Source organism: Prosopis cineraria, unplaced genomic scaffold (assembly GCF_029017545.1).
Source record: "Prosopis cineraria cultivar Desert tree isolate PC_DT_omini unplaced genomic scaffold, ASM2901754v1 PC9, whole genome shotgun sequence".
NCBI lineage: Eukaryota > Viridiplantae > Streptophyta > Magnoliopsida > Fabales > Fabaceae > Prosopis > Prosopis cineraria.
The window spans coordinates 6,551,959-6,624,047 of NW_026555340.1; the positions used below are offsets into that span (position 1 = coordinate 6,551,959).

At 33.7% G+C, this 72,089-nt stretch overlaps 3 protein-coding genes and 1 long non-coding RNA gene across 8 annotated transcripts; 2 read left to right on the forward strand and 2 right to left on the reverse strand.

Annotated features, from left to right (window-relative positions):
* The first annotated feature begins 14,311 nt into the window (after positions 1 to 14,311).
* Positions 14,312 to 21,066, forward strand: LOC129321014 (GATA transcription factor 1). The gene is made up of 3 exons (XM_054966740.1): positions 14,312 to 14,469; positions 16,758 to 16,930; positions 20,031 to 21,066. The coding sequence occupies exons 2-3, from the start codon at positions 16,760 to 16,762 to the stop codon at positions 20,598 to 20,600; spliced, it is 741 nt and encodes a 246-aa protein (XP_054822715.1). The 5' UTR covers positions 14,312 to 14,469; positions 16,758 to 16,759; the 3' UTR covers positions 20,601 to 21,066.
* An 842-nt stretch (positions 21,067 to 21,908) lies between these two features.
* Positions 21,909 to 28,584, reverse strand: LOC129319794 (uncharacterized). Of its 5 annotated transcripts, none has more exons than XM_054964860.1 (4): positions 28,396 to 28,584; positions 27,451 to 27,549; positions 24,919 to 26,512; positions 21,909 to 22,851 (listed from the first exon to the last, which is right to left on the reverse strand). In XM_054964860.1, exons 1-4 carry the CDS (start codon positions 28,447 to 28,449, stop codon positions 22,154 to 22,156), a joined length of 2,445 nt encoding a protein of 814 aa, XP_054820835.1. In that variant the 5' UTR covers positions 28,450 to 28,584; the 3' UTR covers positions 21,909 to 22,153. The 5 variants fall into 5 exon arrangements, with proteins under 5 accessions (XP_054820835.1, XP_054820834.1, XP_054820833.1 ...); XM_054964859.1 differs by having other exon boundaries at positions 27,451 to 27,500; positions 28,396 to 28,579; XM_054964858.1 differs by having other exon boundaries at positions 27,451 to 27,512; positions 28,396 to 28,579.
* LOC129319795 (uncharacterized) lies at positions 21,998 to 28,453 on the forward strand. The gene is made up of 3 exons (XR_008595521.1): positions 21,998 to 22,104; positions 25,879 to 26,052; positions 28,309 to 28,453. It is a non-coding gene; the product is annotated as an uncharacterized LOC129319795 (long non-coding RNA).
* A 2,598-nt stretch (positions 28,585 to 31,182) lies between the features above and the next one.
* Positions 31,183 to 41,988, reverse strand: LOC129320412 (uncharacterized). Its single transcript, XM_054965858.1, is given in 9 exon segments — positions 31,183 to 32,332; positions 32,335 to 32,375; positions 33,226 to 34,796; positions 36,921 to 37,070; positions 38,848 to 38,937; positions 39,059 to 39,196; positions 41,036 to 41,128; positions 41,285 to 41,326; positions 41,796 to 41,988. Coding segments are annotated over 9 exon segments (3,105 nt in total). The 5' UTR covers positions 41,859 to 41,988; the 3' UTR covers positions 31,183 to 31,415.
* Between the last annotated feature and the right edge of the window lie 30,101 nt (positions 41,989 to 72,089).

Sequence of the window (72,089 nt, forward strand, 5' to 3'; positions counted from 1 at the left end):
AAATTCATGAATTATGCATGTCAGGACAGATTTCTTTCTCTTGTGGGATCCAAGAATTTTATTTCTAAATGTTATTATGCAATTTTATGCTCCAAAGATGCCTTTCAAATTATGGTGCGAAGGGGCTGGATAGTGTATTTGACAAATGAAAAATTCTAGTTAGGGAATTTTATGCTAATGCATTTTACTGTCACAATGACACTTACTGGGTGGGTGACAAGGAAGTCATAATTAATGTCGAGGTTATTCAGAATTATTATGGCTTCCCTTCCACTGTTGATTGTCTTTATCGCCAATATAAGACAAACACCTGATTAGGATGCAATAGCCAAGCATTTATATTTTGAATCAGCTGGCTTTTGTTAAAAGAGGGCTATTGAGGGGTACGCTCACAAGGTAGAGCACATTTTGGTTTCATTTTATGGCTCACAATGTCATGTCTATATTGAATGCATAAAAAATGAACAATGATCGCTCTTTCCTCATCTATTGCATTATGGAGAGAAAATCAATTAATCTAGCTACTATTATCTATGACTCTATGAAGTTGTTTTTCAATGTCAAGACTAAGAAAGCACTTGCCATCCCTCATTTGATTATTGAGTTACTTCTTGCTACTAAGGTTCCCATTACTAATTATGAGGACCAACAGCAACCCCATCAGCCTATCAAGTACCACAAAATGCATGCCAAGTCATCTCAGGTAGAGGAGTCTCTAGTAGAACATAGGGAAGAAGTCAATAGCTTACCCCTATTCATTCTCCTCCTTTTAATGTGTGGGCTAATTAGTAATTGGAGTCATCGGTGAATGTCGTCAAGAGATTGGAAGTGTAGCCTTATCATGCAGCATTTACACATACTGGGTCATAACATGCTTGGTTCATTTGTGGCATCTTCTCCTATTCTATCCATGGATCCCTCTCAGGCTGAACCCACCATAGAATTAAGCTTTCGCTTTGCTTGATTTGTGTCGTTTTTATTTGTGTCTTTATTTCTCTTGCTATTAGTTCTGTTTAGTTATTTTGCTATTTTTTTGACTATTTCATTTACTATTTTGGTTTGTAACTGATATTTGATAACTATTTACTCAATGGTCTATAACTAACTTTTTATTTCCAACTTATCTATTTGTCTATTTGATGTGATTAGTAGGTACCTATTCTCTTGAGAATATGTCACTTTTATTCCTCTGTCAAAGTCTTTCTGTCTGTCAACTCACCACGTTTGTTGGTCAGGGGAGTTTCAGTGTCCCTTTCTCTCCTTGTTTGTTTTCTATCTTTATACATTGGGGACAATGTTTAATTTAAGTGTGAAGGAGGGCGTAGTTGTTTATATATTTGTTATTTTGCTTGTCCTTGAGTTTGTTTTGTTTTAGGAGTTGATTGTACATATTTGTACATAGTTTAAAAATGATAAAAAAAATTTGAAATTTTGAAAATCTCTTAAACATTTTGTTTTAGTCATTTTATTTGTTTGTTTTTCATTGTGAATGTGGCTAAGGTTAGATTGCTTTGAGCTTGAAAAAAATTATGTTTAATTAGAAGTTAGTCCTACCTTCCTAGAACTTAGTTAATAGGCAATAAATTAAGTTTGGATAATTGACTATAGTTTGTCCAACAAGCTTGTGAGAATTTTGAGCCTAAATGTTTATTTTCCTTTAAGAGGAGTACACTTATTGTGATTCCATCTCTAAAACTTGTTTTGAATCTTTGTTGAGACTTGTAATAGCCATTTGCATACATAAAATGATTAAGGCATTCATTTCCTTAGCTAGTCTGGCCAAATAACCATCCCTTTTCATTTAAATCCGTTGTTTTACCCATTTGAGCCTTAGCCTTATTATTAAAACAAATCATCATAAGCCTTTTGTTAAGATTTTCCCACTTTTCATCCATTTTTATTCATATTTGCTACTTTAGTTAGTGCTAAGTGTTACATCCATGAAAGAAAATGAAGGACTTAGAATTTAGTTGGGGTTTCATAAGTGGTTCAAAAGAAAAAGAAAGAGGAAATAAAGGAAGAGAATATGAAGAAAGAAGAGAAAAGAATATTGAAAGTTTTAAAAAAAATAATGAATAATACAAAAAAAAATTCAAGTAAAAAAATTATTGATCTTCATTGATATCCCTTGTAAATAGTTGTAGTTTATCCTTCAATTTTCTTGATCCTCATTTAATATGCTTAGCACTAATTAGAGTATATAATTTTGACTCATTAAATAATTCTATTTCATTATCCTACCTAAAACATTACAACCTTTTAAAAGTCCTTTTGATTTGTGTGTGTAATTGCATAATTTAGTGGAGATTAAGATGAGAAACAGGCCTATGATAGATAGATTACAATAGGTGGAATTGAGTGAAACACAATCCTTAGACACCTTGAGCGTAGAGTGTATATACTTGACTGGTGAGAAAAAATATATTGAAATTTATCTTTGCTTAATTAAGTGCCTTGCTACTATTTTTTTAGAAGGGAGGAAATATTTCTAATTAAATTGAGTTCTTAGAAGTTTGAATTGCATTTGACCTTGAAATATTCACATTTTCTTTTGCCATTTTTGTATAGTTATTTTCTTTTTGTTTGAGGACAAACAAACATTCAAGTATAGGGGTTTGACGACTTTCAATATTTTATTAAATTTATTGGTGTTTTTAATGTAATTGGAAGTCATTTGTTTGAAATTTTTTAGCAAAAATATGATTAAGTGGATAAATGTGTTTGAAAATGGGCTTGAAAATATGTTAGAAGCTAATGGACCAATTCTAGCATTAATTTTAAATTTTATGCATGTAGGGAGGCCCAACTTAGGGGCCTAAAGAAAAAAATTTTGAAGTCTAAGTCAAAAAAATTAAATTTAAAAAGAAAATCTAAAAAGTTCACACTACAACATTTTTTGTCTGGCAACAGTTAATGTTGCAACAGGCAAAAAACTGTTGCCTATTCCTGGAATATGCAACAGTTTTTCAGTATAGCACTTGGTTAGAACTATAAGCAACAAACACTTAAAAACACATGGTAAGTGTTGCCTATTATCAAATAAGCAACGGTTTATCACCTATGGCCTTTTATATTCTATATAGGGAAGAAACAATTACCTGTTGCTTTTTATATTTTGCATTGGGAACAAAAAATACCTATTGCCTATCTCTCCCTATCAGAAAACCATACCCAATTATTTTTCTAGTTACTTGGCGGGTTTTTTTTCCATCTTGGCACCTTTTTAAATTAATTTTATAACTTATATTAATTTTATCTATTAAATCAATTAACTTTTTATTAAAAAATATAATTATTTTAATATTTTGATGAATTAGAATGGAAAGTGCTGCAGAATAAGAAATCCTAAATCACAAATAAGAGAAATCCCTCTTGCTCTCTCTAAATTGAAGTCTCTCTAATCGAAGTCTCTGAACAAATCTTCACCTCTATTACATTCATGATCAACTCTTTGCCATCGACTCACATTTGGGGTTATCGTCGTTGCTTAGGTTGATGCTGCTAGAGTTGTCATGGCTTGCCATCGACTTGCTTCTAGTGTTATCTTCTTTCATTATCGAAGTTGACAATTGTCGTAGGTTGCTACTACTTCTCTTGGGTGGATATTGTTGCTTCTCGTGTGGGTCGCTGCTGCCCTCTGCTTGCAGTGATCTTGAGGAAAGGGTAAGAATAATCCTTTAGGCTTTCATTTTCATTGGCTTCCTTGCTCAAAATCTTCTAGTTTCTCTTTATATACCACTAGTTTTGAATCCCCATTTTCCATATTAACCCCCTATTATTTCTCTCAGTAATAATATGAGTGCCATTTACTTAAAACTCTGAACAAGAGAAAATTCTAATGTTATATTGAAATGGGGAGGCATTTGGATGTAGCTATGATGAATTAGAAGCTTTATACATAAGAATAGGTTATTTATAATCCCTTAAAAGTTGAGGATTGAACGTCTTGTTATGAAAAGAAATGCATGAAGTGATTATGGCTAACAAAGGAGGCTAGTTCTATGAAATGGAAGGGTTTCAATCAATAATTTACAAAAATATAGATTAGTTAGATTAATGATTTTCTTGGTCTATATAAAAATGTGAATATTAGATTTCAACCAATAGTTTCAATGCACATTTGTCTCACATTAAGGACTTAAATTAGATTACCTTGTTCTTATATATCAGTTAAAAATTACTAATGTAGATAGAAGAGAAGGAAGTGAGTGTGAGCCAATGATGACGACTTGCTGGCATATATATAGAAATTCCTCAATCTGTGTATTGTCAACAAGTATTTGGGCTTACATTTTCTTCCTTTCCTCTTATATATATGATCAGTCATCTCTTGCAAAACACAAGTTCCAATGTTATCATTTTGGTTAAATCTATAGTGCATTTTGGTAACTTTTTTCCTTAAAAAAAAAGGCATGCCATTAGTATATTATTCTTGTAATTTGTCTTGGCTCCATATTGTGACACCTCATAAGTATTCTTTAGCATCTGCATGTATTAAATTATTGAGAGATATAGTAGGTGGGTTACTAGCTTTTGACAATGAATAATGAGTGTAAAATAGATAAATCTTCTTATTTTCATTAGTAAATCAACCATGTTGGATTTGGCAACTCAATTCAAAAACATATCATTTTATTTATGTATCATTTATTTTCATATGTATTCAATTTTATAAATATAAAAAATTGTTCAAAATTAAGATAAATATATCTTTTAAAAAAATGCTTGTGCCAGATCGTTAGCCTTTGTACTTACCAATAATGTGGACCACTAGTTACCATACGCATATCATTTTTTATGCTTACCCCTAAGTGCTCACTATACCTTTTTTTTCTTGACACGTTACCTAAAATACTTTTGTTCATGCCTTTGTGATCCATGCCACTATATAAATTTATATTCAATATCATTATTCATTTAATTTTAATGTGGCTTTCTATTAATAAAATCAGTACAGTTGTAGATATTATCTAATTAATCTATTTTGTACCAAAAACTAAATCCTTCATTTCTTTTCCAGCTATGTTTCTTTAGTTTATAGCTGCCTTTGTTGACTTCTATTAGTTTGTATGAAAAGTCAAATGAGTGTGTCTTAGTTGAGCTATGAATGGGATCAATTAGGTAACCGAAGATTTAAACAACCTTGTTCTTAAAAATTATATATTAAGTTGATAAGCCTTGTGCATATAAGATGCTAGCATTTTGGCTTAGGTCTAAGTAGGGACATAGATGTAGTTTAATATGTATTATACCTCTTAAGGCATTGATTTTAACTCTAACTCTTATATAACTCTAAATTTCATAATACTATATATGTTTGGAGAATGATTGGGTTGATAAACCTTGGTATGGTGATGATATCATTAAAGGCGTTGAGTACTTTCTAGATTTTGCATTCACTGATGGAAATCTTGTGAAAAGGAGATTTTATGCCCTTACACTAATGTTGCAATAGGAAGTGGAAAAAAAAGAGATGTAGTGTTTGACCATTAATAAGCAAAGGCTTCATATGAGGTTACACAAATTGGGTTTTTCATGGAGAAAGGATAGGTGTTATGGATGTTGATACACTGGTGATGAAGATGTTTTTATGTGATGACATAAATGGTCTGCTGTATGAGACATTTAAAAATGTAGTTGAAGCAAGTGATGTTTGTGAAAGCCTCAATGAACAAGCAAGAAGTTCTATAAATTACTTGATAAAGGGAAGCAAGAGTTATATCCTGATTGTAAGAAATTCACTACCTTGTCATTTATCATCTGAAGTTATTTGTTAAAATGCCTTTATAGATAGAGTAATGCATCATTTACAGCACGTCTAGAATTATTAAAAGAGGCTTTTCTAGATTTGAATATTCTCACCTCTTTTAATAAAACAAAATCTACAATAAGGGACTTGGGTTTAGATTACAAAAAGATTGATGCATGTCTCAATGATCGCATGTTGTTTTGGAAAGAGCTAAACAAAAGTGGAGGCATCGTATGGGGCCAAAAACCTTTGCTTTAATTTGGGAAAGCATGGTAAACATTTTTCCTTGTTGATGGATATTTGTTCTAATTGCTTTATATAAGTATTGTTATTATATTGGTTTGACTAAACTAATTGGTACCATTCTTTTTTTTTAGCATGAAAAATTAATAGGTACCCTTCTTAAGTAGAAATGTTGTTCAAACTTGTCAAAGTCATACAGGAAAGCAGTTAGAAAAGAAACTCAAATACGTGTTCCACCATGCAAATCAATAGACATTTATGCAAGTTTTACAAAGAGGATGAGCCACTTCACCAAAACAAGGATGATTTCATTTTAAAAGCTTAGGCTTAAGACTCATTTCACAAAAACATAATTCATTAGAGAAAAATACAGTGGAAGCAAATCATACATTTCTCTAATACGTGGTGGACACAACCCACCAGCATTCCTATCTCAATTACATGCATTTTTATCACAAAAATCAAGTGGCAATTTGGTTCATACATCACGGCGTGCAATATGTGCACCGTGGCATATGGCATTAAGCCACACACTCAACCTGTTCTGTGTCATGCGTTGTAGCATGTGACACCATGCGCCGTGGTACGCCTGTCTGATTTTTTATTGTTATGTTAACAACAAAAATGCCAATTTCTACATTTCACAATTTTGCACAAAATGCCATTTCTTAGCATAACTTGACCCACTTGGCCATTTCTAATCATATTCATATACATTCATGTTCACGATACAATCTTAGCCCTAAATTACTCATTTTATCATAATTTGTCACTTGGGCTTAAGATTCACCAACACAAACAACTATTTCAACACAAATACACAAATCATAGCCCTTTGGTTCAATTCAACACATATACACATAATCAGGCTAGATTTCACAAGACTTCGATTCAAATCATGCATTTAACCCTATGCCAACTCATTTACACATATATCCATAATTCTCAATTCAGTTCATTATACAAACTCAGAGTACATGGCTTCACAACTCAAGCTGGTCTAGACTTTCTTCCCTTGCCCAATCACTTTCTAGTCTTGAAAACATATAACCACAGGGGTGAGATAAAAATCTCAATAACAGAATAACTTACTCCTATTGACTATCACATGTAACATGGAAGTAAAACATAATATATCATTAAAACCTCATTAAAATAGCATTTGTTACATATATCATTTCATTTCTTTTTCACATATATCATTCCATTCTTAACTTTTCATCATTCACAAAGGATTCCATAGCATTTCATAGCATATCACAGCATCATATAGCATGCTAGCATGATCACTACCAACCAAATCTCCAAATCACCTCGACACAAAATCATTGGCTCATCTTAAACTAATGTATACTCTTATTAGCCTTGAGCTCACCTATGTGGTTGAATCATCCGGCCAAAGATGTCCTAATGCACATACAAACTATGGTTTCCCTAATACACACTAGGGCGTCGTTGACTCTAACACTGTATTACATAGACACTAAGGAGTTTCTCATCTCTAACACTGTACCTTAATAGGCACTAAGGAGATCTTCTCCACCACCGTACCTCAATAGGCACTAAGGAGAATTATTTCCAATATCGCACCCTATTAGGTACTAAGAAAACCTTGCCATATGGTCTTAATCATCCCTTCCACTGGAGTGAACTCCTACCCCTATGATCATACTTTCTTAACCATTTAAGGTTCCTATTTATCATTTTACTCATTTTCTCATACATGGCATATATAATTTACATATCATTTGAAAACACCCATTTCAATGCTTTAATTCAACTAAAAGCTATTTCACACAGCAATCACACAATGTTATAAAACATACTCAGTTCAAAATCATTTATGTACTATATAGCTTACTGACATACAGTTACAAAAAACAGTCAAACAAAGTAAGTTATTTGGTTATCTCAACCCTTTTGTCACTTGAAAGGTTACCCGTGGATTTCAACTATCACAACAGCTTATCTTAAGCTTCTTTTCTCTACTCATACATCCAATATGCCAATCTGAACACATTTGGCACGTTTTAGTCATTTAGTCCATTTTGACCAAAAACTCATTTTTTACTACTTAGGGCTTTATTCATCCATAAACTCTTTTCCATTTATCCATTTTAGGTCTATTACTACCCAATTACTACTTTACATCAACTCAATCGATCTTAGTTCACAAAAATCAAATTTTTGCCCTAAATCTCTCTCTATAAGGTCAAATTAAGCCTATGGGTTCAAAGCTCTACCATTCAGCTTAACACTAGTTGCAAAGCTCTAATTTAACTTCTAAAAATCTTTTTATTACTATTGACCAAGAATCAAACCCCTCAAATTCCACCAATCTGATTTTCTTATAACTCATTTTCAAAGAAATTTGTGTAGAATGGAAGGTAATATGTAACTTACCTGACAAGTTATCAATCCGAATCACCTTCCAATGACTTGAAATACCTTGCTCTAGCTTCTCAGCCCTTCACCTCTCTTCTTTCATGTGTTTCTCAAACCTTACTCTTCTAAAATTTTTGAAATTTCATGACTTATGAAGGCAATTTCTGGTCCAAGCGCCGTGATGCATACAGCACAAGCTGCAATGCATGGCACAGTGAGATTTCTTCTCACCATGCACACTTGCTTCAACCCAAAACACACTCCTATAACCTATATATGTTCATGCAACACATTAACAAGTCAAAACATCAAGCAATCATCTGAATCTCTAATCCCACACTAATTACCATTTTATCTCGATTAACCACTAATCTCGAGATTAAGAAATTCAAAATGTTATAGTGCTAGCCTATATAATGCTATACTAGATGTTCCATGGTACTAGACCGACTATATAGATTTGTTCTTTCACCTCTCTACACACACATATCCATACATACCCCGAGTAAACTTCTACACTCTATGATTATTTCACACATATTACTTTTTCACAATTTATACCATGCACACACACACACACACATATTCATACAGATCAATCTAAACTAGCAATCGTCGCATTTCCATTTTACAAATCAATGTCATGCTAAAATCGTTTACAAAGCAATTTTATGCATAGAAACTAACAAAACCATAATTTCACAATTATACAATTACTTCTACATAGTTATAATAGTTAATAACTATAATAAACTATATGGTTACCTCAACCCCTTTGTTTTCAAGAAAGGGTTACCCACATTTTCCTCAACCTTACCTACTTCCTCTTGCTACTCAACTCGTCACACATGAGAATCTACACAATTAAGGCACCCAGAGTCAATTCCATCATTGATAAAAAGTGCCAACTATAGCAATCAAGCACCTAATCAGTACCATTTCCCTTGTTCATACTGATTCACGTGTGTTATGACCAATCACCACTCATGACAAGCACTAAGCTTCTCGCACTCAAGTTTCTCTCACTACTCTCTCTCTCTCTAAACTAGGTTAAATTAAGCCTAAAGCTTTAAAGCTTTATTGTTCTGACTCAAACCAGTCATAAAGTACTAGTTTAGTACCAAAGGACCTTTCTATTACTATAGGGTAAGAAATTAACTCCATAAACCTTTGAATTCAATTTTTCAATAATTAAAACTAAGAGAAAATAGAGGAGAATCAAAGGTTAAGGAAGTACAAGACTTACTCGATAAGCAACAGGTTGGAAATATTATCCTTACTCCCAATTTCGCTTCCCCTAGCAGAGGTCTACTTCTTCTCCATGCCTAACTAGTCTTCTATTTTCCACAAGCAGACACATCCTTATTTACCAAGTTTATGCACCATGCATCATAGTCCATCCATCCTCAACCACAGCGTGTGGCATAATGAGGAAAATCCTCACTATCCTCACATGCTTCACTTCCAAATGCCGTTCTTCTACTCATATCTATTCATATAATATCCTAAAGAGTCAAAATAATATTTCACTATCCAAAATCCTAATTTCTCATTAAATCACTAATTAAATCCTTAATCAATATTAATGTAAGAATTAAAAATCTGAGATGTTACAATTACCCAAGAAAAATTGAATCCAAGCCTCAACCATACCTAAAAGCATCAAGATTCGCATAAAAGGGAGAGGGAGATGTGAGGGAAGCTTACCCGAGATGTAGCAAGCTCAAAGTACCTCTAATAAGATGATAGAATTAAGCCTTAGCAACCCCAACCCTTCTATCCTCGCTGCTCTTATTTTCTTTCCTTCCTTTCTTTTAATTTTCAATCTGTTTCATGATTGATAAGTGCAAATTTTTGTGCATGTGTAGCGGCACATTGGTGCGTCCCCTATGGTGCATGGTATAAAGAATCCCAAACTCATTTTAGGTCTCTCTCCATGCCACAGCATACTTATCTCTAATCTAGCCCTCTTCTAAGGCTGTCTAATGATCCATTAGCTACATTTGGCTCCTAAAAATGTCATTAATCAAAAATTCACTTGAAAATTATCATTCTTCAATTCTCAGATTGAAGACTTAGGATGATTTATACATATGAAATTTTGATTTGTATGAAAGCATGATCTTAGGGGTGGGAGTTCACCCTTAGGGAGAAGTAGCAAAAGGCCATATGGCATATTCTCTATAGTACCTATGAGATACGGTGTTAGAGAATTGTATCTCCTTAGTACCTATTAAGGTACGGTGTTGAAAATTATCTCTTTAATATCAATGTGGTGCAGCGTTGGAGATTTAGACTCTTTAGTATTGATGTGATGCAGTGTTGGAGTCAATGACACCTTATGGTATGTGATAAGGGAAACCATAGTCTGGAAGTAGGTTAGAATACCTTTGGTTAGGTGATTCTACCATTGAAGGTATGCTCAGGGATGATGACTATGTGTGTTGGTCTAAGACGAGCCTATGATTTTCAGTTAAGGTGATTTGGAGGTTCGGATGGTAGTAATTATGCTATATGCTATATAAGTGGTGAATTGTGGTGAATATAGTTTTGAAAAGTGGTGAAATGATATATATTGATGTGATTTAAAGTGAAATTCATGGCATGTGTTTTGTTTAAATGTATATTATATAATACTTGCTTATGGTTACATGTGATAGTCAGTAGTAGAGAGTTATTTTATTATTAAGACTATTATCTCACCCCTGTGGTTACATTTTTAAAGGTCAAAGTAGTGAGCTAGATAAGGGAAAAGAGTTACAACTGGCATAGTTGTGCTATTACCATGGAAATTGTCAAGTTTGTGTAATGAACTCAAATTTAGTATGAATATTGTGTATATAAGTTAACATAAGATTTGCATGCATGTTTTGAGGTTTGATTTGATGAGATATGTAGTGATTTTGTAAAGCTCATCCCTTATATGTGAATATGTGGTGAAATGAGCACTTGGGGTTAAGATTTAGTTGTGAACATATTGTAACTATGTCAGTGGTGAATATGAAGTGAATTTGTTGTAATATTGTAGTGAAAATGGCCAGAGGAATATTTTTTGTGATAAGTTGTGAAAAGTTCATGTTTGTAAATATGGGTTGTTGAATGGCCAAATCTTAATGCGTGTGTATATTTGATATAAAATAGGGTCAATCAGGTGTAATAGTTTCTTTTGGACTTTGTTCAAGGACTAGAATGGTCTAATGAGACAATATGATTGATTTTAGCACTTAGGTGCACTAAATTTTTAGAAAATGTAACTTTTTTGCACTTAGGTGTCCAATTTTTGATTGGACTATTAGATCATATCCAAAACTTATCTCATTAGTTATCTTATGGAATAAGCTTTGTGTGGGTACTTGAATCACTCCGATCGGACATCGCATGTGAAAACAACACATGTTGAAAGTTCATCCTGCCAACTATCATATGATAGTTGCAAAATTTGTCATGTGCACCACAGTGCACAACATGCTTACGTCGCGGCGCATGACACAAAGAAGAGCTACTCGTGGCTATGTGCCACATGCCGCGGCGCATGACTTAGTTTTTGACCTTATTTCTTTGTTCTAAAAGTATGCATGGATTCCAATGAATAGATAAGTTACCTTCTGCTATGCTATGCTCTATTTTGTATTGAGTAAGTTGAGAATTTTGATGATTTACAAAATGAGTCTTGGATCTAAACTTTTCAAATAAAGTATTTGAATACAGTTTGGTCTTATTAGTGTGGTGATTAAGTTAACCCCTCCTAATGTCAGGTGGATATTAAGAGAGATTACATCTCACACACTAAGTCTCCACATGGTTCTCATGTTTTTGCTCCTCCCAATTAGCATTGTTGTTCTAGCCTCTCATCTTGGCCAACGCTTATTCTTGTTTTTAAATCCCTCCAGTAAGGCCTAAAACTAAATCCCACATCTTCCTCAACAAAGCATCATTATTTTAAGGTTGTAGTTGCTAATTAGCAATATTAGTTCCTTGAGTGAGTGTTCATCTCTCCTCTCCTCAAGGATGCAGTAATACCAACAAGTTAGCACCATTAAAATAAATCACAAAAAAGATAGAAGCATATGTGTTAATAGTGGACATTATTATGAGAAACCTATATGCAATGCGCACACAACTTCATAGAGCCTTGAAACACAAGGTTCTAATACTGATAATATAACGCCTTACTTTCAAACCATACAATGGTAAAAAAAAAAAAAAAGATCCAGCATGATAGAAAATATTGAACTAATCTGTTTTAAAATAAAATGAAATTAAGTTTAGAAAGTGTTTAGAAGCATTAACACCAATCATAGAAAATGTTCATACTGTTAGTACTCGATGAACCAATAGATGCAAATGGTCAAAGAGAATGGAAATCAAGCTTTGTTTCTAAAAGGAGTTTCAACAATAAGATAGAACCCGTTACCATGTTTCACTTAATCTTTGTGACCCATACCGAGAAATCCCAAATTATGAAAAATAAAAATCATTCCAGAGTTTCACGCATATTAAGTGAGTTACCCTTAAATGCCAACTTGGACACTAGAGGACTTGCTTCTAGACTCGGTTTCCCCATTAATCTTCCTAATGGCCGCACTTTATTTCACAGATCCACCGGTCACTTGTCCGATGGATGCCTCATCATCAATTTTCTCTATCAGTCATCATCATCTTCTTCTCACTCTCTTCTTGTGTGGTTACTTTAAAATTGGAAATCATCTTAAATCTCAAAATTCCTCCCATCAATTTTCTGAAGTATTATAAAAATCCTAGACCACAATCCTGTGAAATGTCTTTAGGTGATTTATGACTTTCTCCACTGATTTGATAGTGGACTTGACTTGAGAATTTGCTTGTTTCTTGCAATTTTCCTTGAAAATGCTGTCATCAGGAAAAGGTTGTGGATTGGGAAGGGTTGGTCTCGAATGAGGAAGAAGATAGCATTTGAAGAGTTTTTGGATTTTTGAACTAATCACACCCTATCATACTAACAAGGTTAAGGTAATATTGTACCTTTAAATATTTTATAATGCCAATTACACCTTTTAGAAAAAGGCAAATTTATACTTAGCCCTATTGATTATAATAACTTACTGTTGTCATGCAAAATAACATTCTTACAACTTTGGGGTAGCTTATAAAAAAAGGTTGATTTCATAGACCATATACTAGTAATATCCTAGTAACGTTATGATAATGGCAACAATATAATAAGGGAAAATTATATGTAAGTTCCACACAATACATTTAAATACTTTAAGCTATTAATGTGTTGTTAATATTTTATCATTATAATAATATCCTGTCATTATAATGTGTTGTTATTTTCTTTTATTAAGTTATTAATAGACTTTGTAGTATTTAATTGTAACATATGGGACTTCAAAATAATTCTCTCTTATACTAATAATGAAGCAAGTTTGCAGGTAAGAAATGAAGCACATTTATTTAAGGATATTTTTATCATTTCACTAAGGTTTTTTTTTTTTCCCTTGTTGATGTAGGTAGGTTGGCTCTTAAATTGCAAGAACTAGATATGAAAAACTCCATAGTCACCTTCAAGTATTTTTTAGATAGGCAAATAATTACGCTAAGTGATTGCTTAACAGGCCTCAACCAATAACATAGAAATTCAAATTTTTGATATCTTACCGATTAGTTATAGCAATATTTTGTACATTGCTATGACCTAAACTATTTTTTTTGTACAGGTTTACCTGTTGTCCTGCATTAAAAAAAAAAGGTGATATTTCCTTAATAATGTAGTTTGTATAAATTTTTATATCTATACTGGTCAAATTTTTTTTAATATTTATGGGTATTTTTTTCCCCACAAAATCGATATGTGGATACTGAATTTTAGATTTTGGTCGTTCGTTATTTGAATTTATTTCTTTTTCCCCTTTTTTAAAAAGAAAATCCCCAAATCTACCACCATCCCTAAATCCCTACAGGCCTCTCGCTCTCATCCTCTCAATATCTGACAGTCGACCACCCTCCTTCAGCTTTTTGCTCTCTCTCTCTCTCTCTCTCTCTCTCTCTCTCTCTCACATATCCTCGCTTCAACCCTCTTGGAGTTGGAAAGCTTCGCCAAATAGGATATTGTAAGTACTATATTTCACTGTTAGTTCGCTTATCCATGCTCCTCATTTTCATATAGGCTTATTTTCATATTTAAACTTTGTACTTGACTATGGTTTATTTTGCTTTAATTTCATTGTCTGTTAGTTGAACTTTTAGTTTTCTCATTTTGTTGCGACAGTTTTTCCTTTGTTTTTTTTTTTATTGGGTTGTAATTGAATCTTCTGCAATGTTATTGCAATCCTTTTTTATTTTAACCAATTCATGGTTTGAGAAGTGTATACGGTTTGCTTTGAAGTGGTCAGAAGCCAAATTGAAGTGCCATCAGATTTTTTTTTTTGCTATTATTTCACTGTTTATTCTAATTTTTTTTTTTTGCTAATTTCATTACTATTGTTATTAAATTTTGATATATGTTATTAAATTTTCATAATCTATTGTTCCCAATTGCATAATGCTGTATGTTCCTTATAAAAATATGAATGATGATTCTAAATTTGTACTGTGTTATTTCTCCATTATCTATTTTCTTGTGTCTTATTTTGGTTTGTTGTCATTCCCTCCAGTAGCTGAAAATGGTTATTAGTTTATTGATTCTCTGTATTTTTTCCTTTTATGTTTTGGATTTTATATTTTATGCTGTATGTGTGATACATTACACTGTTGTTTTTTCCCGCCCTCAACCTCTCAAAATTCCTTTCTTTTGGCCATTGTACTTTGTAATAGCTTCTCCATGTTGCCTTTCATCCTATAAACCATATAACACTTGTTTCTCATTTGATTTGGTTTCTTAATTTTCATTAATCTGCTTATCATACTTCCTTGTTGAATAATTTTTCTCCTGGATATACCTCTATACCATTGTTTTGGTATTGGTGTAAAATTATTATGAGCTTATGAAGAAGAATAAATTGAAGTATGGCTTAATTTCAAATGTTAAATGCAAGCTATCGTAAGGGTGATGGATATTTACTCAAATATGCTTCAAATTTAATAAGAACAAACGAATCACATTCCTTATATCTGATACTTTGATTTCTTGAAATTATCTAATTGCCAAAAGTTGAATTGATACTTGAAGACTTGAAGGCCATTAATAACTGATGATTAAAATAAAAATTGGAGTCTATTATCTCTGAGATGGTAGACAAGAAATAAAGTGTAGTTATTTTATTAGATGATGGGAAAGGGAATTGATTTCATAATTATTTAAATTTTGAAGAAACATAAACAGAAGCCCCTAATTTTGTAAAATACCATCTCTTTTTGTTTTCTTCTTTCATTTGAATTAAAGTCGGGCTAACATGATAGTATATTGAATGGTTTTTCCTATTGGGTTTTATAAAGATTGTTCTGAATATATATTTGGTCTTCAGCATGCCTATTGTATTCAGATTCAGCTCTCAAATTTGTATCAATGACAAGTTCCTTACAAAAAATTGATACCTACTGTGAGATACCTTTGTGGGTTTATATTTTCATTGAACTTTCCTTCACATTCTTTTGGATCACCTGTTTTATGCATTTTAAAGGAAAATGCTACATTGTGAAACGTCAGCATTTTATCATTTCAGAGGCGTTTCTCATCAGCATCACACTTCTAACTGATGACGAACTGTCTAATTGATAATTTCATATAATTTAGGTTTTTTTTTAATTACTGTAGTAACATTGATGTTTGGGGAATTGGCTGATATTCCATTGATTTTATTTCTTTGAAGGCAGACACCTTATTTTCCTTTTATGTGGACTCTTTTTCCCCTTCTCTCTCCAATAATATGTCTTCTTCTTTCCCATAAGTTGTATGTATTCCTGTTCTGTAATAACATAGAAGACTGACTTATGGGCCTGTATAATTTCCCCTTAGTTTATTAAAGCACATTATAAGAGCATAATTCAAAATCTTGACAACCATCAAATGGAGACTTAAGCAAGCATGAGACTGACCCTTACAAACCAATTTGTGAGGGAGAAAAATCATGCCATTAAATACTGTAATAATTGTTTTAGCTATGAAATGTGGGATCCATAGTACCATTGCCCTTGAAGAGCCAACATTCTCAACACCAATAGCAGAAGCACTGTATAATATGGACATCCCTTTGTATAATTATGTGATGCTTGCGGCACTCTCTACAGGTAGCCCTTTTCAAAGAGGTTGCTCTGCCCTCATGACAGGCATTGTTTCATTAATGTTTTCCATGTTCCCCTTGTTAAGAATTGAGTTTTTTTGCTATGCAAACTTCTTTTGCATGATCTGTATTAATTATCTTAGTTGCTTATATACTTATTGGCATACATGTACTTTCAGAGATGGAGTCTCTTGGTTATGTGGATGACCTCCTGAATTTCTCATCAGACATAGGTGAAGAAGATGAGGAGGATGATAAACCTAGGAAAGCCCTGTCTTCTCTTACCCTTAAATGTAGTGATCCTGCATCATTAAATGCTTTGAACGCAGATGATCCAAACCATTCATTTTCTGTAAGTTTGATGGGGCATTTCATCATTTTAATGTTTATGAGTGTAGAAACAAGGTTTAATTTTCTTTTGTACTTTTTTATAAGATAAAAGCAATAATTCCTTTATCAACATTAACAGGGAGGATATACTCCTATCTGACTAAAACACATAACTATGAAAAATAATATAACTTCATGCTAATTAAAATATGATTACAGTTAAAACAGAACCCTTAACTTATCTTATTCTATCAGAAATAGAACATCTGAACTAACCTTTAAACACACAGACGGGTATCCCAAAAACGTACTGAAATCAAATATTTATTTCTTAAAATAAAATAAATGGCAATTAAAATGGATGCATAATGACATAATATCCAGTGTTCCCCCTGATCTAGGTATTCCTTGCTTCGAGTTAGAGTTTTTCAAATTTAATCCTTGAAAGTTGAAACAGCCCTAGTCATTAAGTTGATCTACCAGGACATTAGTTGGTTGTTTCTCAAGAATCCAAATTTTGGATTTGTTGTTGTTGGTGCTCGATGGAGCATGTTAGGAATATATAAGAACAAAATTAGGGCCACTCAAAGCCCATTATACTTGGTCCATACTAGTTGACTGATATATGAGCAATGTCAATGTAGGCAAGACTTATGCATTTCATTTGAGAAGTAAACATAACTTATCTGCATTATTCTGTTTTTTTTTTTTTCCTTGTCAAAAACTCTTAACATGATATCATATCAGAGCCATTGCTCTTGCGAGCATATTCCTATCAATTTCAACCAAAGCCTTTAATCAGCAGAACAGTGTCTGGTAAAAAAAAAAATAGCAGAACAGTGAAATAGATCTTCTATAGGCCTATGAATCCAGATCTCCTATTTCAAGAACGTGCAAGAAAATCATCTTCTGCTGTAGGATTGAAATATGTCGATTTGGAAAAGCCAGTTTTGATCGTGGTTGAGAATTGCAGAGATCTGTTTTCAAGGCTTTCTTGTTCAACTCCCTTAGAGAAATCGTGCATTGGGGAGAAGCTAGCAGGGATCAACAATGATAGTTTTTGAAGCAGATCAGTGGCATGAGATTATGTTGTCTTGGAGAGTGGCTTGACATGGGTTTGGTGTGGGATCTAGAAAGAGGAAGCTATGGCATCCAGAAACAAACTGCCACTGTTGTGCGGGCTGGTTCTGTTTGTGAGATGTTTGGTAAAACAGGAGAGGAATCTGATTCATGAATCCAGTGAGAGAGAGTATTAGCCCCATAGGTTGTAACATTGCAAGAAGATTAAAGCAGAGAGAGAGAGAGAGAGAGAGAGAGAGAGACAACAAAGAGAAGCTGGGAAAATATAGTTGTTTTCCCCCACATAATAAAGATTTTAAAAGAAAAACAGAGAGAAGAGAAAACATGATGATGAAGATTGGAAGGTGGGAAAAGAAAATGAGGGAATGGTTGATTGAAAAGAAGAAAGAATGAAAGAGAGAAGATGAGGAAGGAAAGAAATAGTTTGATGATAACGATGAGAAGTTGAAAACAAAAACAACGGATAGTTTATTTGGAGTTAATCATTAAGACAGGATCATCGTTAGATAAGGGGAAAATGAAAAAAGTAGTGGATATCAGAAGAATGAAGATGAAGACAGTGGAATGTTTCTTGCTACCAGGTCAATGATATCAATGCTTGCAAACCCGTGGCTATCTTGTGTCCAATTCAATTGTTGCATTGTTGCTGCTGTCTTAGTTAGTGTTGGTACGCATCTTGTTTCTTCTGGTTTGTTTTATTTGAAAAGGCAAAAGAAAAAAATATCAGTAGAATGTTAGGAATATATGATAATATAGTTTGTGTTGGTAGATGTTGGTTCATGTTAGCGGAATGACAAGTGAGCAAGTCAGTGCATATAAAGGACTTAGTGTTGCATTTTGATTGAGAAGGAAATTATCATTTCGCCACATTATTCCGTGTTTTCTCTCCAAATCTTTAACAGTGCTGCATCATCAATAATGGAATTTTTCCTGCCACATCCTTGGATATATATTTAAGTGTTTTCATTCCAATTAGTTGGGTTATTTCTTTGCCTGACTCCTCTTTAATGGTCTTGAGTGGTTCAGGCCTTCAAGGCTTTAATACATGTAGAAATTTAAGATTCAACTTTGAGCTTTTCTTAGTAGATGGAAGCCATGCGAAACAAAAAACAAACAAAAAAAAAAATCTTCAATTAAAACATGTAACTCCTAAATATGATAACTTCAACTTGATCAAAGTAAAATAAACTCTATCTGGACAGAACATTTAACTTGATCCCATTCTAACCAAAATAAAACTTATAAACTGCCATTGCCCTTGTGGCACGCTGATCACCCTCGGATCCCTCTCACCTACTAACACTTGTAATCAAAATCAAACTCACAATACTCGTAAAATGCTCAGAAATACTATCCAAAAGAATAAGTAAAAACAGAAACTAAAATAAAATCAATTTGATCAAAAGAGAAGTTCATAATGACATAATCTCTAACAATGAGTTAGTGAGAGAACTGAATATGTTGCAAACTAATTGAGTTGTGCTTTTTGGGACTTCTGCCATTAAGAAAAGAGAAAGCAAGGAGAGGAATTTCATTTTATATTTTATTGGAATGAGGGTTGGCCCTCAAATTGTTTGTCAAGAGAGTACAGCATTTCTTGCTTCACAAGTTTGTCTTGTTGGACGTTTAATGCTTCAGTCATGGACTAGTACTACCCCAATGGCATGTTGGAAATTATAAATTGCCACTATAACCTAAACCTTTGTCTAGCCTTGTCCTCAGAAATTTGGTCTACTATCAGTAATGATATTTATCTTGTCAAGGCTTGAATATCATTAGTTTCCCCCAGAGTTTTGATTTTTGTTTTCTATCTATATTATGGGTTATCTCAGATAGATTAGAAGTATAAGCATTCTGCATTACATATTCCATCTTACTGCCATACTTTTAATTCAACTGGGTTTACTCTAATCTGTTGGTAACAATTGTCACGTACAAGTCAAAGCCGGGTGCTGTTATTCAGCTTGGAAGAATTCATTGTTTTTTAATACCTAAAGTCTTAAGAGTGATGTGAAGATTAACTTTCCTTTCCCATGATTCAGGAGTTTGCAGAAGAAGAGCTTGAGTGGCTATCCAACAAAGATGCTTTCCCGGCTGTTGAAACATTTGTTGACATTCTCTCTATTCAACCAAACCTATCAAAGCCCCAAACCCCAGTCTCAACGCTTGAATACAGTGCAAGCAGTACCAACAGTAATAACAGTGCTAACAATGTTACCCTCTTAGACGGCTATAATCACACTAAGGTTCCTGTCCGACCACGAAGCAAGCGTCATAATAGGCAACCCCGTGGTGTTGCTGACATATCTAGCCGGCAAATTTGGCGGAACCAACCGAGTAACACGATTACCAAGCCAGAAGCAATGATAACAATCTCAGTAATAGGAAGGAAATGCCAGCACTGTGGAGCAGAAAAAACTCCACAGTGGCGGGCAGGACCCCTTGGGCCAAAAACTCTTTGTAACGCATGTGGGGTTAGGTACAAGTCTGGGCGACTTTTGCCTGAATACCGCCCTGCAAGTAGCCCTACATTTTGTAGTGAATTGCATTCAAATTCCCACAGGAAGGTAATTGAGATGAGGAAGCAAAAGCAAATGGGAAGCAACGGATGAAGGTGATGGTAATGGTGAGTTTTGCTTTAGAACATAGAAATTAGTGTCGTTAGGACTTAGTTATTTCTTTTAATTATTTATATTTAATTTAATTTAATTCTTCTCTCTCTGTGGGATGAGCTTAGATCACAGCTAAAATTATTTGTTTTTATGGATGATCCAATCAGGCGAGTCTTGAATTTGTAGTGTCATGGTTTTGTTGGAAACGACTAGTCAAACATTCTATTAGTTTTGGCTGTTTTCATGGTTGTCATTTTAGTCAGATTCAGGTTTAGGTAAAGCATGAGTCAGTTTAGTGATGGATAATGTAATATACAGTCTAATGTTGTTGTGACATCGTTTAGGTTGTCTTGAGACATTGTAACATTGTTCATGTTGTATTTTTAAGGTTGATCTGTTGTATGACTTATCGGAAAAGACAGGCAATATTTGTCCCTTAATTATCTGATCGTCTTTTGACTTAGAAGTCCTGCTTCGTGAGAAAAATTATACATGAATTGGTGAAACTGAAAGCTTTCTTCTTTATTCGAAGTAGTCATATTTTATGAGGAATAAGCGCTATTTGAACCTTGATGTTCAATAATATTTTTGTAAGTTGAGTAAATGTTGGTTGATTGAAGCTACTTGGCTATTCTGTTGCATTAATGAATTTTCCTTTCCCATTTCTCATTCTCAATAGTTGCTAGTTTGACTATTTGATGAGATCAAAATTATACCAATGATATTATACTTCAAAAAGACGAAATTTTAGTTTCTATTTATTTATTGCGAGTTTTCTGATACAAATGTGATAATTGAAACTCTAGTTAGGGGACATGATCATTTGTTTAAATTTTCTATAATAATCTTTATCCCATTTTTCTCCTCCATTTTCCCAGTTCTTCACTGGATTATAATGCCCCTTCTGGACCAAATTATAAGTGGCGTTTAACATTTAGCAATTAATTTGCATATCAATAAAATACTTGTTCTTATGAAAACATATTGTTTCCTATTTTTTATCCTCAGTTCTAATTTATAATGAGTAAGAATACTATAAATTCAAAGACGCTTGAATTTAGATTAATAAATACAAAAGGCAAAATGGAATTTTTTTCTTACAAATATTAAGTTGCTTGTATTTTGGATCAAGACTAGTTGAAAGAAAATGTTTATATTTGGATTGGAAAGAGTATGAAATAGAATTTGAAGGAAGTGTAAATTTACTATTCACCTAACTTTTATGGACTCCTTTTTTCGTTACAAAATAATTTGCATCAAATTTAAATTTCTGAATTGTAGGAACACTCTGCTATCATATATGTACATAAAATTAATGCATGCTATTTAGTCTCACTTGATCCAGTCACCATCAGTAATTTGGCCAATTTATATACAGGAAATTATTACATAAAAGATCCAAATAAGATATGCATCACAAACTATCTCCTTATGGCATGAAAGGTCACACACACGTACACACAGCCTCGGTTGCAGATGATCTCCTCCAAAAGGTCATTAAAAGGTCTCTCTCTCTCTCTCTCTCTCTCTCTCACACACACACACACACAGCTTCAGTTGCAGATGACCTCCTCCAAAAGATCATTAAAAATCAAGTCATCTAGCTCAAGTCCCACACATTCAGAATCAAACTGGAGATTCATCCAGCCATCACTTCTTGCCAAGTCCCTGCTCACATGGTAATCCAAAGATGGATAAAACTCTGAATTTATGTTCAGATACCACCTGACTAGTGTCCACACTTGTCTTAGAACTTGATCTCCCACTGGTATTGGGTAAACATGAGACAGAGAAGACAAGGATTTTGGGTAGTAACTGTATGATCTTTCAAAAATCTCAATCAATATCTCATTGATCAAATCAAACAAAAGCAAATGGTTACAATGATTAGCACCAGCAGCTTCTTCAATTCTAGAACTTTCAGGATCAAACAGTAAGCAACCTTCTAGTTCATCATACACTGTGGGATCAACTGGTTGTTCATCGGAAAACCATGTCCCAAGTGATTCATGACTTGTGGATAACCCTGATAGCTCTAATACACCTTTCACATAGGTAAATTCAGCTTCACTGTTTGCATCTACTTCGAGGTCAGGAATTCCCACGTTCAAGTGCTTCTTGTTCTGAAACACAAATTTCTGAAAATCATCTTCACTGCTCACCACTTCATGATAGTCTCCAATGTCAAGCCCTAGTAATTGCTCTGTCAGGTGATCAGACCCATCTGTTGGCCATGGATTTACTTCTGATTCTGTTCCATGCAACCATTACCAGATGATGATGTAGGAAACAAGTTTATTCTCAGAACTGTAAAAATAACTAAATACAGAACACAAAATTTTGTTTATTATAGCATACTTAACAATTTAAATATAGTTAGACAAAATTAATTTGCAGGTCCTTCTAGCTTTATTTAATTATGAATTAGGTCCTTGTAGTTTTTTTATTTCAATTAAGCCCTTATAGTTTGATTAATTAAATATACTAGTCCCTTACTATTAAAGTTAATAATGAATTAATTTTTTCAAAACAAATTGATATTTTTAATATTTTTAGCCAACAAAGGAAAAATGATTTAACACAATAATTACATTTTTTGCTAATTTTGTTATCAAAATTCTATACGTATAAAAGTTATTTAGAAGACATAACTTAATTATATAAATGGGAGAATTACTCTAAGGTCCTATTCAACATAATTAATTACTCTCAAATCCATTGACATTTGAGCTTTAAAGGATGACAATACATGCTCAGTTGTTAATGGACTTAGGAGTAATTAATTATATTGAGTGGAACTTGTATGTAATTCTCCTTTTATAAATTTTGAGGCATAAAAATTATGTAATTAATTATAAAATTATACAATTTCTTAATAAAATATAAAAGTTCTTAATTAACAAATAAATTAATATTTTAAGTAATTAAACTAAATAATGCGCTCTTTCTAGTACTTACTGTATGGTTCTTGAGTAATATCATAAACAGGATCGTAACAAGGCTTGCAAGTTTCAAAGGGAAAATTTTTAATATGCTCTACAAGAAATTTGAACAATTCAAATTCGAAGTTATTATAATATCATTTTCCGAATCTAAACATTATGTGTCAAAGCAACATTTGACATGATTTGACACAAACAGTTCCAGGTTGAAAGTTTTTAGGTCGTAATTAGAGACTTGATGTTTCCCAATTCAAGATTACTTTCCTTTGTTCCCATGTTTGAACTTCTAATATTTTTTAGTAAGCATATGGATATTCATTAATTTCATGCACTATTATTGACTTGAGGATATTAGAAGTTCCTCAAGAAAAAGTTTGAGTATTTTTTCATCTTAATCCCTTATCTCAATTTGCACAAGTATATGGTCACTCTCTTAAATGGACCCATTTCTATTAAGGTTAAATGGTAAATTGGCCCTAAATCAATGAGAAGATTCTATTAAAGACCAGTTCGAGAAGAAAGCGATAGAAGATAAATTAAATCTGATTTTATTTTGTTTGAATATTATTTAGGAGATTTTATTTATTAAGAGATTTCATTTAGATATTTAGATTTTATTCATTTATTTAGATCTTATTTAGATTTAGATTTTATTTAGTCTTTCATTATCTAATTATCTAAATTTTATTTGTATTTGCCTTTATAAATATGACTAGCAATTCAAAAGCTAGCATATCATCAATAGAATAATTCATTAAACCCTTTGGAGTTTCTCTTAAGCGTGGCTATTGAGAAAAATATAGAATGAGATTCTTGTTCTATATCATTTTGATCGACTTATTTCTCTTGTTTTCTCTTATCAGTTTGAGCATCTATCATCATAGGTTCAATAGCATCTAGGATTCTAAAATTGTTTTCGGTACAATATTCCCCTTGAACTTTGGAAAATGGTGCAATATTGCTCCTATCATTAACATATTAATTTTGACCATTAGTTGACTAAAAAAAAAAAAAGACATCAACAATTACAGAAAATGACCAAAAAAATTTGTTGGTTATTTTTTGTAATTATTTGTGTCCTTTTTTGTAATTTTGGGTGCTTTTTTGGTATTTTTCTGTAATTTTTGAGAACATTTTCTATAATTTTATAATCAACTGATATTTAAAATTCACTTTTGTTAATAGTAGGGAGAATATTGTATCATTTTAAAAAGTTGAAGGAAAATATTACATCAAAAATAAATTTAGGGTCCTAACCATATTGTCATATAACCTTTCTACTGTTAAAAAGGTTTAAGCAAACAGAGATAATGATTTACTTAGTGAGGGAAGATGAAAATGCAATCCATGATTATCAAAAGACAACGCACACATACCTTTTGGTAAAGACAGCTTCCCATCAGAGCTAATTGAATCATCCAGGAAGCTAGAGCCGGAGAAGGAGATTGATTTTGTTTCAGCCACCATAGAAGTTGATTCATTGACATCACTGTCACTTAACTTTCCAAAATAATCATCAATTCCTATGCTTTCATTCTGATTTGAGTCCTTGTCTTCTTCATCTGATACCACCCCTATATCGCTTCTGGTGGCTATATCTCTTTGGACACCTTTTAAAACACTTTCTGGAGTTGTGATGTTGTCCACACTAGTACTTGGACTAGTGGTTCTCTCTCTAAATTTTCTAATAGGAATCTGTGGAGGTAAAATCGAAGAAGGCTCCTCATTTTGAGAAAAGTAATCTTTAAGATTAGGTAGTGAAAGAAACCTTTGAAAGGATTTTGGGGTCCTTAGTACTGAATTTTTCTCTTCTACTTTCAACTTTAACCTTTCAGATCTAGGGTACTTAGCTGCTTTGTTAAAACAAGTATCATAAAGCTGAGAATATGTCCAAACTGACTCATTCAAAGATGAAGTCCTCATTGGAGATATTTGATGCTTTTTAAAGCTGCGAGATTCAATTGCTGAAATAAAATCTGTAGGACATCTGGGAATCTTGTTAGATTCTATGGGAAGTTTATTTCCATGAGGAACTTTGTGATATACAGCATCCATGGCTATACGGCGTTTCTCATTTTTGCTCTCTTCAAGAACATGTTTTACCTTCTGTCTAAGATCCTTGAAACGCTTAATAGCCCTAGGATTTCTAACCTGGGATGGTACTGATGCATAATAAGAGTTCAATGACACAGGCTGCTGGTCACTTTTTTCTGAAGATTCAAACTGGGATATTGCAATTTGTGTTTGACTATCACTTTTCACATCTCTTGATATGAACATTTCATCTGGTTTTTTGTCTGTGTTTTGTCCTTTGATTGTGGATGATGATGAACCAGGTACCGGAAATGAAATAGACTTATTCAGTCTCAATTTTCCTGTTGATGCTGCCTGTTGTTGGTTAGGAAAGTGGCATCCTAGAGGAGAACGTTGATGCTGCAAAAATTTTAACAAAAAATCCTTATTTGAATTTATCATGTCAAGAGCATCCAAGAAATCCTTGAAGAGAAAAGGTGAGACGTCAGTTGTAAGTAACTTGGCATGCATTGCTTTCTCTTCGTAGCTCAGTGTTTCCTTCATAAATGCTCTGTGATATTCTGATGGTGGCTTGTGATGCTTATGAACCATACTATTATTATCATCCTCCATTGAATCCCTAGAAAACATGGTCCCACATTCTACACAGATCTCTTTATTGGCTGTTGAGCTTGCTAGTGGCAGATCCTCCTCCAACATGTCAGTAATGTGTGGAACCATTTTGGGATTATTTTCAGAGACAAGATTAAGTTCTGAATGATCTAAGTTGGGAATGGGAATGGGCTGGTTTGGTGGTTTTGGCTTTACAGGGTAGGTTGAACTTCTTTTATGTTGACACTTGTTCTTTCTGGCTATCTCATCCGTAACAAGTGCTTTCAGTCTGGCTTTAACAGAGTGTTTGGCCAGTGAAGTGGATTGTACTGGCATTTCTTCAACCTGGCAAGATATCAAGTTAGATGCATCAGTAACAAATACAGAGAAGCTAATAAATGGGAGGGCCAAACTCTAATTTAATATTTTTTATAAGTCAAAATTTTAAATTTTTCCAAAAGAGTATTGGAGGGGAGAAGGCTTCTCTTGTCCCCCTCTAGATTTGTCACTGGGTGCACTTTTATGGAATCCCATTATGGTGGAAATGGGTACTTCATTTTTTCCCTACAAAATTGACATTAGCAATTTTATAATACTACACCGCTTCTTAATATAACACAACGTTAACATATTTCGCACTTATTAAAAAATATTAGTTATGACTTTTAAATTGTAAAATGATCAAAAGAATCACAGAAAAGATCTGGAATTATAAAAAGGACCAACAAATAAAATTTTTAATTTTTTGATCCTTTTCCGTGATTCCTTAGTCCTTTTCTGTACATTTTGAAGTCATTTTCTGCAATTTTTTAGTCAATTAATAGTCAAAATTAATGATGAGGGAGATTGCCCAGTTTTAAATGTCTAGGAGTAAAAACGTACCAAAATGAATTTAAAGTCTTAGATACTCATAAAGTTATAGTTTAAGGCCAATTTGTCATTCTACACGTATAGCTCATATCTGTTTGTTTGTGTAAAAGATATTTAGAAACATGTTTTTAGTAAGGAATGGAAAGATTTTTTATTCCCCTTGTGACATGAATGAAAACTACTTTTTCTCTCATTTTATATTCAACTCTTGTTGCCCTTCCCACGAAAACAGAGGTTTCTCTTTCTCACATGAACAAAGAAAAGTTTTGCTCTTCTCCTTTCCAACAAATACAAAGCAATATCATAATGACCAAGTTCTATAGTATTACCATATGATGGTTGACATGCATAATGTCACAAATAAAACACTACAATTAAAAAAGAAGGAACTCAAGCAAGACATTTCCCCTTACACTAGATAATTTTGAGTTGGGCCCATAGTCCTGCAAATCGTCAGCTCTACCTGGGCCATCAACTGCTACAATGTGAAAGAGTGCTTGTGATTGTAATATCTATGAAATGGAAACAAAAATTTCGGTGGCATATAACAAACAGGAGAAAAAATGTATACATGTGTAGCAAATGAGAATAAAAAGCTATTTTCAAACTTCCTTTCATTGTTTGGTAGTTTATTCTGACTTCATATGTATAAATGAGAGCTTAAAAAATTAGGCATAGAAAAATTAGTGAGTGTTTTGAATTATCAACTTCTATAACATAAAAGTAGCGGCAATTATTGCAACCACATTACACTAAACTCAATCTTCTACAGTCATACATTCAAAAAGAGCACGAGACAAAATAATATAACTATGTATGCGTTCTACTTCACCTTTTTTTATCATTCATGAAATGCACTATAGTCTTTTAATGACTTCAAAAGATCTGAATTGTACATTGCAACATGATGAAAAATTCATGTCATTGCATTACAATGGATTTGCAAGGTAACAGCAGTATTCAGTAGTTCCCTGTGGTGTTGTTTGAATTTGTGACTGCAATTTCTTAATAATGATGAAAAAATTGTTAATTTCTTAATAACTACAGTCATATAAATCTACATTGCATAATGATGAAAAAATTGTGGCTGCAATTTCCGTTTGCAGTATTTACAATACCTGCAGCCTTAGTAATCACAAACGCAACCACACCAGCAATTTAAAACACTATGATCAACATTGAGGTTTTCATGGTGCCCATATTAAAATATGATCTGATTGTTGATTTAACCCAATCTTTTCTTTTCATTTCTTTTTTTGGTCTTTGTACAGTTTTACCGGGACATTCGATTCCAAAAAGAAAAAAGAAATAGTCAGATATGAAGCTTTTTTCCTTGGAACAGTCCAGAGTAAACTTACAGGCAGGATTTTTTCCACCACTATTCTTCTTGTGTGTGAGCCTTTTCTTGACATTATGAGGCCAGTGATGATACTTCATAATATTAAGAATGTTCCAAGATCTTCCATGATGACTGGTACTAGCACCAGTACCATTATTCTCCACTGCCATGTCATGTTTTTTATCGCGATTTCTTTTTCCCATGACTCGTCAGATTCAACTACAAAAATTAGTTCAGTGAAAGAGTTAGTCATTAAAGTAACAAGATAGTTGTATGTTAGTCAAGTGTTTAGAGAAGCCAAAATGATTAACTTATAACAAATTTGTTATTTTTGAGAAACAGTGAGTAGTAATTTGTGTATTCATTCATTTCCAAGACCAAAACTAATAAATTGACCCGAAAATTGTTAGACCAAATTGAAAAAAGAATTTCAAAGATTGAACATCACATATTACCTGGAGAACATTATGTTGTGAACTTCTCAATTTGATTAGTCTTTAATTCCATGGAGACTTTCCTTTTTTATTAATATTACCGACGTTTACATAAATGATACCAATAAAAATCTATCTGTACAAGGTTTTTTTTTTTTTAATAATTGTAAAGGGAATTTAAATTCCACAAACTGGTCAACAAACTTGAAATATTGGCAACAGTTAAGATCATCCATACAGTACTTTGTAAGAAGGAATGTTGGGTAGAAACTTGAAATCCTAACTGCATCTAATTGAACAAGAATCTCTTCTTATACCAAAAATGAAAATTCTCAACATAGATTGAAATGTTTCTCTCCATGAATCCCGAACAAACGGCATTGTTCAGTTACAGAAGAATCCGATAACAGGGTATTGATATAAAACATTGAACATAATCCATAAATCCTATCCCAATATTTATCTCATGGAATTGAATTTTGATGTTTGAAATAAAAGAAGAACAGAAGGGAATGTGAAAGGATTCGTTTTGATTAAACGAGGGAAGAAAAATTACCAATGTGAATCCTGTAACGAAATCCTTGTGCTCATGCGATACCAGACACGGAATGAGAAGATGAAGAGAAATTGATGTAACGCTAGGCATTGTTTTTCTGTGATCCTTGGAATGAATCTTAAGGAGAAGAAAATGGTGGGAGATTGATATTAGGCAAAATCAAGGAAACACCAACTCCACAAAGTTCCCGGATTATTTTCCATTTTTCTTTCAATTTTTTCATTTTCTTTTCTTTTCTGGCCATGCAAATTCTCATTTAAATCGTCAATTTTTTCAATTATCTTGTTTTACTTAATTAATAATTATAGATTATGGCAGTAAGAATTCCCCCCCCCCCTCGATACTATAGCAACATGGAATAAAATTTCATATTAGTGCGTTGTGAATTTGTGATAAGTGATAACCTCCAATCTGTCCAAAACCAATGTGCGTGTATGTTTCCAATAATAATCTTCTAAGCATATTTTTTATTTAAATACAAAATAATAGCAAAAATAAAAAGGAAACAAGTTGGAAAAAATTGTGAATAAACAAACAACAGGCTGAAATTAAAAATAAAAGTTGAAACACAATAAACACATATCAGCCTGAAAAGGATTGATTTGAAGAAGAATTCGGTGGACCATCTTGAATTTATTGAAAAGGGAGTGAATATCAATTGTAATCGTCAATGATAAACTTGACCTTCTAAGCATTTGCAATACAATATGTACATTTCGCCTTCTTTTACCTGCACAATAATATAATACTTGAGCAACACAAGAAATAATTAAAATTTCAATGTCTAGAATGTTAATTACTCTTTCATGAATCTTGCAAGGACAAGAATTCTTTTCAACCTAAAATTAATATGAAATTAATAGTCAACATTAATATCCGTCCTTCAAAGGTGACATTCTAATTATTTTAATATTTAATGGGCAGCATTGTTCTGATAAATAATTTAAAATAACTAATAGTTTTCACGACATAATTCAAAATTAAAAATTGAACAATTTAATTGAAGACTTCATGCTAATAACCGGACTGTCATGCATTCACAACTCTCCTTTCGGTCTTGCAATACTGTTAATTTTCTTTTTCTAGCCAATTTTTTTATCTCCAATCTCGTTGGATGTTAAACTTTTTATTTTCTTTCATTTTTACTATTTTGTATTATTATTTATATATTTGATTTGCTACAAAAATACACACACATTCACAACAAAATATTTATGGCCATTAAATAATATAAATTAGATATCAAACTTTTTCTAATAATATAAAACTTTAAATATAATATTACTAAATCCAAGATATCCACGCTAACTAAATATATTAGGCATTGTCAAAACAAGCGTGTTGCAGTTAGCTTGTTACTTGCATTCTACAAATTTACAAACGATGTGCGTAAATATGTCTAAATAGACATTAGAATTATTTTAGTTGTCATTCACATTAAGTGTTCGGTTCATGAACAGTAAAATGAAAGACTTCATTCTTAAAAAACATTGTCTGTATTTACATTCACACGTGTGAGGCAACACACGCACGCATGAGACAAAACACACACATGCTGACAATTTAGACAGGCTAAATTTATTTAGACCAAGTTCAATTCAGACCGAACTTATTTAGATTGAATTTAAAATATCAAACATAAAAAAAATTTTCATATAACTAAATCCAACCTTGCACTAGCCTAAATACTTAGATTGTAAAATATTATTTAGTGTTTTATTTTTAATCAATTTCAATTTTTATCTTTGTCTTAATTTATTTTATTAATAATAAAAAAGAGTTTAGCCATTGAGGTTAAACCCATTAGAGTTCAAGCTTGGCCCAAGTTTCTTTGCATTTATTTGGGCAGCCTGAATAATCCCAATCTTGGTCCTAATATTTGTTGGGTTCAAATTGACCCATCAAGCTTAGTTTGAACTACTCACTTTAACACACAGGCACAAAGGAGATTTACAAAAATAAAAATATATTGTGAGGATAAAAGGAAAAGGGAGGCAGAACTTTAGTGATCGGGTTGCCTCTTTGAGATTTTTATACCACTGAAACAGATTAATCAGCTTTAGGAGAAGTGCTTTGAACAAGAGATGAACACAGCTCTCTGCTCCCAGCCAATTCCTCAAAGTGAGTAACTACATTCTCCAGTTGAGAAAACTGAGTCAAGAACTTGACATGAAGTTCATTATTCCCAAACTGGTTATGATTCCACAGGGAAAGACCATCCCCAATAATCTTCAAACCACTCTTCAGCAATTCCACACCTTTGATAATCCCATCACCAACTTTCCTTTTCTTATTGGAACAGTTACTAACATTATCATCATCAACTTCCATGCTTTTACATTTTTGTACCTCTTCCGCGTCAGCCGTGTTGGATATTTTATGGAACATTTGCTTCAGCACATGACCTTCTCTTGCAAGCAGCTCAAGCTGTTCAGTTGTTGGTGCAATTGAAAGAAGAGCCATTTCCTTGTTAAGAAATGCCTTGATCTCCTCTGTAAATCTATCTTGGTCTGATTCAACTCCTGACTGTACATCATATGAAAGCGCTGAATCTGGTGGAACAAACCTCCATAGCTTATCATACTTGGTATGCATCGCAAAATGTCCAAATGCTTTTAATGCCAAATGAATGAAGGCCCAATGCTTCTCTTTCAAGAGCATGTGAAACAAGTTTAGAACAGCACAGTTCTTGGAATCATTATCATCAATCTCTGACAATTCCGTGTGGATAAGTCCTGCCATGAATTGAGTCAAATGTGGTTTGCATTTGAACAAGAAGCTATCAGATGCTGTTGGTCCTGAGACAAAGGTATTTTCAATCTCCTTGATGGCTTTTTCAATTCCATTTGATGAGTACAAATGTCTCAAATTTGAGATTATCTGTAGGACTTCACCCAAAAGAGTAAGATAATGGTCCTTAATTGCTTTGTCCTTAGAATCTTTTAAGTTACAAGCAACTGAAACCAAAACTTTAAGGTCCTCGCATCAATATCTGGGATGCAGGTCTGGCTGCAGGAAAAAGATAATAGGTTAGAAGTTGGCACTGACATTATTTAAGTTTTTTTCATTAATTAACAGCAAATACAAAATGAAAATTTCAAGGTTTGCAATATTCCCTTGGTAAAACATTCGAATCAGATTCAATATATCATGGGATCTCAAAATTCATAATGCTAATATTGCCTTGCAATATTCAAGGTTTCTCACAAATATATGTCGAATGAAATTTTCTTAACAATGATAAGAAGTCTTATGTCTGTGTGTGGACATCTTAGGGGTGTTCATATGTTCACTTTTGGGGTCTGATGTCTATACTGGCTTAATGTAATTTTTAAGGAAAAATTTGTTGATAAATTGAATTTGAATGTATGTTCACTTTTTAAAATAAAAATTGTTATTCATGAAATTATTAAGTACTTTACATAATAAAATTTCATTGAAGAAAAAGTTTAGGATCTTATTCCCGAAGCATATAAATTATTTTTTTAAAACAAGATTGGACTGAAGCTTGACAATGGATTAGACCTAAGGAAAACTAAGTGTGTGTGTGTGTGTGAAATAAAAAATAAAAAATATTCCTGAGGGTGTACCAAACCAATAACCAAATTGATTGAATCAGTTTTCAGAGTCACGAAAACAAGAAGACCTTGTTCTTTGTAAGTTTGGGTCCGTTTGGTTTAATCCATTAATGAAGACCTTGTTCAATTTTGAACCCCAAAATCCATGAGCTATGAATATGCATAAAATGCCATTAATGAAGAAAAGATCAACACAGATTTATAACAAACATGGTAAGCATGTATCTTTAGTAAAAATAAGAAAACTAGAGGGAAAAATATCAGAAAAACAAAATACTTACAGTGATTGCAAGGAAGCAGACAGAAGAGAGACTGGAATGCCAGATAAACCAGAAGTGCTTGTCATCAATGATGCTTCATCAAAGCTGTCTATGAAATCGAAATAATCTGATATGACTCTTTGAACGGCAGTATTCCTCAACTTATCAGATAATAAATCCAATGGAAAACCTTCAATGAGCAGGGCCAAACATAAAATCGACGACAACTGAGTTCTGGCATCCTCAACAAGAGACATATAGACATGATTAACCATTGATTGTGAACCATAGGTTAGCAAAAAGCAGATTGATCTTGCCAATATTCGGAAGGAAGAAGAAGGAAGGAGAACAGATTCTGAGGATGCCAGAAGCTTTAGTAACGAACAAAGCTTGCTGATCATACATTTTGCCATGTCCATTTCAGCATGTCGCAGCATAAAGCACCAACATTCCATCACTATCTCCCAGCAAAGAAAGTGAGGGTGAAAGAAATTCTCTAGTATAAACGACTCCATATCCCCCCAAGCAGAGCTTGAAGAGACCACAATCATGAAGGTTTTGATTGCATGCAAAAGAGATGTAAACAAAGGCTGCCAAACCAGCTCTATCGTTTTCCCAGAGCCACGCAACAAAGGAAGTTGTAGAACAAGAATGTTAGAGTATACATCCTCTTCAACTACAATATCCAGAAACCATTGAAGTTTCCGGACAATTCCTAATTTTAGATCTTCATCAAGTTCAAGAGAACATCCCAAGAAATTAATAAACAAAGCAACTCGACCTATGATCAGTATTCTTCCTCTTCTCATATCATCACATCTAACGTGAAAGATTTCATTCATAGATGCTGAATTACAATCAGCTAAGTTTGGAGAATCAAAAGCAGAATAGGAATCCCCTTCATTAAAGAATAACCACTCCAGTATTTCAGACTTCTGCTCAAATTTCAGTTTATCAGAATTTAGCAAAGACATTGCCAGATCCATGATTGTTTGCTCCAAAAGCTCAGTAGTTACTGCACATACACTTTTCAGAAAGTTTTCATTGCTCACTGCAATTTTTAATGTCGTCATCTTGATGACACAGAGCATGATCTCTCTATATATTGCATAGGCCTGATGAGGATACAGTGAGGCTATTTTTACTGCATTAATTAGGTAAAATTTCACTGGCACCAGAATCCTTTTAGCTTCAGTTACAGAAACAGTATCCTTGGGTGAAGACCAAACCTCAGCCACACATTTCAGAGGCTCAGTTATCAATGAAATTAAATCTCCCAGTACATTTGCTATGCTTATCACTTCTGCTAAATATTTCCGACCAATTTGAAGCAAGGAGACTACACCTTTCCATGTCACGTTAAGAATATTCACCAAATTGCCTCCATCATTAGCAGCAAGGACACCAATCTGAGATAACTTTTCTATTGCACATTTTATTATGTTGATAACATGGGCAGTCTTAAGGCTCCATAGTTTTGCATCACAGGTCTCTGAGTTTACTGATTCAGAAAGTGCCTTGCATAGTTTTATGACAGCATCAATCATCATATGCGTGACCTTCAATATTTCTGATCCAAATGATTGAAGTTTCTGCTTAGGAACAGAAAGTGAATACCCTTAACAATACATACTAGATCGTGGATGAAATATAAAAAAGATGAAACAGCGGAACAGATTTCCTTCAATCTTCACTATTCCCTGAATAAATATTAGAGACTTTCTGTCTGATGATACACAAGAGAATTTCCTTTTCTTTTCTCAGTGAAAACTTTGGACAAGAGAATTTTATAAGTTCATAACCAAATAATAACTAGATAATAAACTATACCTTCATGAACGCATAAAACTACAAGACAAATTTATTAGCCTCTAGAAACAAGCAAATGACATCAATAAGAAATGGTCACCACTATGAAAAAATGAACAGCTCATTCCATTCATTAAACAAGAAAGGATTAATTTGTTACATCTTAAAAATTGAAACCTCTTTCAAATTGTATGTCCTTGTTTTTTTCTTTATTTAATAAAGCTCCTGATACCATCAACCAAAAATAAATAAATAAGGCTCTTATATTCAGTTTATGTTCGTGTTTTCACCTCTAGACACTCAGTAAATTAAAACTTTGAAATTTGAAGAAAATTCATTGCTTTGTTATGACTACATTGACCCTAAAACTAAGTCTATAGTCTATGATTACGTAATTTAATAAGTATAAACCTAAAATGATGGATTTTGCTTTTGATAGAACAGGAAAGAATTGATAGTTCATAGATTGGTGCCACACATGCAAGTCCTAGGTATTAGAGATGCAAGAAGTCCCACATGTAGAAATTAGAAGACAAATCATGAATATAAAGCTTAGGATGAGTCTAATCAACAACAACAACAACAACAAGCCTTTATCCCACTAGGTGAGGTCAGCTACATGGATTGCAAGACGCCATTGTGCTCTATCATTTATTAAGCTTTTAGGAATATTATTAATTAAGAGATCGCGTTCAACAACTTCCAAGAGTGTTCTCTTAGGCCTTTCTCTACCTCTCTTAATCGGACGGCTTAAATTATTTTGGTAGAGTAGACTATCCTTAAGCATACTTAATATAAAAAATCTAACATGGTATCAGAGCTAGTCGATTAGGGACAAAAAAACAAATCAAGAAAAAATAAAATGAAAGAGGAAGAAGGGAAAAAAACAAGAGATTAAAAAAGAGAAAAAGAAGAAGAAGAAATGAATAGAACTAAAAACTCTGAGACTTAAAAAAATACAAGCTCATGCAAGAAGAAGAAGAGAAAGTAGTAGAAGGAATATTAGAGATAAAAGAAGTCCCACATCTAGAAATTAGAAAATAAATCATGAATATATAAAGCTTGGGATGTGACTATATAAATGGCTTAAGCTATTTTGGTGAAGTTGACTATTCTTAAGCATGCTTAAGAAGGAGAAGGAGAAATGAATAGCCTTGTGGCTTTTGAGACTAAAAAAAGTACAAGCTCAAGCAAAAAGAAGAAGAGAAAGTAGTAGAAAGAATATTGGAGATAAAAAAAATCTCACATCTAGAAATTAAAAGATAGACAATGAATATATGGAGTTTGGAATGTGTCTAACCAAATGGCTTAACCTATTTTAGTGGAGTAAACTATCCTTAAACATATTTAATATAAAGAATCTAGCACAAGGAATTTCATCATTCAGGTGTATCCTTCTTTGTCATCTCCATTGTCTCTCCAAGTTGGAGATGGTACTCAATTTCAATTTTGGGAAGACCATTGGATGGGAGACTCTTTCTGTAAAACTTCCCCGCATCTATATCAGTTATCTTCTTACCAAAATGCTCCCATCTCTGAGATTTTAATGCAGCATTAAGTGGTGATTTTTTTTTTTTGGGGGGGGTGTGGGTAGAGTTTGTTATTGAATGTGAGTTCTATTCTCTCTTCTATATTCTATCTTTTCTTTCAATTTATGCTTTCTCATAAATTTTCAGTCTATTAGAAATCTTCGTGATACACTTGCCTATGGCCATAAAGGGTTTTACTTTTTTGTCGGAAATTCATGGCATGTGCTTTTGTATCTGGTAGACAGAATTGGAGTTTGGATTCTTCAGATTTTCATGCATATAAATACCTTGTACTGGCTCTATTTGATTTTAAGAAATTTTCAAACATTTTTCATGTTCTTGTATCACTAGATTCATATACAGAGAAAACTATATTACCTTAGTATCTGATATGGAAGCTTTTGCTAAATTTAAAGCCTCCAAAACGAAGTTCGCAAAAGCATCTATCAATAGCTTGTCATCAAAGACTGGAAATTTTAACAAGGCTAAGAAAGTTGATGCAGAAAACTTCATAGCCTCCAGAAGCAGCTGCACAAGATAGATAAACAACCTCAGGTAAAACTTGATGTCAATAGAACAAGTAGCAAGTGAAATCTTCAAGAATACATGAGAAGTGAAAATTTGCTCAAACTGAAAGATACATGTTCGTTTTGTTACTGGAGGTCAAATCACTATCACTAAACAAATCACAGTGCATGAGACAAGAATCTGTGGACACTTTCTTTATTCTTGCCACTAGTCCCACATCTAGCTACCACTCATTGTTTTACATTTCTTCAAGAAACTAAGTCACAACATCACTAGCATTTGTGGGAAGCACACATGACACAACCAATGATGTAATTTTTTTTCCCTTTCCCTATGATTAACATTAAAAAAGCTTTGAGATCACTAGAGGTAATTGTTATCATCCAGTTAATGGCCAATAACTAGGATAAAGGACAGCAATGTGCCCCCACTGAAAATGACATGATGTATAGGTTAAGACTTGGTGCCTTGAAAGTAAGAGCAATCAGCTTTAAATAATGGCTCTAATACCACATGAAATATTAGAGTTCACAGTCTATGATCTCATGATATTATTGGACTATAAGAAGCCTCTTGTAGGGACCTAATGCTAACAATTTTATTTAATTAGATCGAAAGAGAAAAGCTTACAAAAAGGAAATACAACTTATACTAACAGCAGTGAAAAATAGCAACAGGCATGCCAGATACAAGTCCTTCACAAACAGATGATAGCCAGCCAAACTGCTCCCTTAGCAAGTGATCTTGAAGATATACAGTGTGCAGTTTTTATGTAATTTGGGACCTTGATGTGAAAGAAAAGCAAAAGCAAATTAAGAACTTTAGTGCTATTTAAACTGCCAAAAGACCAAATGTGTAATGGATATCATCCCCAACAAATTGAAAGGACTACTTAAGAGTAGGTTGCAAACTTCTAGGTGCTATTTAAACTTGTTAGACCAGAAGCTGATGGGCTGAAACAAAATGCCAAAAGAGTCATTCATGGGAAGATGGCTGAAAAATTCTGGCAGATGTAATTACGGATGTTGTTAAAGAGATCATCAGTTGCTAAAGTTCTTGACTTGATGTAATCAGAACCTAAGCTACTGAAACATGAACTTTTTTTGTCAACAATCACACTTTCTTTTGGTCAACAAACTGCTGAACCATGATTCAGTACAAGTGTGCAGCAATGAGAGCTTCTAAGTATAGATTTTTTTTCTTATTGGGTTTTATTTGTAAAAAGGTATAGTGTGACTGTTATGTCTACGACTAAAAGTTTGCATTGCTTACTAGCATGCTAGAGTTGTCTAGTTGTACTTCTCTTCTCCAGACTTGTGATTCAAAAATGACACATGGGAGCACAAGTAAGGAAGTCAATGATTCAATTCTGATTACTCTTTCTCATTCTTCATAAACGATAACTTGTATATGCTTGTTGACATGGTAAATCTTGTGTCCTTTTCTACCCTTTTGATATTTCAAAAATCATCCTTTGTGGTCACTTGGGTAATTTGCTGCTGCACTTATCACCATTGATAATGATTGAAACAAATTCTGCTATCATATTATAGCATAAAATGAAAACAAGAAATTTAATTTGTGTTCATGTACACTTTCCATAAACTCTAGCTGATGATGCATTGGTATATTTCACTCTCCCATTCATTTCCATATTTTTGACTAAAAGTACAGTGCCTGGAAGGAACATGTTGAATGCTCAAAAGAAATAATAAGGAAAATTTTAACAAAGAAGACCATGAAAAATTATTAAAACTCAGTGACATAAAATTCCTACCTGATAAAATACAGAGGTATGTTCCTCTTCCTCAGATTCTTGGTTTGACAAAAGAGTCATTTTCAGATGTTTACAGCACCAAGCGTTTGCCTAATAGAAGAAGAATGCATTTCAGACAAACATCTTACTGTGACGTTAGAAATTGACCAATGTGCGATCATATAGATCTGGATAAAGATCAAATGCAAAGAAAAGATAAAAGCCTATGTACCTTAATTCCAAGGTTGAGAATCGTCAACATGTTGCCACTATGAAGGTCAAACTCAACATACTTCAGCGCCACTTGTAAAATACTTCTGTTTAGCATGCACTGTGTGACATCCAAACATGTGAAATCTTCCCAAAATGTCGAGCTTGTAGTTAAGGTGGAACCGTGGAAGCAAAAAAACGAACACAGTTAAAATAGTATTGAAATAGTATGCTAATAAATATAGGTCTCCATAGGTTGACTCGCAAGAAATTGGAAGTTTTCTTCCTCACAAAATAAAATAAAAAAGAAAACAGAGCAAAACAAAAAATAAAGATCCCAAATTTGATTTCACATGATTGTCATTCAATTTAATCTTTATTCTTTCCAAGCAGAAACATAACTATCAACAAATTTTACTGAGCAGTTGAAAGGGAAAACACTAAACTGGTAATGTTGTCAACCTAAAATGGTCAAATATCACTTAAGTCTAAAATGGTCAAATGTGAAGCAAGGTACTATAGTTAAAGTTGCAGTCCAATTTGCCTTTAATATGTTTATATCAAAGCTTATAATTTCAATAATATACAGACATGTATACATACATTCATCATTTCTTTGTAACGCAGAATAAATAGAAATGTCCAAAAAAAATTGCTTATAAAATGAAAGTTTCCACTTATACAATTGCCTTTTATTCAGTGACCTTGTTTTCAATCATCCATATTCTAAATCTTGTTAACGTAGCATAAACTCAAAGCAATCAATGGTAATTTCAAATTCAAAGCACAGAATAGGTTACAAAAAGAATGAAGACATTAAAATCAGGAAGATATAATAGAACTTTGTTGTTCCAGCATTCCGGCAAAAACATTGATTCTTCTAATGAGTTGGAACTTGTATGTTTCTCCCCTAATCTCAATGACACCTTTAGGATAACCAAATTCCAGAAGGTGATACACCTGAAATGTTCAGACATCTTGAAAGACACTTTACTCTGATTAAAGGCCTAATTATTCCATGTTATTTTAAAACCAAAAATACTGTAAATCATTTGTGTAGTTTGATTTTCCAGAAAAGGTCATTCACATCAATTATAACATACAACACAAAGAGGAAATAGGACTTGGAAGCTGATAGTTCACAATTATGTCATATTTAAGCATCTAAATTTCAGCCAAACTTGCATGCTTTGTTAGCCAAATGCAAAAAACACATTAGTTCATACAGGTCGCATGCAATCACTCGGTTCATTTCTAAATCAGTATAATTTAAATTCTGAATTAGAGGAAAGAAACAGGACATAAGAATTTAACAAGCACAAGAGATACCAAAGAACTTTGAGAAAAATTACAAATGATCAAGCAAAGCCTACCAGAGGTTTAGGCAAGCCTTACATTTAAAAATAGTGTTAATAGTCATTTTTTCCCCTCAACTTTACCCGAAGGGTCACTAGGGATCCTAAATTCCACTATGAGTCAATTTTATCCCTCAACTTTAAAGATTCCCTTCCTTATCACCCTACCATTTTCTCACCATTAGTTAACCATTAGTGGGCCCCACATTACATTTTTTAATTTTTTTATTATAAAATATTTGAGCTGAGGGTGCCCATTAACATTTCAAATAAGAGTTAAGAGGCAAAAATGATCCTTAACTCAAAAAAAAAATTAATAAAAATAGTGAAATCCACTGATGACTAATGGACATTAAGTGTTTTTAAAGTTAAGGTAATAAGGGAATCTTTAAAATTGAGAGACAAAATTGACCCATGGTTGAGTTTAGGTTCTCCAGTGACCTTTCAGATAAAGATGAGGGACAAAAATGAGCCTTAACCTTTAAAATAATACTTTTCACTATTTATGACGGTTCTTAAAAGGAAACTTCAAAAGACCTTACACAACATATATTGTTAAGTTGGAAATCACAAGAAAACAATTCCACTGGACAGACATAAGCATCCATCTTCTGAGAGCTGAAGAAAGCTAATGTTAAGGATACTATGAGGCAGTCCACAAGCGAAGTAAAGTCAGATATGTCCCTGAAAACTAGATTTCCAAGCTCAGCAAATAGTTGAACTCGATTCTCAACAATCTGTGTCCATGTGTCAAAAAAAAAAAATTTATTTAGTAACAAAATAATAATGCTAGAAGTTTACAAATCAAAAAAGAAAAAAAAGATCCAATGTACAATATCACACCATTGGCAAATTAACTACTATTGACAACGTGCAAAAACAGGGTATGTTACCATTGCGCTAACCAAGACATATATTCCCGTAAGGGTAACAATCTGGCAACAAAAAGTAGCTTCAGACTTGGACGTAGACAACAATATCCAATTTAGGGTCAATATAGAACGAGAATGTTAAACATTGGGGAAAGGTCATTAATTTCAATAATCGATTATTTTGGATACAAAGAGAAGGCATGTTTCCATGTCAACAAAACTATCAATATTACTGCGAGAAGGCATGTTTAGATTTTCTCTGAAACTTGAAACTTGTGACACTTTCAACCAAAAAAAAAAAAAAAAAACACGAGGGGAAAAAAGACACACTGTAACCCTAAACTTCATAACCACAATCAACGGGACTAAATAAAGATTTCTATTAATACAAACACTTTAGGTCACAATTGGTGCATTATACTGCGAGAATATGAAATGCAGAGTTGGATACGTTCCAACTCATTGTTATAGAAAACCCAACGTTGAACAAGAAATAGTGATCAGAATGAAGTAAATGGCTAAAGAAGCTTACCTCGGAGGATCTAATGGCTTCTAGGATCCTCACCAAATCGTTGTTGGAGCTACCTCCCACCATTTTCCTCTCTGTCCAAACCCAGAAGCACTGTGATTGTATTTCTATTTCGAAGTTTTTCTGATGGTACTTAGCGGCTCTCAGCTTTCCCGCCAATCCGCCACTCAAGTCTCAGCAAGACAAGAGGATGACATGGCGGCAATTGCCTTTTCCCGTTCCTACCCCGGACGTAGTGAGTACATTTATAATAGTATTTTTTAAAAAAAAAATTCATCATTTATCCCTGAAAAAATTTAAAATTGTCATAAAATCTCTCAAGAAATTATTTAAAGGGACCAAGATTAATTAAAGATCAAATAGGGTCATGTAAGTCATAAGTCAAGTGAGGCGATTGCCTTAGGCCTTTAAAAAAATTTCTTCATACCCCTATTATATACTACTTTTATTAAAAATGTAAGACATTTTTTGAGAGTTAAATATTAAAAAATATAGGTATTTTTAATTTTTTAATGTGTAATTATTACATTTCTTCAAAAGTACTCCTATTGAATAAATAATTTTATATTTATTTTAGGGTGAAACACCCTATTAATAGAGGTAGTATATTTATTTTAGGGTAAAAGTCGTTATGAAAAAATAGGATTAGTTTGAAAATAAGTAACTATTTTATTGGTATGAAATTTAATTAAAAATACCTTACATTTTTAAACAAAGGAAGTATATGCATAATTGATATTTGTATTATATTATTACATATTTAATTGTAAATGGAAGAAAATAAAAAGTATTGATTGTTCTTCTTATTGAAGAGTTCTAATCATCCCCAGTGTAATATTAATTATTGAGCTGAGCCTATTATGTACATAAAAAAATAGTGAGATCTATAATACATTAATTTACACTACATTAACTTGCTCTAAATCCCTCTCATAGTCTCACTTTTCATTTCTCATTTTCTTATTCTAAAGCCTATAACATTAACAAATATCAATATCAAGACCTTATATAATTTTAGACCATCAATAAGACACCTTTAAGCCTTATTAAAATCATGTTTATAATTTATATAACCATTATTGGTTTTTCACATTAATCATTGATATTATTGGTCTTAATTATATCTTTTTTTGTAAAAAATGTATTGCCACCTCATATCAGTGTCAATATTCACATTTTATCCCAATATATAAGATGGAGTAGGAGAACTTTGTTAACACTAATTTTCATCTTACTATTGAATTAATTTAGTATTTTATTGGAATCTCTATATTATAAAATTTTAATATATGATTTTGTAAAAAATGATGAGTGGATTTTTTTTATTTTTGAAAGGGGCAATTATATATGCTAGGCTTTACTAATAATTTTGCCTTAGGCCTTAAAACTTGTTCAAACGACCTTAATACCAAATGCACACAAAGCTATAACCTTACATCCCAATCCTATCATATCACCTTGCACCTTGCACATTAAACCTATGACTTTACATCCCAAACCTATCATTTTTCACCCCAAGTCTATGAACAATCTGTTATCCATATTATTATTTTTTTATAGACCATCACTTTTAGAATAATATGATATATTTTCATGAAATTTGCACTTCTATGGTGTGCAGGGTAATATGCTTAGTGTGCAACTACAAGGTCATTAACTTGGTGTGGACAAGATGAGGTAGCAGTACCCGTATCTATTTCCTTAGTTAAATGTCGATGTTGTTGTTTGAATTTTAGGGACAGAATTTTTAAAAGTAAAGTTAGGAAATAGGCAAGCCCGGCCCTTATGGGCTAAGCCCTTAAGGACTCAGGCCCTTAAGCTCGGTTTCCTTAAAATGTCTCATTTTCTAAAGTCTGGCTCTTATATAAAGGGCTTAAGGCCAGGCCCGTAAATCCTTATTATTATTATTTTTTGAAATTTTTAAAAATTAAATTTTTAATTATAATATTTCGTATATTTTTTAAAAAATAAAAATTATAATGTTTAAAAATTTAAAAAAAATAATAAAAATTTTAGTTTTAAAGTGTAAATATATATTCTAAATTTTAAATTTAATTTAAAAATTAAAAATATTTTATTTTTTAAGGAAAAACAAAAACAAGCCTAAAAGGACCGCTCGAGCTTGAGCCATTTTTTCAGGGCCCATTAGGGCTGAGCTTAAAAGCTCGATTTCCTTAAAAAATGTCATTTTTTCAAGCTCAAACCATTATAAAAATGAGCTTAAATAGGCAGTCCTCTAAACCCGACCCTTATTCCCAACTCTACTTAAAAGGAGGGGAGAATTGTAACATCTTAAGTTTTAAACTTGGATGCTAATAGCTTATCAAAAGGGTAATTTAGTAAATTAGTATATTAATTAAGTTAATTATGGTTTTGAGTTGTTAATTGATCTTTTAGATCATTGGACAGCTTCAAGATCATATAGGAAAGGAAGTAGCGCTAATCAGGACTGAGTGGAAGAGCTTTAGTGAGAAGTATCCTATTGCACCATGTTATGGTGCAGTGTGCCATGGCGCATCATACAAAATTATTTTTAAAACCTATGGGTTAGCTCATGAAATTTGGAAGAAAAAGTGGAAAGAAATGCGATGGAGGAGAAGGAGAAGAAAAAGCTTTGTTATGGAAAGGTTTTGTGGGCACGTAAGAGTTAGTTTTAACATATCATCTTCCAAGTAAGCCTTATACATCTTTCTTCTCCTTATGTACTTTGTTTTCTCTTAGTTGAGATGTGAAGAAATTGAATTCTAAGATAAAGGGGACTGTTATCAAACCCAATAACCATTATAGGGTTATTGGAAGTTAAATTAAGGGTTTGCCTTTTGATTAATGGTTGTTGATTATGTTTTAGGGCTTTGGTTGAGTTATTAAGTACTTATGTTAAATTGGGAAGTTGACATATAGTGGTCAATATTATATATTGATATATCCCAAGTGTTTATTGAATAGTTGAAAGTGCAAAGAGAAATAGATACCACAAGTAATTGTAACATCTTGGATTTCAAACTTGGAAATTTTAAGTGTTTAGAAGGGTATATTGGTAAAAGTAAGTAAATTTTGATTAATGATATTTTTGGAAGACAAATGTAGCCAATTGATCATCAGGTAGCCTTAGAAAAGAGCTAGATCAGAGTTTAAGTAGGTCGTGGTATGGAGAGAGATTCAAAATGTATGTGGGACTCTGTGCTATATGCCTAGCAGATGCACCATGTACCATAGCACATGTGCAAAATCTGCACATAGCAATTTCATGAATTAGACCAAAATTCAAAAGATGAAAAGAGAGAATGCGAGAGGAACGACGGAGGGAGCTCATAGTCTACTAGGGCTGGACATTTGGTGTAACATCCTGAATTTTTTAATCTTAAGTTTAAAGGTTAATTGAGGGAGAAGTGGAAGTTAGTGTGGGATTAGAGATTCAGATGATTAATTAGTATTTTGACTTGTTTGTGTGTTTTATAAATAGATATGGGTGATAGGAATGCGTTTTGAGTCGAAGAAAATGCGTGTGGTGAGAATAAATCTCACTGTGCCATATGCTATGGCTTGTGTTATATGTACCGTGGCGCATGGACTAGAAAATCACTTCTTAAGTCATGAAATTAGGTGCTTTTCAAAAGTAAAAATTTAGAAACACATGATATAGAGAGAAGAGAAGGGCTGAGGAGCTAAGTCAAGTTATTTTAGAGCGATGGAAGGTGATTCAGATCGGTAACTTGCCAAGTAAGCTACGTAAAACTCTTATCTTTCATTCTACATAAATTTCTCTAAAAATGAGTTATAGGAAAATTGAATTGGTGAAATTTGAGGGGTGTGATTCTTGCCCAATAGTAATAAAAAGGTTCTCAAAGTTAAATTAGAGCTTTGCAACTGGTTTAAAGCTGAATGGTAAAGCTTTAAACTTGTAGGCTCAATTTTAGCCCTCAAAAGAGAGAAAATTAGGGCAAAAATTTGATTAGTAAAATAAGACCAATTGAGATGATGTAAAGTAGTAATTGGGTAGTAATAGACCTAGAATGGATTAATGAAAAATAATTTATAGATGAATATAACCCTAAATAGTAGAAATGAGTTTTTGGTTAAAATGGACCAAATGACTAAAATGTGCTAAATGTGTTTAGATTGGCCTATTAGACATGTGAGTAGAGGAAGGAAGCTTGAGATAAGCTTGTGTAATAGTTGAAATCCATAGGTAACCTTTCTAGTGACAGAAGGGTTGAGATAACTAAATAACTTTCTTTATTTGACTGTTTATTGAAACTATATGTTAGTATGCTATATAATGTAGGAAACAGTTTTAAACTAAACATGTTTTATAGCATTGAGTGATTGTTGTGTAAAATGGCTTTTGGTTGAATTAAAGCATTGAAATGTGTGATTTCAAATGTAAAGTATTTTATGTATATGTTATATGCGAGAAAGTGTGAAATCGTAAATGGGAATCTTAAATAGTTTGGAAAAGCATGATTATAGGGGTGGGAGTTCACTCAAGTGTAGGAGATGATAAAGACTGTATGGCAAGGTTTCCTTAATACCCGTTAGGGTGCGGTATTAGAAACAATTCTCCTTAGTTCCTTGTAAGGTGCAGTGTTGGAGAAGATCTCCTTAGTGCCTATTGAGGTACGGTGTTAGAGATGAGAGACTCCTTAGTATCTTTGTAATACAGTGTTGGAGTCAATGACGCCCCACTATATGTATTAGGGGAAACCATAGTCCATATTATACGTTAGAACATTTTTGGCTGGGTGATTTTACCACTACAAGTGAGCTCAAGACTAATAAGAGTGTACATTAGCCTAAGATGAGCCTATGGTTTTGTGTTGAGGTGATTTGGAGGTTTGGCTAGTAGAGATCATGCTAGTATGTTATGGGATATGATAAAATATATTGAGATAACATGGAATCATTTGTGATTGAGGAAAAGTTGAGATATGTGATATAAATACTATTTTATGAGGTTTTTAATGATATACTATGTTTACTTCTATATTGTTGCATGTGATAGTCAATAGGAGTAAGTTATTCTGTTACTAAAATTTTTATCTCACCCCCGTGGTTACATGTTTATAGGATCGGGAAGTAATCAAGGCAAGGGATGAGAGTTTAGACCGGCTCGAGTGTGAAGCCATGTACTCTGAGTTTGTGTAATAAACTGAACTAAGATTGTATATATAAGTGTATATGAGTTGCCATAGGGTCGCATGCATGTATTGAGTTGAGATTTTGTGAAGTCTAGCCCGATTGTATGTATTTGTGTAGAAATGAAATAAAGGGGCTATGACTTGAAGTATATGTGTGAAATGGTTGTTTATGTTGGTGAATCTTAAGCCAAAGGTCAAACTATGATGAAATGAGTAATTTGGGGGCTAAGATTGTATTGTGAATATGATTGTATATGTATGGATTGAGAAATAACCAAGTGGGCTAAGTTATGCCAAGAAATGGCAAAGTGTATGAAGTTAGTGAAATTGTAGAAATTGGCCATAGAAGGGTCAAATTTCAATATATGAGTATGATTGTGATCAATTGTGGTCAATCAGTTGTATTAGATCCTTTTGGAATTAGTTCAAGGCCTAGTATGGTCTAATGAGAGTAAGGGATTGATTTGAGCACTTGGGTGCGCAAATTTTTCAGAAAAAGTGACTTTTGCACCTTAGCGTCCAAATTTTAAGCACACCATTAGATCATGTCCAAACCTATCTCATTAGTTAGCTTTATGAGTTAAGCTATGTGTGGGCACTTGAATCTCTGATCTAATGTTGTTTGTGAAAACAGCGCATGCTAGAATTTTGTCATTTTTGCTATCAAAATGATAGCAGAAATTCACTGTGCACGGCATAAAAAGGGCAAGCGTATGGCTCTGTGCCACATGCTATGGCGCACAGACTGCATGCCGCGGCATGCAAGCCAAATTTCAATTTTATTTTATGATAAAATGCATGTCTTTAAAATAGGAATGCTGGTGGGTTATGTCCATTACATATTAGAGGAGTTTATGATTTGCTTCTGTTGTATATTTCTGATTATATTGTGAATTGAATGATTTTACAATAAGTCTTCGGCCAAAGCTTTTAGAAATGCAAGTTAATTGTTTATGATTGATGTGACGTAATGGTAACACCATAATTGTCTTCTATACTGAGTAGATATAAGAGGAGATTACATTTAGGGCCATTTTGAAGCATTTAGAGTAAGATTCACCCTTAGGTAAGCTTCCTACATCTCTCCCTCTCCATATATGTGAATTTTTTGAGGTTTAAGGTATCATAGGGCTATGATTTCTGGATTATTGGATAATGACCAAACCTATTGCCTTACCTAAGGTTTTAAGGAGTTAAATCAAGCCTATAAACCTAGATTTATGGACTATATAGTGATTTGAAGTTTTTAGATAGTGTTTGGACGAACCCTAAGTAAAAGTGGGGAGATTGAGAACAATATGGGTGGAGATTCAGGGTTTTTAGTGTGTTTGGGTGTTAAATAGAATTAATAGAGTATGTTGAGAGAATTGATTAGGTTAAATTAAGGTTTTGGGTATAATGGGCATCCAAAATTGTGTTAAAAATGGAGTAATTAGTGTGTGGATTGATGATTAAGAATTTAATTTTGTAGATTAACCATTGATGGAGTATTTTAGTGCTAGTGGACACATATAGAGCTATTGTTTGACCACAGTAACCCTTTTAGTGATAAAAAGATTGAGGTAACTTAATTGTCTAAACTCTCTATTTGTGTGTTTGGATGGTTGTGTGATTGCTTTTAAAGATAATACTCTTGTTTTATACTAGTATAATATTAATATGAAATGATTATGATTTAGAAACTATGTGAAGTGGAATGGAAATTGTGCTTTGAATATTGTGGATTTGGAAGACTAAACCTTATATTCAAGTATAATTATTTGCGAAATTATATGGTTTTAGTGGAAACTTACTTGTTACGGATATGTGTGGAAATGATTAAATTGTGAAATTATATGTTATGACAATGTGGATTCACAAAGCATATGTTTGGCATGATCATTATGAGAGGATGAGAGTTTACCCTAGTATGTTGTTGGGGACATTGTTTGAAAATTTATATAGTACACTAGCACCATGGAGGCCCTAGTGCTTATTATTATATTATTTAAAAGTCTCAGTATTATGTAAGGTATATTGAGCATCGACACTCCTAGTATTTATTGACAGGGAGAATCTATGGACCATAGTGGGTGAAGGTGCTCTTAGCTTAGGTTGCCTCCTATAATGATGAGCTTGGGCCAATTCAGTCATACAAATTTTGTCCTATTGAGTTGTCAGCCCATAAATTCAGCTGGAAGATATAAGGAGGATATAAGGTGGTGTGTGGATTATGTATATCATTTTATAACCATATATGTGGATATATGACTTGTTATGTGTTTTAATACCACTTCACATACATACCATCTATTCTCACACATGAATAGTTAGATTAGACTATTTAGTTATTGAGTTCTCAACTCACCTTATGATTATATTTTATAAGTGAAGGCTTCGATAAGGGTAAAGGCAAGGAAGGTGCGACTGAATATCTTAGGGACTAGCCAATAATTGTATAGTCCTTTACATTTATCTTAATTTTGTAATGAATGATGTATGCATATGCCAACTTAGGAATCATATGTTATTTCGTGAGTACTTGTATGAATTCTATTGTAATATGGGGTATCTCGACTTGGGATGTTGTATTTGTGTTGTAATGGCTATGAGAGGTCGAGATACTAATGCAAGTGTTATTTTGTGTTGATTCATATGTTTGTTTGGCCATTGGAATGATTATGTATGATTGTTATCCCTTATGGAATTTATGTTAAATTAGGGGTTTTGATGTCTAAAGCTGGTTCGAAATGTTGTTGTGGTGGTTTGGTTGCATGTATAGGTTGTTTGTAGTTCATTTGAGTCAGGTCAAGTAGTTCCACAGTTATTAGCACTTTATATATGAGTTTGGACACCTTAGTGGTGGTTTTAGAAAGAAAATGTACCATTTTGGGTTTTGGGAGTCCAAATTTTATTTGGCTTAGTGTTTGGGTATGAGACAGGTGCCAATAGCTTGATGGCTCTGAGAGCTACATGTGAATACTTAAATCGGTTAAATTGAGTGTCGGACAGATATTTGGCACGCTTTGAAAGTTAGCTCGAAGTGTTGTCATATGATAGCAGCTTGCTGTCATGATAGCAAGTGCGCGCCACAGCACATAGTGGTCACGTTGCGGTGTAAGGGCCAGTGAGAGCCTTGGCTCTTTGTGCCATCTGCTATAGCGGACAGCACTTGCATCGTGGCAGACAAGGCTAATTTCTAGAAAATTTTCTAGATTTGGTTTAATGTTGTTTTTAAGTGTTGTTTTGACTTCTATGCTTCCATTGTCTTGTTTAAATTGTTTTAAGATATAGTTTGAGCTCAAACGAACTGTTAAAGGGTTTCTTTGGGATCCCAATTTCTAAATCTTTTTTTATATAATCCTTATATTATGATGACTATTTCTTTGGGATTTGATTAATTTAGGTTATCATAGCGGTGTTCCATGTTTGGCATTATGTGTGTTTAGTAATGTCAAGGTGGACATTATAATAACACTTCTATTTAAAGGGTTGGGGCAACCATATAATTCATACTGTTTGTTAGTTTGTTTAACTGTTTACAAGTTATTTGTAAAATTAAATATGATATTACATTTATGTGATTTAGGACTTGTAAAGTAGGGAAAAGAAATTATTTTTGAAAAAATAATATACATTTAATTAATTGTGTTTGTAATTAAAGCCAAATGATAAAAAAATGTGAATATAACAAGGTACGTTAATTTTATTGTGCGTTTAAGTATAATCATGATAGCAAGGGTGGGAGTTCACCCTAGGTGGGATAGTGTTGAAATCTATATAGTCAAGCTAACACCATGTATAAGACATTCAGTGCAATGAACATGTTATGAACTATTACCATAAAACATCCAGGTAGTCATAAAATGATTATGTGCTCCTTAATATCCAAAAAAGTGTAATGCTAAAGTAAACGACACCTTAATTACATGCGTAATAAAAGGAGTCCATACTTTAGAGGTGGGATAGAACACCTTGGTCTAGTAGTTCTCCCATAAAAGGTGAGATTGGATCAATTTAATTAGAGTTAGTCTAGTGTTGTAGCCTATGAATTTAGTCAGAGATTGATGCGGAGGTTTAGATGGATAGTATATTCATGTATGTGATATTGATTATATGTATTATAATATATGGTTTATAATCTTGCTTTACATACTTCTTTATAGTTTTACATGTTAATAAATAGTTATAAATTATTTTGGTTATTGGGACTTTGTCTCACTTCGTGGTTATTATTTTATAGATTCATATACAAATAGGATCCAAATGAAATATTCGGGTCAAGATTACTAGAATTACTATTGTACAGCCTTATCATCGTAAATTGTGTAGTGAATTCGTATATATGTATATGTGTAGGAATGCATACATTTTTGGTTGTACTTATAAAGTAACATGTTGTATATCTCAACCTTGAGATATGTGTATGTGATAAATATGATTGGAAGGTTGAGACAGGTAATCCTTAACGGTTGTAGTGTTTCAGCTAGCCTTTGATGCTCAATCTTGACTTTCTGACAAGTCAAGCACCATGCTATAAACTTTGTAACTTCTTTCTTCATTCCTAACCACCACTAATGATGCTTTACATCCTGATACATCTTTGTAGCTCTCGAGTGAATGGTGTACTTACTACATTGTGCTTCATTCAAAATCACCTTCCTCAAGTCCATATTAGTAGGCACACAAATTTTATCCCAGTATACCATGAATCCATCATCATTAAAATTGAAATCTCAAATAGATTCAATTCAACTTCTTCTCGAATCCCAAGAAGATATTCATCTTCTAGCTGCATCATCCTTAACTCTCAAAAAATCACTTCTAATCACAGTAGTATAAGTACCAAATAGAGCTTTTAATGGTGCATCCTGTTGAGAATCTATAAAAGACTCTATCAAACTGTGCTCATGTATCATCAAACAAGCCATATGCAATGCCTTCCTACTCAGTGCATTAGCTACTACATTAGCCTTCCCAAGATGGTATTTCAACTAAAAGCTATAATCCTTGAGCAACTCTATCCACCTTCTTTGCCTCATGTTCAATTCTTTTTGATCCATCAAATACTTCAAGCTTTTATAGTCATTGAACACACTAAACATTATAGCATACAGGTAATGACATCAAATCTTCAAACTGCAAGTTCTAGATCATGAGCTAAGTAATTTTCTTTATGCAGTCTCAACTATCTTAATACATAAGCCACTACTCATTCATCTTATATCAGCACACAACCTAAGCCTTGCAGAGATGCATCAATGTACACCTTGTATAGTAGTCTTAGATTTGGGATTATCAATACAGATGTAGTAGTCAACTTCTCTTTCAACCTTTAAAATGCAGTTTCACAACTGTTATCCTAGAGAAAAGACTAATCTTTACAAGTCAGTTTCATCAACGGATAAACAATCTAAGAGAAACCTTGGATAAATCGCTTGTAATATCCAGCCAATCCCTGAAAACATCAAATCTATATAACTAAGCTAAGTCGCTTCTACTTCAACACAGCATCAACCTTACATGGATCAATAAAAATCCCATCTACCGATACCACATGACCTAGAAATCTAATTTCTCTCAACTAAAAATTCACAGTTACTAAGTTTAGCATATGGCTTATTCTCTCTCAAAGTTTGAAGCACAATCCTAAGATGCTTGGCATGCTGCTCCTCGTCTTCAAAATAAACCAAAATGTTGTTGATAAAAACCACAACAAACTGATCTAAATATGGCTTGAAAATATGATCCATATAGTGTAATGCCCTCACTGACATTACCATATGTTTCACTACACAAATCACTAATTACTTCTAATCCTTGAGTTAAAAATTATTGAAAACCAATAGATCCCAATAAAAGATTTCTAGAAAACATTTTGCATATACAGCAGAAGCATAAAGATTCAACCCCATACACAGTGGAAGCATAAAGATTCAATACATTAAAAGTCAATGAAACATGTACATCACTTAAAAATAAAGTAAAAATTTACACTGTGCACCACGGCTTGTGCTACATGCACTGTGGCATGTGGCACAGAGGCCATAATCACCTGCTGTGTTGTGCACCGCGGCATGCAAGTACATGCGCCACAACACACACACCTGAATTTGCTATCAAATGATAGTTTCTGATATGAAATTTAGATGCACGCCATTTTCACATATGGAGTTCGATTAGGATGGTTCAAGCACCTAACACGAAGCTTATTTCAAAATCTAACTAATGACACTAGTTTCATCCCAATCTGATATTTCTATCAAAAATTAGACACTAAAGTGCACTTCAACCATTTTTTGTCAAATTTTTGTCACTTAAGTGTCTCAATTCAAAACCAATTGTCATTGGCCACTTTTTCGGCCTTGACTAAGTCTAAATGGACAAAATACACCTAATTGACCATACACATGCACAATATAACACACATATGCAAATTTAGCCTATAATCTGCCCATGTCACACTTTGGGCCAAAACTATATTTTCACTTTTCTAGTCTTGTATATGACCAAATCACTCCATCCATTTCATATACACACATAATTATATCCATCCACTAGCCTTTCCAATCATTTTATCATTCACACACATATAAGGGTAGGGAGTTCAAAATCACAAACCATACCACAATCATATTTTATGCACATATATAATTCCTATGGCAACTTATACATATACAAGATGATTATTAATTAAATTCATTACACCATATCTTATAAAGATTTAGGCAAGAGATATCAACTCAGCCTATATCCTTTCCCTTTGACCCATTAACACTAGAACCTAAAATATGTAAATAACTGTGGGTGAGATAAAAATCTCGGTAACCAAATATAGCTCATTAAATGTCGATTACCACTGATAACTGTGTCAAAGTAGCTGAAAACATTATGTTACACACACACACACACAAATATTACATATCAATACTAGATTATCTTTTTCGCATATAAATCTCATTTCAAACACTTTTTCACCACAGCATGATCAACTATCCACCAATCCTTTAAAGCTCCCCGATGTGAAACCATAGGCTCTTCTAGATCAACCACTTATTAATCTAAGCTTACTTTTGGTGGTAAAATATCTAGCCAAAGGTAATCTAACCCACCTATAGACTATGGTTTCCCTCTTCACACACTTACGATAGAGGTGTTGTTGACTCCCAACCGCACCCTAACGGGCATTAGGGAGTTGCTAGACTGCCTGAATGTCCATGGTAACAGTCCCATAGTATGTTATACCGGATTACCTATGGTAACAGCCCGAATAATGCTACACTGGATGTCTTATAGTGCTAGCCCGACCATATGGATTTTTCACTCACAAATCTTCACACACATATAACCCTACATATCCTAGGTAAACTTTCACCCTTTATGATCATGCTCTTTCATAACTTTCACTAGTTATACACCTTTCCACAACATATATATATATATATATATATACTTATTGAAATCAATAACTTTTCAAATTCATTTCATAATGCAGAGTTCATGCTAAAACTCATAAATTCACAACTTAACATTTAACATTTCCTTCTACACAGTTATAATAGTTAATAAACATAATAAACTATATGGTTACCTCAACCCTTCTGTTCGTTAGAAAAGGGTTACCAGTGTGACTTTAACCCTATTCAAGCTCCTCTCTTGTAATTCGTGCATCACACACTAGAATGTACACAGAATTGGCATTCAGAGTCAATTCCTCTATTGACCAAAAGTGCCAAATATTGCAATTAAATACTTAATTGCTATCAAATCCACATTTCACACTCGATTATGTACATCACCACTGATCACCCTTCATTTCAAGCTTTAACATTTTCTAACAATTTTCTCTCACTACTCTCTCTCTAGATTAAGGCTATTCTTGCCTAAAGCTTCAAAACTTTATTGTTTCGACTTTAACCAGTTACAAACACTAGATTAACTCCAGAGAACCTTTTTCTTACTATTAGGTAAGAAATCAACTCCTTAAAACTCCCGAACTCACTTTCTCCTTGATTAAGACTAAGAAAAAATATGGTAGATTTAGAGGTTAAGGCAGTACGTGACTTACCCAATAAGTAACGAGTCGGAAACACCATCCTTGCTCCTGATTTGGCTTTCCCCAGCATAGCCTTGGCTCTTCTCCACTCTAGAACTCTCCTCATACGTTTCTCCCTTTTGTTTTTCGAGCTGGACATGTCCCTATTAAACTAATTTCTGCTCCATGCACCGCGGCGCATCTGCCACCCGCCGCAATGCGTGGCACAATGAGAAAAATCCTCACTATGCTCATCCCGCTCTTTTACTCATATCTATTCATAGAACATCCCAATGACTTAATATATCACTTCACTACTCAAAACTCTGATCCCTACATTAAATCACTAACTCATCCCTAATCAATCATGAACATATGATTAGAAATTTAAGATGTTACATGTAGTCCATGAATATCATTGGTGCATTAGTCAGACTAAATGGCATGACAAGAAGTTCATAGAAACCATAATAAGTACTAAAGGCCATTTTAGGTACATCTTCTGCACAAAACTCTCAACTAATGATACCTTGACCTCAAGTCAATCTTAGAAAAGATTGAGGCTCCAACCAATTGATCTAATAAATCATCAATCCTAGGTAAAGGGTATTTATTCTTTACCATCACCTTGTTCAACTACCAGTAATTGATATATAACTGTAAGTTTCCGTCTTTCTTTCTCACAAACAGTATCGACGATCCCCATAACAATACACTCGATCTAATAAACCCCTTATCTAACAATTCTTCAATCTACTTTTTTAACTCATTCAGCTCTGAGGGCGACATCTGATATGGGCTTTAGAAATTGGTTTTGTACCAAGAACCAAATCTATTGAGAATTCAACTTCCCTTTCCAGATGTAATCTAGACATTTCTTTTGAAAATACCTTAGGAAATTCAGTCACCATTCCAATCTTCTCAATGCCCCTATCATACACACTGCTTGTAATGTCTGCGTTGACATTACCAACATTCATTATAAAATCACAATAATAATTATAATTAGGAGAAAGGATTGCTCTTAAACTCATATTAAATATAGAAGAGTTAAAACTAATAATCTTTTAGAAATAATTTTGAAATATTTGGGATCACATAAATACCTTTCAAATAAGTAGTTTGAGCTCAAACTTAATGATATATAAAGATATGGGAAGCATGGAAGAGTTTTGGGAAACAAAATACTTGAAAACAGGGCCAAAAATGTCATTTTTGAGTATTTTGGTACATGCGCTATGGCTCGTGGTCCATACGCCATGGCATGTGGCATAGAGATGCCAATTTGGCCATTGTATCGTGTGCCACAGCTTGCGCACAATGCACCATTTTAAGACGAACTTCAAACGCGCCATTTTCTCATCCAGTATCCGTTTTGAGTGATTCAAACACCCACGCAAAGCTTATTTAATAAGCTAACTAGTGGTATAAGTTTCATTATGATCCAACACGGTATGAGAATTTCAGAAGCTCAGATGCAAAAGTCAGTTTTTAAAGCAATTTTCAAACATCCATTTATCCAAAACTCAAAACTTATACCATTAACCTATTTTGAGGCTTGAACCAAGTCTAATGGACCAAAATACACTTGATTGAGCATTTAAACACATAAAAACATACCACACACAAAATTTGGCCACTTAATGCCAATTTCACCCAATATGGCCAAAATATAAAATCAATACCACATATACCATTTGACCTCTATTACCACATGAAACATCACATATACATTATCACCACATGTATACAACATTCCTTATACTTGTATTAGTATTTTAGCCCATCACCACCCTCTAATATGCCACATTTCACTACATATCTCTACTTGATCATGCATAAACCACTTTCTAAATCAACATAATGAATCTTACTACTTACTTCAAAAACATGACATTTTACAAATCAATACTCCACTTATTTTCTAAAATAGTTAACTTTTATAAAATTTATACATATATACCTAACAAATCATAGAAGAACAACTTAAGAATAACTTATACAAAGTAATAAATAATGTAAATTATCTAGTTACCTCAACCCTTTTATTACTAAAAGGGTTACCCGTGGTACTAAATCTCTTATTGTGTCAAGGCAAGTTTTCCCATTCCACAATCTACACTAACAAGTACTATATGTTAATTTTCAATTAACATAAGCACTATTAGCTACCAATAACATCCTAATTCTCCTAGTTCTCACTTATATTCTCAACAAAGAGGCTTGTCAAGATTAGAATTTGCTCACACAATCCCCTTAAGCCTTCCTCTAACTCTATCACAACATAATACTTGACATCTCAACTTGTTGCACCTCAAAATGTAACATTCGAAAACTTCAAATCTAGAAAAATTGATTAATTAAGGGATAAATTGGTTAAAAATATGATTAATTTATTTAATTATGTTTTTGGATTGCTAATTAGATTTTTATGTCATATTTGGCTCTAAATTGAGATAGGATGAAAGTTGGGAGGCATTGGGGGCAGTAAAATCAACTTGTTGCTTGCTGCGTCGTGAGCCACAGCTTGTGTGGCATGTGCTGTGGCGCATGGCACAGTAGGCAACTTAAAATTTAAGAACTAATTAGAAATTGATAGATTTTGGAGTGAAAAACCTAGAACACAAAGGGGGTAACTTTAGGCACTACTAGGACATCAATTTGAGAGGATTTTGAAGACAAATTGAGCCTTCAAACTCTTGAGTAAGATTTTTACCCTTCTCTTCTACCTTTTTATCTCATTTTCCATGCGATTTGGAAGAGTAAGGATTTGGTCTGATTGGATTAAGTCATAAGTCAATGTTTTGAAGGTTTTTATTGACTCTAAAGGTTTAATTTAGGTTTATTGATCTTAGATATATGGTAATAGGAAGTTACTTTCTTGTTTGGTGAATTTTAGATCAAGCCCTGACTTGATCATAGGGTGTTGAAGTGTGATAAGTTGAGATATTAAGTTTTATGTTGTGATAGAGTAGAAGGAGGCTTAAAGGGATGGTGTGAACAAATTTTAATTTTAACAAGCCTCTTTATTGAGAATATGAGTGAGAAGTGAGAGAATTGGGAGGTTATTGATAGCTAATAGTGCTTGTGTTAATTGAAAATTAACATATAGTACTTGTTGATGTAGATTGTGGTGTGGGAAGACTTACCTTGACACAAGAAGAAATTTAATACCACGAGTAACCCTTTCAGTAACAAAAGGGTTGAGGTAACTAGATAATTTACATTATTTCTTACCTTGCATAAGTTTTTCTGAAGTTGCTTTTCTATGAAATGTTGAGTATATATGTATAAATTCTTTAAAGGTTAACTATTTTAGAAAATAAGTGGAGTATTGCTTTGTGAAATTCTATATTTTTGAAGTAAATGGTAAGATTTTGTTATATTTGTTTGGAAAGTCGTTTATGCATAGTCAAATAGAGATATGTAATGAAATGTGGCATATTAGAGGGTGGGAGGTCACCTTAGTAGAGATAGTGAAGATTAAGTCCATATGGCATTACTGGCACCTCGGGACACCAAGTGTAGCAATTACTCTCCTTAGTGCCCGAAAATGGGTGTGGTATTGGAGACTTACTCTCCTTAGTACCCAAAAGGATGCGAAGTTGGAGATTATGCTCCTTAGCATCCGTAGGATGCGGTGTTGGAGTAACGACACCCCAATTACTTGTAATAGGGGGAACTAGTAGTTCTATAAGTGGTTTAGGCACCTTGGCCAGGTAGTCCTACCATGGATGGTGAGCTTAGGGACCATACATGTAGTTTGGTTCTATAAATAGCCTACCAGTTCAGTCGGGAGTATTGGAGGATCAGATGGTTAGGGATCATGCATGCAATTTGTGATGATCTTATATGATGTGATTATGTTACTCATTTTAAGGCTTGTCTATAACTTGGCATGTTAATCAATAATGTAGATTATCTTAGTTACTGAGATTTTTATCTTACCTCGTCGTTATCATTTTACAGGTTCTACTAGTGAGATTGAGCCAAGGAGGGAATCGGGCAGGGGCTAGCATATCTGCTACATTCTTTGTAAAGCTCGATTTCAATTTGAGTGGTGTACATAAACTTATTATATGATATTATATATTGCCAACTAGGAATGCATATCATTTTGATTGGTTGCACTTGTTTCATACTATGTTGTTGTGTATTTTAGCCCAATCTTGTATATGATGTGAATATATGGAATTTTTGCAGTGATAGGCTAAAATGCTAATACAAGTGCGAGAAATATTTTATCTATGTAGTAACAATGTAATTGTAGTGTATTATGTGGTAATAGAGGCCAAATAGTGCATGTAGTGTTGATTGTGCATTTTGTCCATATTGGGCAAAATGGCCATTGAGTGGCTAAATTTTGTGTTTGGTATGGTTTTATGTGTTTGATTGGTAACTCAAGTGTATTTTGGTCCATTGGACTTGATTCAAGCCTCACAATGGGTTAATGGTATAAGTTATGAGTTTTGGGTACTTGGATGGTTGAAAATTTATTTAAAAAACTGACTTTTACATCTATGTGTCTAAAATTCTCATACAATGTCAGATCATAATTAATCTTGTACTATTAGTTAGCTTATTGAATAAGCTTCATGTGGGCACTTGAATCACTCCAATTGGACATCAGATGCAAAAATGGCGTACGTTCGAAATTCATCTAGAAAAGCTATCATGACAGCATTACTGTCATGGACACGTGCGCCGTGGCGCATTTCACGCAAGCCGTGGTGCATGGTACAGTGAGAAAACTTGGCTTTCTGTGCCACATGCCATGGCGCATAGACCACGAGCTATGGTGCATGGACCGAAACACTAAAAAATGACATTTTTGGCCCTATTTTGAAGTGTTTTGCTTCCCAAAACTTTTCCATGCTTCCAATACCTTTATAAATCATTTAGTTTGAGCTCAAACTATCAATTTGAAGGGTTTTTATAGGATCCCAATTATTTCACAATTATTTTTAAAAGATTATTAGTTTTAACCCTTATATGGATAATGTGAGCTTAGAAGCAATCTTTGCTCCTAATTATGATTGTTTGTTATGATTGTGTGGTAAATTTTGATAATGTCAAGGTGGACATTACACAAAACCTCATAACCAAACTAAGGCTTGATCCAATTTACACCAAACAACAATTAAGCTTCATATACCACTTATCCAAGGTTGAGAAACGTAAATCAAACCTTTAGATTCACTTGAAGCCTTTAAAACATAGACTCATAGCTTAATCCATTTAGAAAAAATTTACTCCCTTCCCAAATCAAATGAAAATGAGATGAAAAGGTAGAGGAGAAGGGTAGAAAACTTATTTAAGAGTTTGAAGGCCTAATTTAGGTTTAAAATCCTCCCAAAATGAAGTCCTAGCAGTGCCCAAATCTTCCTCCTTTGAGTTCTAAGCTTTCTCCCACCAAAACTAACTTTTTCTAATTATTTTTGCGTTTTATGCCTATGCTGTACCGTGTGCTGCAGTGCATGACACATAAGTCACGGCTCATGATGCAGAGAGCAAAAGCTCACTTTTTCTCCCCTCGATGCCACTCGATTCAATCCAACTTTCATCCTAACTCAATTTAGAGCTACATATGACCCAATAAGCTAATTAGTAACCCAAAAATATAATTAAATTAATTACTCATTTTAAACTAATTTATCCCTTAATTAATAATTTATTCTAGATTTACAACTTTTGGGTGTTACACTGCTAGCCACACAAATCACATATAAGCACAACATCCCTGTTTTATTAACTTTTCAGTTTGTACCACTGATGAAAATCTAGCCTGCTCAACAAAACTGGTTCCTTCCATCACTACTTATAACCTCCCCTCATATATTCCCTTTATATAAGAAAAGATTACGGTGTTAACACTATCACTTATTATTTGGTCTAATACCAAAATCTAACCTCCTCTCATATATCCCCTTTATATAAGAGAAGATTACGGTGTTACCACTACCACTTATCATTCACAATAATAAATTTTCATTTCAAAAGCTTTGACCAAAGACTTACCTTACAAAAATCAATTAAATCATAATACAATCAGAGAAAACACAGTGGAAGTAAACCATATACTCCTCAAATACATAGTGGACATAACCCACCGGAATTTCTATCTCAATTGCATGCATCTCAACACAAATATACTAAAAATTTTGGTTCGTGTGTCGCAGCAGATGGTTAGTACACCACAGCATGTGGCACAGAGCCACACACTCATCCTATCTGTGCAGTGCATCACAGCATACGTCTCCATGCACCGTGAAGTGCCTGTCTGGATTTTTGCTATCATTTTGACATTAAAAATGATGAACTTCCGGCGTGTACCATTTTTGCATATGACATCCGATCGGGGTGATTCAAGCACCCACATGAAGCTTAGCTCATATACTAACTAATGAGACAGGTTTGGACATGATCTAATGGTCTGATCAAAATTTAGACACCTGGGTGCAAAAAGTCACTTTTTCTAAAAATTTTGAGTACCCAAACGCTTAAATTGATCCCTTACTCTCATTAGATCACGCTAGGCCTTGAACTAAGTTCAAAAGGATCTAACACACCTGATTGACTACAATTAATCACAATCATACTCATATATCAAAATTTGACCCTTCTACGGCCAATTTCCACAATTAACTAACTTGACATACTATGCCATTGTTCGGCATAACTTAGCCTACTTGGCTATTTCTCAACTCATACATATGCAATCATATTCACAATACAATCTTAGCCCCCAAATTACTCATTTCATCATAATTTGTCCCTTGGCTTAAGATTTACTAACACAAACATACTCAAATCAAAGCCTTTTTGTCTCAAACAACACATATACACTTATATATATAATCTTTCAATTCAATTCATTACACAAACCCAGAGTACACATCTTCACAAATCAAGCCGGTCCAGACTCTCTTCCCTTAGCCTGATCATTTCTCGATCTTGTAATTATGTAACTATAAGGGTGAGATAAAAATCTCAATAACAGAATAACTCACTCATATTGACTATCACATATAACAATATAGAAGTAAACATAGTACAGCATTAAAACCTCATAAAGTAATATTTATATCACATATCACATTTCATTTTTCATCTTTTCAACAATCCTAAAGGATTCCGTGTTATCATTAGATACTTCATCATATCACATAAAATACTAGCATGATCTCTACCAACCAAACCTCCAAATCACCTTGACATGTAACTATAGGTTCATCTTATACCAATATACACTCTTATTATCTTAAGCTCACCTGCAGTAGTAGAATCACCCAGCCAAAGATGTTTTAACGCACAATATGGACTATAGTTTCCCCTAATACACATAATGGGGCGTCGTTGACTCCAACACTGTATCCCAAAGATATTAAGGAGTCTCTCATCTCTAACACCATACCTCAATAGGCACTAAGGAGATCTTCTCTAATATCACATCTTTCAAGGCACTAAAAAGAATTATTTCCAACACCGCACCCTAACAGGGTACTAAGGAAATCTTGCCATATGGTCTTTATCATCGCCTACCCTTAGGTGAAATCTCACCCCTATGATCATGCTTTCTCGAACCATTTAAGGTTCCCTTTTTACCATTTAACACTTTCTTATACATAACCTATAATACTTTTTATTACAAAACACATTTCCATGCTTATTTCAATAAAAAACCATTTGACACATGTAAATTTCGAGAAATTTGTAACCCTGATTTATTAACTTAATTAAGGTAGTTAGTGAGTTAATGAGGTGTATGGCCAGAGGAGCTTAACTTGGCATGATTATTATGATTTCTACCCTAGAAGTGGGTCTGGATCGATGTTGGACTACCCAAGCAAGGAAAGAGGATGAAAAAGTGAAGAGTTGTGTTCTGTGCCACACATCACGGCGTATGGTTAGTCCGCCGTGGCACATGAATACAATTTGAACGTAACGAGCTCTTCTATGACATGCACCACGGTGAAGGGCATCGTGCGCTGCGGCACATGGCCAAATATCTGATAAATCAACTCATGAGCTACGTGAAAACAGAAGAGGAAGAGAGGAGAAAAACAAAGAGCTTAGTTTTGGCTCTGCTAGGGCACTATATTTGGCTCCATTGTGGATAGATTTAAGCTCCTAAACACCCAAGGTAAGATTATGGTGCTTCCTTCTTCCTTTCTCTCTCTCATTTATGATTAGTTATGGTAGGGTTTGAGTTAGGAGATGGATTTTTGGTCCATAAGAGTATGGGTCCAATTTCATTGGTTAAAATGAGATCAATGGGAGTGATTTAATGCATTAGAACACTACATTAATGATTTTAGAAGTGGTTGGTCCATATCAGCATTTAATATCCAAAAATTAGTATTTATAAGGTAGTTGGGAGAAATTAATATGCATTAACGATAGTTTGAGGTGCCATTAATGATAATGTGCATTAATAGAACTTAATGAACCCTTTGGGTGTGAGTGGGTAGTAATTATGTGATGCCATAGTAGTGTATGTGGAGTTTTTGTTGATAAAGTTTCAAGAGCTAGTTGGTGATGATATTCTTGTGGTTTGGATGGATAGAGGTTCGTTTTGGCACCATTTGAGCTCGTTAAAGCTTTGAAAGTTGCTATAGTAAGGGGTAAACTTTTGACCTCTTAAAGGTTTGAGGTAACCGGGAGAAACTTTATTTTTATAGTTAAATATAAATTGTGTTGTAAAATATGATTGCGAGTTAATGTGATAATGCATATTGGCAAATGCTTGAGTATGAAATGGCTTCGAGATAGAAAACCTTGATTCTACCACCCTTGATGTTTTATGAAATTAATTGTGATTTATTACTATAGGTAGAGAATTGTGATGAATCATGTATTAAAATGTGGAGTATATGTGTTATGTGAGTTTATGTGTTGAGTAATGAATGTTGAAATGCATAAAATATGTAAAATGTGCATGGCATGATCATTTGTAGGATTTCGCCTAGGGAGAAAAGTTGATTGATTGAAATCCACATGGTATTGGCAGTGACCGTTGGAATCGAGAACTAGCCTTGGCACTGACCGTTGGAATCAGGAGGTAGCCCTTATCTCATAGTTGATTCGAGACTGTCCTACTCGTTCTACGAGGGACTCAAAGCTAACTAGTCTCCACTGGTTCATGAGGAGGCTAGATTAGGGGTATGACATCCCATGGTTGTTAGTATTGAGGGAAACTGAATTACATAAGTGAGTGAGTTAACCCTGGCCTGGTAGCTCCTCACAAGTAGAAGGCTGGGTTAGTCTATGAAGGACGTAGCCCTATGATAGCCACTAGTTTTGTGTCAGAGGTAACAGGAGGAGATAAGGTTGGCACATGATCATGCATATAAGTCTAGCCACATGGTTGTTAGTATTGTGGTCTAGCATGTGTTAAGGGCACATGGTTGTTATTTTTATGACCCTGAGTTATGCTTTTGAAAATAACATGATATAATGTTTTGTAGCAAGCTCGGTCACATGGTTGTTAGTTTTATGAACCATGGCCCAATACTATGTGATATATGTGTTATGTGCCTATTTGTATCTAATTACAATTAATATGTAACTATAAGGGTTAAATGAAACTTGGTTATTGAGTGGTTGTACTCACCCCTCATTTCTTAATATTTTCAGGGACTAGCTTATCGGATCTAATTTGGGGAAAACACACAGAGACTTAGGATTTGTGGAGTAAATCCTCTTTATGTCTCTCTTTAGTTGTTTACATGTGTAATTGTCAATGTAATTGCCAACTACGATAAATTGTCATGATTGGTGTACTACTTGCATGATTTTGTGTTTAACTAGTGTATTTTGTGCCTTGGGATAGTGAGTTTTTATTGTGAACCTGAGGATAGGGTTAAAATAGTTGTGCAAGTAGGAACATATGTATTTTTAAGAAATATGAATGAAATGGTTGATTTTGTGCAACTTTTCCTCCCCCTCTATGTTTTGTGAAAATTGGGGTTGAGTGGTGATTTTGTAAAACTAGCATTTTTGGTTGTGTGTAGTGCATTGTACAAGTCTACAAGAGTCCATTAAGTGCAGTCGGAGGGTTGATGTAGGCTATTGGCACGTGTGATTGAGTTGGGACACCCTATTTAGGAATTTTTGTGAAAATGTATCAAAATGGATTTTAGTGTCCAGCTTTTAATAGAAAATGAATTTGAGTATGAAACCAGTGCCATTAGTTAGAGATAGGAGAAAGCTTCGTGTAGACACTAAAACTACCTCAATCAGACATCGGATGGAGATTTGGGATGCGTCAAAAATTCACTCCCTGTGCTGTCAAACGACAGCACTAATTCTGTCAAATTTCATACAATGTACCGTGGCGCATGGCATAAAGGAGACACGCTGTGGTGCACAAACTGTAAGTCGTGGCACACGTGTCACATTTTGTAAGAAAAATCTATTTTGAGTTTTAAAACTCATTATTTAGATCCTAATCGATTTTCAATGTTTCCGCTTTGTTTTTAAAACTCTGATTTAGAGTCCTTAAATTATATTTGAGATTTAAAAGGTTGAAAATTAGGATTCCTTGAAATAGATTTTGAGAAATTCTTTTATAAACCCTACAGTTTGGTAATTCTTGTGATTGAGCCCTGGATTATCATAAATTAGAGTTAAGTGTGATTTAACCTCTGGGAGGCTTCAACACACAACAATCACTCAATGTTATAAAACATGCTTAATTCAAAACCATTTCATGCATTATATAGCATATTAACATATAGTTACAATAAGCAATCAAATAGAGGAAGTTATTCAGTCACCTCAACTCTTCTGTCACTAGAAAGGTTACTCGTAGATTTCAACTATCACTCAAGCTTTTCTCAAGCTTCCTTTCTCCATTCACGAGTCCAATATGCCAATTTGAACACATTTAGCACATTTTAGTCAATTGGTCCTTTTTGACCAAAAACTCATTTTTAATACTTAGGGCTATATTCATCTATAAACTCCTTTCCATTTATCCATTCTAAGTCCATAACTACCCAATTACTATTTTGCATCACCTCAACTGGTCTTATTTCACTCAAGATAGATTTTTCCCCTAACTTTCTCTCTCTAAAGGCTAAAATTGAGCTTGTGGGTTTAAAGCTCTACCGTTCAGCTCTAAGTTAGTCACAAAGCTCTAATTTAACTTTCGTGAACCTTTTTATTACTATTGGGCAGGAATCAAACCCCTCAAATTTCACTAATTCAATTTCCCTATAACTCATTTTCAGAGAAATTTGTAAAGAATGGAAGGTAAGAATTATACGCAGCTTACCTGGCAAGTTATCGATTCGAATCACCTTGCACCACTCTAAAGTGACTTAACCTAGCTCTTCAGCCTTTCTTCTCTCTCTATCTTGTGTGTTTCTAAATTTTTCCTTCTAAAAATCACCTCATTTCACAACTTAAGAAGTGATTTTCTGGTCCATATGCTGCAGAGCATGAAGCACAAGCCACAGCACGTGGCACAGTGAGACTTCTCACCACTCACACCTGTTTCGACCTAAAATGCACTCCTAGCACCCATATCTATTCATACAACACATAAACCAGTCAAAATACTAATTATCCATCCGAATCTCTAATCCTACTTTAATTTCCACTTCACCCTTGATTAACCTCCAAACTTAGGATTAAGAAATTTAGGATATTATACTACTGGAGAAGACACTAATTTTCTGGTACAATCTAGTGCAGCATTATTAGCTACTAGCCATTCTATGGCCATAATCACATCAATCCCTTTCATGGGAATTCATATCAAATCTGTTATAGATAACTAATGCTCAAACTCAATCTTTATTCTTTAGCAAGCTTTACTAGTAATATTCGAGGATCTTGAAGGTATAGTCACTCTAATCAACATAGGTAATTCCACCCTCAGGATAATATCTAGCAATGTACCCCAGCTTTCCATACTTGAAACAAGACCAGTGTAACCTTCTCCTATATCCACTCAATATAGAAGAAGATTACGGTGTTACCACTACCTTATATCAATCACAATAATCAAAATTCATTTCAAAAGCTTTGGTCGAAGATTTATTTTGTAAATTCGATCAATTCACAAAACAACCAGAGAGAAACACAGCGAAAGTAAATCATACAGACCTTAAATACCTAGTGGACATAACCCACCAGCATTTCTATTCCAATTGCATGCATTTCCATATGAACATAAAACTGAAAAATGGTACGTACGCCACGGCGGGCGGTTTGTGCACTGCAGCATATGGCATAGAGCCACACGCTCACCCTGTCTATGTCATGCGCCATGACATGTGATACCATGTGCTGTGGTGCGCCTGTCCAAATTTTTACTGTCATTTTGATAGAAAAAATGACAAACTTCTGGCGTGTGCTGTTTTCACATGCGACATCCGATCGGAGTGATTCAAGCGCTCACACAAAACTTAGCTCGTATACTAACTAATGAGATAAGTTTGGACATAATCTAATGGTCTGATCAAAATTTAGACAGCCGGGTGCAAAAAGTCACTTTTTTAAAAAATTTAGCGTAGCCAAGTGCTCAATTCGATCCCTTTCTCTTATTAGACCATACTAGGCCTTAAACCAAGTCCAAAAGAATTTAATACACCTGATTGACCACAATTAGCCACAATCATATTCATATATCAAAATTTGACCCTTCTATGGCCAATTTTAACAATTCACAAACTTTACATACTTTGTCATTTCTTGGCAAAACTTAGCCCACTTGGCTATTTCTCAACTCATACATATACAATCTTTCAGTTCAGTTCATTATATAACCTCAGAGTATAAGGCTTCACAAGTCAAGCCAGTCTAGACTCTTTTTCCTTGCCCTGATTACTTCCCGATCCTGGAAACATGTAACCACCGGGGTGAGATAAAAATCTCAGTAATAGAATAACTCACTCCTATTGACTATCATATGCAATAATATGAAAGTAAGCATAGTATATCATTAAAACCTTATAAAATAGTATTTATATCACATATCTCATTTCATTTTCAACTTTTCATCAATCACATGGAATTCCATGTTATCGCAAGATATTTCATCATATCCCATCACAAACTAGCATGATATCTAACAACCGAACCTCCAAATCATCCCGACACAAAACCATAGGCTCATCTTAGACCAATGTACACACTTATTAGTCTTGAGCTCACCTGCAATGGTAGAATAACCTAGCCAAAGATGTTCTAACACATAATGCGGACTATGGTTGCCCCCAATACATACAATGGAACGTCATTGACTCCAACACCATATTACAAGGACACTAAGGAGTCCCTCATCTCTAACACCATACCTCAATAGGCATTATGAAGATCTTCTCTAACACCGCACCTTTCAAGGAACTAAGGAGAATTGTTTCCAATACTATACCCAAAAAGGGTATTAAGGAAACCTTGCCATATAGTCTTTATCATCTCCTGCACTCTGGTAAACTTCCACCCCTATAATTATGCTTTTCTGAACCATTTAAGGTTCTTATTTATCATATCACACTTTCTTTCACATTATATATACAAATAATATTTTTCATTACAAAACAGACATTTCAATGCTCATTTCAACTAAAAGTCATTTCACACACAATAATTACTCAATGTTATAAAACATGCTTAGTTCAAAACCATTCTATGCACTATATAGCATACTAACATACAGTTACAATAAATAGTCAAACAAAGAAAGTTATTCGGTTACTTCAACCCTTCTGTCACTAGAAAGGTTACCCATAAATTTCAACTATCACATAAGCTTATCTCAAGCTTCCTTTCTTTACTCGCGCATCTAATATGCCAATCTAAATACATTCGACACATTTTAATCATTTAGTCTATTTTGACCAAAAACTCATCATTTTTACCACTTAGGGCTATATTTATCCGTAAACTCTTTTTCATTTATCCATTCTAAGTTTATGACTATCCAATTACTACTATACCTTACCTCAACTAGTCTTATCTAACTCAGATCAGATTTTTGCCCTAACTTTCTCTCTCTAAAGGCTAAAATTAAGCCTACGGGTTCAAAGCTCTACTGTTCAGTTTTAAACCAGTCGCAAAGCTCTAATTTAACTTTCGAGTACATTTTTATTACTATTAGGCAAGAATTAAACCCCTCAATTTCTATCAATTCAATTTTTCTATAACTCATTTTTAGAGAAATTTGTGTAGAATGGACAGTAAGAGTTATATATAGGTTACCTGGCAAGTTACTAATCCGAATCACCTTCCATTGCTTTAAAATAAATGGTCTTAGCTTCTCAACCCTTCTCCTCTCTTTATCTCGTGTGTTTTCAAATTTTCACTTCTGAAATCACCCTATTTCACGACTTAAGAAGTGATTTTTTGGTCCATATATCGCGGCACATGCAGCACAAGCCACAGCACATGGCACAGTGAGATTTATTCTCACTACGAGCACTTGCTTTAACCTGAAACGCACTCTTATCACCCATATCTATTGATACAACACACAAACAAGTCAAAATACTAATTAATCATCCGAATCTCTAAACTTAAGATTAAGAAATTCAGGATGTTACAGCTAGCACTTGCCCGTGTGAAATCTGCCACAAATGTTGCACTAAAGTGATCTTCCAGAACTTAGAGTAAGAGCCAATACATTAGAAGCTTGCTTGGAAGGTTGCGAAGACCCAATTCTGATCTTAGTATTTCATTGCATAGAACCCCTCTAAACTGACTGAGTTTGAAAATTATAGCAAAACTCCTCTTCCCAAAAGCTCCAGAACTACTTGAGCTATACACGGGCTTCTTTAAAACATTACCCAATAGACCCAGAGAAGATGTAAACCTTCCTATATTGTCCCTCTTCTTCTTAGCCTCAGCTTCCCTACCCCTTATGGCAGCAGTTCTCAACTTGTGACACATCTCTTTAAAGGTAGTTACATCTAGTAAAGCAATTTGCTACCTATACTTTGGACGCATCTTCTCCAATAACCGCTCTGCCTTCCATATTGTATCATTATGGTGTTGCAGATGTATGGAGTAGACGGACAAATCATTGAACCTCTTAATAAATTCTTCTTCATCCAGATCCCCTTGCCTGAATGAGTAGAACTCCTCCTCTTTTTTAGTATGAAAAGATGCTGAGAAGTAAAAATTAAAGAATACTCTCTTGAAATCTTCTTAAGAATATCTCGTACCACCAGATGATTTATTTGAATCCTACCTCCTCTTAGTTGTTCTAACCAACTGTACTATAGCTAGGACTACTCTCTACTCTGATATGCAGGTCACTACCTCAAATATGGTCTTGAGGTGCTCAATCCACTGTTCAGCTTCACCCTCTTTCATAATTCTATCGAACATCAGTGGATTGAACCTTACAAAGGTCTTCCAAGCTCAATTAATAGATAGGTCAGTAACAAGTCCTATAGCCTACCTACTACCCAAAACTTAAGATGACTTAGGTTAGCTATGAGCTTCCTCTACTACTGGTTTGTCCTGACCTTTCCTCTCATTAGCTTGATCTTTGTCCCTCAACAATACATCATGATCTCGCATTATCCTTCTAATGTCGATCATCATATCCCTTAATTCTTCTAAAAAGCCATCTCTTCTATCAGCTTATTGAGGCTCATTCGGTTAAACCTCTAGCATAAGCTCATCCTCAATTGGACGTCGTGATACTTGAGTACTTCTCAAAGCCCAAGCACCTCTTCTCATTTTTTCCCCTTTAAAGATGAAAAGAAAAGAAAGATAAGTAAAAGGGAAAGTATGGTGTAATGAAGAATATAAAAGTTTCCAAGTGCTAGGATGAATGCAACACATAATAATAGTGACTAGATCTCGGAACTCAAGAAACTGATACCAACTAAATGTAATGCTCTCACTGACATTACCATTCAGCCATCCACTTTTTCTACTAATCAATTCAAAACTATTTACTTTGAAAGTTTGGGATCCCAAAGTAAAACTTTTGAAATTACTTCATAAAAATGATTAAGTTATATAAAATAGTACATAGTGGAAGCATTCAATCAAGCATAGGTAAATATAAAAAAAATACTAACTAAAAACACTAAATTTTTTACAAAATATAAGCTATATTCCACAGCATGTGGCACAAAGGCACTAGCTTCATGCTTTGTGCCATGTGTTATGGCATATGATACATTCACTGTGGCACACACACCAGAATATGCTGTCAAATATCATATTCTAATGTGAACTTATGATGTGTATCGTTTTTGCATCCGATGTCCGATTGGGGTGATTCAAGTGCCCACACGAAGCTTGTTTCACAATCTAACTAGTGACACTAGTTTCATTTAAATCCAATATTCCATTTAAAAGTAGGACACCCAAGTGCATTTTAATTATTTTAAGTCAAAATTCACCACTTGAGTATCATCATTTGAAACCACAAGTCATTGGCCACTTCTAGGGCCCTGACTACATCCAAATAGACAATTTACACCTGATTGAATAGTTATATACATAATATCACATGCAAACGCATATTTGCCCACTAAACTACCTATTTCACATAAACTTGGGCATATTCACATTTTTTTCATTTCCAACATAATTGGCAAAATTTCTCATTACATTCTTTGTTCACATACATATATACTCAATCACTAGCCCACCATATTATATTCACATCAACCCATACACTTATACCACACTGGGCTATGATACTAAAAATTACCATACACACTAACATTCACATGCTTATGCATAATATTTGTCCTTATGGCAACTTATATACACATTCAGAACTATTAACATGCATATTCATTACACCATCTTACAATAGGCTTTATAGAGAAATCCCTACCAACAGCCCAAATCATTTCCCTTTACATCACCACTACCAGAACTTGAAAAATGTAAATAACCATAGGTGAGATCAAAATCTCAGTAACCAACATAGTTCATTTAATATTCATTAACACAATTAACCATGTCAAAGTAACAAAAACCAAAGTAATGGTTTATATATAAAAAATAAATATAGAATTTCTTCTTTTCTGAATGTTTACACATAATCACAACATTAGCATGATTATCTCTCCACCAAGCCTCTAAAGCTCCCTGACATGAAACCATAAACTCTCCTGGATCAATCACATATTGACTCAAGCACACCTTCAGTGGTAGAAACACTCA

Excerpts from the sequence above, each read along its gene's own strand:
- LOC129321014 (XM_054966740.1), top strand. The coding sequence starts at position 16,760 with ATGGAGTCTCTTGGTTATGTGGATGACCTCCTGAATTTCTCATCAGAC. Across the intron at positions 16,931-20,030 it reads ATCCAAACCATTCATTTTCT|GAGTTTGCAGAAGAAGAGCT; the intron begins GTAAGTTTGATG and ends CCCATGATTCAG.
- LOC129319794 (XM_054964857.1), bottom strand. The coding sequence starts at position 28,579 with ATGGGAAAAAGAAATCGCGATAAAAAACATGACATGGCAGTGGAGAAT. Across the intron at positions 26,513-27,450 it reads CCAACTCAAAATTATCTAGT|GTTGAAGAAATGCCAGTACA; the intron begins GTAAGGGGAAAT and ends ATATCTTGCCAG. Across the intron at positions 22,852-24,918 it reads GAAGCTGTCTTTACCAAAAG|AATCAGAAGTAAATCCATGG; the intron begins GTATGTGTGCGT and ends TGCATGGAACAG.